Source organism: Lissotriton helveticus, chromosome 3_1, assembly GCF_964261635.1.
Source record: "Lissotriton helveticus chromosome 3_1, aLisHel1.1, whole genome shotgun sequence".
In the NCBI taxonomy this organism is placed as follows: domain Eukaryota; kingdom Metazoa; phylum Chordata; class Amphibia; order Caudata; family Salamandridae; genus Lissotriton; species Lissotriton helveticus.
Window position 1 is genome coordinate 61,492,457 of NC_136061.1, and position 72,089 is coordinate 61,564,545.

A 72,089-nucleotide genomic window follows, 5' to 3' on the forward strand; every position below is an offset into this window, starting at 1 on the left:
TCAAGAGTGCTTGTTATCCTGTAGGTGTTGTAAGGTCTTGACACTGCGACTGGGCTTATCCCTAATTCAATGCCTGCTGTCCCCCTTGCACGGAATAGACTTCGTTCCTTGGTGATGGTGCTGCTAGTACATGTGGGTATTTCTCAGGTGTGGGGAAAGCGATGTCAATACCCCAATCAGCCATTTGTGCTATTTCCTCTGGTGTTAGCCCCACCTGAGAGTGACGACACAGCCCAATTGAGGTTGACTCCCCATGTGAGTCACTGGAGAGACACGGGAACTTAACCCAGGCTAAGTCGTTTGAGTGTGTTTCTGAGAGGGATGGGATATGCTTGAAAAGTCGGAGTATGTTGCCCCTATTTAGAATATCGTGTTGGCCTTTGATAAAGTATCTCGGGGTGAGGATTACCTCATGCACAGTTTTGGTGTCTAGGATTGATTTGGACTGAGAACTGGGGCCCGTCTGTACAGTACTTAAGTTGGAGCTTGGGTCTGAAGCCCATTGGTGTGGCACAGGGTCATGGGCCGGATTTTGTAGTGACTGCGCGGTTTGATCACTAGGCCTTTGGGAGTCCAAGATAAAGGGGCCCTGCGCTATCTTGTCCCTGGTGTCAGGACCTTGTCCCTTGGTTATGCGTGATAAACTTCTCTGCTTTAAATTCCTGATGTTTGGTGACTGAGGTGGCTGAGTTGGTATAACCAGGCCAGCTGGTCTGTGCAGATCCCCCGTGCTGGGAGTTGGCTGTGCTGGAGCAATAGGCTCTTGTTTGGCATCCGAAGGTGTTGGTACTGTAGGTGTTAAATTACTTGTGCTGTACTTTTTAGTGAATATTGAAAAGGTCCGTGATTTGTCTTTATCAGTTTGTGGATTTTGAGGATGAGTTGACAATAAGAGGGCAGTTTTTTTGGATGTCGTGGCCTTTTTCTCTTGTTTTTTAAGTTTTTTCTTAGCTCTCCTGGAGAGGGGTTCTTCGTTCTTTGTCTCCAAGGAGGTGTTGCCCTTATTGTTCTTCCCTGGAGTTAAGCTTCGGGGGCTGGATATGGGACTGGCTAAATTGATGGACTGTTTAGTGAGTACAAGGGGACCTTGGGTGTCTGACTTTGTTGGAGATTTGCCCGGGTTGTTTTTAACTGAGTTATTGTGAGGGTCAGTGAAGTTTGAGGTTGGTAAGGTACTGTTATTGATCATCGGGCCCATAATGCTTCCTGTGTGAACTTTTAATGAGACTACCAGATCTGTTAGGATTTTTGGAAGTGTAGCCCATTTATCCATGAGGTCTGCACAGGAACATGTGCACGACCCATTGTTCTGCTTAATGATAAGCTTGTTCTCTATCAAGTCCACCTTGTTACTCAGTTCCACTAGCCGTTGAGCCATGGTGGATAGGAGGTCGATTTGCAGTTCCATTTTCTTTGATTGCCAGAGTAGTGCCCTTGTCACTGAGCGGCCTGTCTCGCCCGATGGGGTTGGACCTGGCTCATTAATGAAACTACCGTTGTGGCGACTGTGGGAGCTTTGTATTCAGGATGGGGAGAACAGGATTACACTGGCTGTTCTGAGGAGTTTTGGAGTAAGGTCTAACGTACTTTGTATCCTTGATTCCAAGTTGTGAAGAAATAAAGGAGATAGGTACCCAAGATTTTGATGGCACTCTGGTTCATTGGTCTTCGATGGTATGGGACCTGTGGGTGCAAATGGTTGTGACTGTGCAGGAGCCTGCGGTGTGAGATGGTGTTGATGATGTATTTGAGCTGTCACTACCTGCACGTGGTTTTCGGGGGTAAGGGCAGTAGCGTCAGCGGGTGGGTCGTTGGTCTTCGATGGTCCGGGGCCTATGGATGCAAGTGGTTGTGACTGAGCAGGAGCCTGCGATGTGAGATGGTGTTGATGGTGTATTTGAGCTGTCACTACCTGCGCGTGGTGTTCTGGGGTTAGAGCAGTAGCGTCAGCGGGTGGGTCACTTGCATGTCTGTGTTTAGTTCCTATGCGGCAACATGGCCAGGAGCAAGATTGGGACCGGCGTCTTTCGAAATTTATGGTTCCGCTGTTTGTGCTTTGTGCTAGTGATGCATGTGACTTGTTATTGGTAAGGTTCCCTAGCCGCTGAGTTATTCCATTGCTGGCTTTAATCCATTCTGATCGATCTGTCGGGGCAGGGGGGCTCTCGTCCTTGGTAGGGCGTTTGTATAAGAATTGAGTTATGAGCCCAGCTGCTGGAGACTTTAAAAAAGACTTTTTGTCTGGGACAGCGTTCCTTGCACTCCTTAGAATTCTAGGTGGAACTTGGGTTGGGGAGATTGACTTTGCGGGGGCATTTTCCTGACGCTGGGAGACTTTTTCTTTTTTTCTTGTCATCCTTCTGTAGGGGGGTTTGGTTAATTGTGGCTGTGTAGTCCCACGGTGGACTGAACTTTCTCCTTGGGGATTAGAGTTTGAGCGAGGCAGCTGTCTATGCCCTGGAACCTGGCGGGGTGGCTGAGTGTTCTTTGAGCTAATTATTTTCTCCTGGTTATTCCCAGTTATTCCCCTGAGAGCCACTCCACCGCTGCCTCGGCCCCACCCAGTGAGTTTAAAGTCGGCTGTTTACACAGTTTCCAGCAGGCGATGGAATGTGCGGTAGGGTCCTGCGGGAAGACGATCTAGCGTTCCGCTGGTCCCCTCCTCGCTCGACTCGCCCAACCACTTACAGTGTTGGAAGCTATCAAATTTGCTTCTTTCCTTCTTCCCATCCGAAGATGTAATCACTGCTGCTCAAGAGCTGAGGTTCACAGCCGTAAGGGAGAACGGTCAAACCCTGTGGAGGGGTACTTGGTGATGAATATAACAGCGTGTTGCAGCTTGCGGGGGTAGTGCGAGAAGCTGTCGTAAAGCAGTGGTGGGGCGAAACGGGGAGGGCGGGTGTGCGGAATACTGTACTTGCAAATCTCCCCCAACAGCTGAGCCCTGGCTCCACGGTTTTCCTTTTGTTGGCAGCCGCTCCCGCTTACCCTCTACCACTAGCTGCTGAAGATGCAGCTGGGGTCTGAAAACCTCTGTCCTCAGTCCCGGGGCTCTCTTCGATGCAGTCCGATGACTCCGCGGTGGATCCCTGGGAGTCCCGTGGTGTGTCTTTGGTGAGCTCCTTGCTCGCAGCACGCCGGGATGAGAATAGGATTGACCGCAGTGGTCGCAGTTGTCACATTTACCGCAGTTATCAGACCTTGATGAAGTAGTCAGGAAGGAGGAGGGGCAGCGAGGAAAGACTGGGAGGTGGGAGGGGGGCAGAAGGTGCAGGAAACCATGTGGCGGTATATCCAACCAGGTCGCAGGCTTGCCTGACACTTCGCTCAGTCGCCTGTGGTCACACTCTCTCTCCACGTACCTTCAGCACTCCCTCGAACTCTGCCAGCAATCCAACCTCGAACTATGGGGCCCTCCTTGGGGGTCCCCCTGCCGCCGAACACGCTCCTCCTGCCTCCAGTCTCACAGCTCTCTCAACAGCTCCAAGGTGATGCTCCAGAGAAAGCAGTCCAACAAGAAGAGGGGGCCTCATCCTCGGCACTGGTCCTCTAGATGCCACACCACGGGCCGCACTGCATACCGGGGGTGGGGGCCAAGGGGCTGATGGAGCCGAGAGAGTTAAGGAGGGCCGGCCGGGCCAGGCGGGGGATTGCAAGCAAGCTGGTTAAATGGGTGCGCCCCGCTGCGCTGCTCCTCTCCGTGGGACGTGACCGCGAGCTGACTGAGGCTGAAGCCGCAGTCTTCGCAGCCTCCGCGGCGGTCACATCAGCAGTCCACAATGCCCGCGAGCTTCACCCCCGGCCGACAGCCAAGAACCGAAAGCAGCAAGCGGCATGCAACGGGAAACGTAACCTCCGCAAACCGGGACTGGCTCCAAAAAACTCCACTGCTGCTCGGAAAACAGTGAGATGTGTTGGCGAGTCAAGTAAAACAGCAGAGTCAGGCGGCCGCGGCTGGCGTCCAGCGGACGAGTAGAGCAGTAGAGCAGCAGCAGCACACGCAGCACACACACTGTTTCCGTGTTAGCAGTTGTTTGCTGGAGGTCAGCTCCTGTAGTAGTAGCACATGCGGTGTATTAGCGAAAAATAAGGATTCGCTAATAAGAAATAGCAAAAGGCAATGCATGAAGAAAAAAATTGCGATTTCTAAATATTCCTTAATTGCGACTCGCAAATTGCGAGTTGCAATTAAGGATAACCTCCCCTTTCATTCCTATCGGCATAGAGGTCCATAGGAATGAATGGAAAGACATTCTCAATTTGCGATTCGCAATTAGCGAACAACAAATTGAGAATGCAATTTCAAGGGTGCAGGGGTGTCCAAAGGACACCCTGTTGCACCCCTGAAATTGATCTGTGCACATATGTTGCGCACACACATGCCCTTAGGGCATGTGTGTTAGCAACATGAAACTTTGAAAAATGCACAAAAGTGCATTTTTCAAAGTTTTTGCAAATTAACATGAAGCTGAACTTCATGGTAATTTGCTCCCCCTATTTGCGAAATCGCAGATTTTTTAACTTTCATGCATTGCATTTAAGGAATGCGATTCCTTAAATGCAATCGCAATTTGAGAACTCGCAATTAATTGCAAATTCTCAAATTGCGAGGGCCTTGACCCTTGATGCATCGCAAAAGCAAATTTTGCGATCGCAACGGCCGATTTTTGCATATCGCACCGTTTGCGATCGCAAAAGGGTTTGATGCATGTGCCCCTAAGTTCCTCCTCCTCCATGCTTTTGTTAGTAAATAGTCGTGCCTGCCCAGGTTTAAGTAACACAGGAGCACTTTTATTCCACCAACCTTTTTCTTTCAGTAAAACTGCACTATCAAATACTCTAATTATCTGTTTTGTTGGATAATATACCGAGTACCCTTTCTGTACTTTCATTGGTTTTCTAACTAGGACCAAATCATCAACAGAAAACCTTTTGCTTTTCGTTCTGTGTAATTTATCATGGTACATTTTGTCCTTATGTTGTTTTTGTGTGATCTTGTCCTTTACCTGTAATTTCAAACCTTTAATTTCTGTGAAACAATTTTTTTTTTTAACTTTGGAGTCTACAAGTTACAACCATCTCTCCCTCTCATAAAAAACAAGCATTGGCCTAGCCACTCGGTCTCGCTTTGTGGACTTTATAAATGTTTAGAAATGCAGCATATTATCCTTGGCCTCTTGATTCCCTCTACTAACTCACGGGGGAATAATTACTGTTCTTGAAGTCAGGGCCAGGTGGAAGGACCAGCATGTACAATCTGCACTGTTAACTTACATCTCTTAATGAGACATAGGGGCATATTACCAAGCAATAGCGATAATTATCGCTATTGCTTGGTTAGAGACAAAAATTTACCGCTGAGCTGCAGCGATTTTTATCGCAAATAAACCTTGGTATTACCAAGGTTTATCACAAATGCGATAAAAATCGGCCGCAATGCATGAATATCGCTGAAAAGTCAGCGATATTCATGCATTACCGAGCTAATGCTCTTAGCCATGTTATCCACCTCCCATTGGATAACATGGCTAAGGACTGCTCAGGGCAGGTGTTAGCTTTTGGAGATATTTGCGCTTAGCGCGAATATCTCCATAAGTTGGTAATAGGAGATAGCGATGTTAGCAACTGTTTCCAGTCGCTAACATCTTGGCACGCCCACTTTGCATGTCATTAGTGATAAATATCACTGACGTGCAAAGTGGGGCCCAAGATGGTCACTATCTCCTACTAGCTGTCGCTAAATGGTGTTAGCGACAGTTGGGTAATAGGGAGATAATTTTATCTCCGCTTTCTTAAAGCCAAAAAAGCGGAGAAAACCCCCCTTGATAATATGCCCCATAGTTCTGTAATACTAAAGAGAGATTAAAGACAATAGCAAGGACTACTTCCCCAAATCTTCCTAAAAAATATTTAACTTGGAATTTAGATCATGGAACAAGACGCTTGTTTTCCTTATTTAGATGGAATCTCCTACCTCTAAATGATTTAACAGCACACTGGTCTCAGAATCCAAAATATGGAACAAATTGTAATTTTTGTGAACTGAGCATCCAGAACTTGGATCATGTCTTGTTCATTTGTCCGGCACTGGCCTTTCATCGCCGTCGCTGGCTTAGGCAGATGTTTTTACAAAATGGTGTTAAGGATACAGCTTCAGCTTGCAACTTTCTTTTTAACCCCAAAAATGAAGCAGTGTGCGTAAAATTGTTTAACTTTTAAAGGAATTTATGTACATATTTTAACTGTATATTTTCCAAGTGGGATATAATTTCTGAATCGTTGACCTTCTTTGTAGTCGTTTTATCCTCTTTCGCATTGTTCTGTCTTCCATTCTAAAGGCTTCTTGCTATTCTAATTTTTAACCTTAAATTGCAAATTTGCACATGATCCCGTTGCTGTCTATTTGTTATTTGCACAATTCAGGATATGCCCTGTCCTCTTATTGCTAGCTGCTAATCTCAAACTTTGATCCATGAAGGTGCTCTATATTGTCCCGGCTGCTTTATAATTATTTGTACAACTTAGGATATGCTCTGTTTCCCCATTGTTGGTTGCTAAATTTTAAATTTTATCCCCTGATATTGCTATAGGTTGGACAAAAATGTATTAGAAACTGCCTTGTGATCCTGTATTTTAACATGGTTTTATTGCACTTTATGTATTAATTGGTATGTATTTTTTTAAGTGGACCTCATTGGAGTTCCAAAACTTTATTAAACTGAAATGAATTGAAAGGACCAGATTTACTAAAGGTTTGTGTTAGCAATCTTGTGACGCAAGCAACAGTGTGGATCAACTTTTGCATGTAAAACGCCAATGCGTCAAGTGGTATATTGCTTGAATGACCTTTCAGTAAAGTCAGCTTTACCCTAATTTATGCCTCTTACATGTCTGAAGTCTGTGCTGTTGTCTACAAATAGGAATTTGTCCTGGCGGGTATACAAACAAGCACAAATCCTACGCTTGGCATTGCTGGCTCATTTTGGGAGGCTGAACTCCATGCAAAACATTAATGATTGTTGTGGATTGCAACTCATTGCCTTTCGGCAGAGGGCTACAGGTGCGGGCAAAAAATATCTCTTCCAAAGGGGAAAAGGATAGTTAGAGTATGGTTGGATAAGGTATGAAACTATGCTGACATTCTTCCATTAGTTGTAAAGTAAGTGCAACAACCTTAGTTTCAAGTGTTTCCTGAAGCGCATTAGACTGGTTCAAATTAGTGATATGCAAAATTAGTAATTTTTTTGTGTAATGTCGTAAAATTCTGACCGTTTATAAAATTAGTACAAACTTTCATAAATGTAATTTTGCTGTATTTTAAATGAAAATCAAACGTGGGGGCATATCTAGTGATCAAAATCCATGCAAGATACTGGCAAGATTTAGGAAGGGGGCTTTCTTGAGGAGATAATGTCTCATATTAGTCCTTTTCTGTTTAAACAAGCCTCCCAGAAAGCATTTTTTGCCCTCAACCAGTCTGCCTTTGAAAAAAAATTGGGAAATTTCACAAGCGCTAATTTCATGGAATTTTGCACATTTCAGGTGAAACAAAATGTATTCACTGTGGCTCTTTCCTCCTTATCTGAATTTTTTCTTGCTCTTTCACCATGCCTTGGTGCACCATCTTATTATTGGGAAGACCACCACTCCCAGTTCCCTAATTCCACCTGCAATTTATTTCTTTCCCCGTTTTAGTTTTGTTGTCATGGCATTGGCGCTATTCATGGAACAATGTACCATCAAATGTACAAGAAGAAGGTGCGCTGAGGCCTGTAGAAATACTTTGAAGTTGGAATGGAAAGAAAGGTAAGTGTTAGAGCTCGTTGCTCGGCAACGGAGCAAAATCTTCGCTAAATCATGTGACATTTTCACTGTCACTGGTGTCCCACTGGTAGGAAACATCGTGTAGTTTGTTCGAGGAAAACTTTCTACGAGGTATGCCTTGTGACTCCTACACAACTCACAGCATAATAGGGCTGGCTGAAAATATGCCTTAATGTTCAGGGCATTAGAGAATATCTTCTTTGAAGCAATTGTGAGCAGGTGAAACAAACAGATGCAGACAGCTGAGTACGGCCAAACAATTAGAAATAACGTGAAACAAGGAACTTTTGCGTAAGCAGCAACAGGAATATAAAATATCATAAACACCATATATGTCTTTAGCAGGAACTTTAAACAACCACTACCAATGCCAATAGGTCTGGTTTTAATGTTCTACTGCATGCAAACAGTACTTTGTGCAAGACGGTGTTTACAAGTGAGGGCAAAGATGGTGCTCTCTACCATTCCTCTGTGACTCTTAGAGTATATCCATGTGTATCCCCTCCCTAAGTAGATAGAGATATCTCTAGTATATGCCTAGAGTTTATCCATTTGTATCTCCTCCTTGTGTGACTCTATCTCTTGTACATTTGCAATTTTTTCTGTTTGTACCTTTTTTTGTAACGCATGTAATCCTAAGTCCGTATGTTTTCAACTGGTTCTTATGTAAGTCAAAAATTTGCAAATCTGTTTTTCCGAATGTAACCATCAGTCCTTATGGTTGAAACTGGGTCCTATGTAAAGCGCTCTGACACCTTCGGGTAAAGTTCGCGCTATATAAAATCGCATAAATAAATAAATAAATAAATAAATAAATAAATACAAGTGTCAGACCATTAAAGCCAGGTATGTCTGCTTTCCAAAATTTGTTTGATACATGGTTGTTTATACGTGTTTTTGTTTCCCCTATTAAACCTAGAACCATCTCAAAGGTAAAGCTACATACAACTTCTTCTTCTTTTTAAAAAATGGAAGTAACGTAATATTGACATTCCGGAGAGCTCGTTTAGGGGGAGCAGAGTTTAGAAAGGTTAACAACGGTCAGTGCTTTTAGTTGACTACTTGAGCGGGTAGTATGTTCCAACCTTAAACGTAACATTTTGAACGTAAGGAAACGACTAAAATAATGAATTGCCGTACTATGCCACCATACAGGGTATGTAAATATTTGAAAGGTGGGGTAAACTTGTAACCCAAAAGAAAATGCAGAGATCGCCAGTGATTTCATGCATTTGGCTAAAAACCATTACGTTGGCGGTAAAAAACACTTGGTGTTTCATTGAGTATATGAAATTACTAGTGAACCTCAGCATTTTGTTTTGGGTTGCATGTCCACCCAACCTTTCAGTTATTTTTGGTATTATGTATTGTGGCATAATGCGATGATTACGTCGATTCCGATGCATTATTACATACATACCAACCCACCAGATTCAGGTGGGACACTACCGATTTGAAGGCTAGTCTCCCGCCTCCAGATCGAGGGGAAAGCAACAATTAGAAAAATCAGACAATGTGGAGCCGTGGAGGGGCTGAAAGAAGTCAGCCATGGGCAGAAAACAACATTTAAAACAAGCATTTGCAATGCAATAGGACTCGCATTTACGCGAGACCTATTGCATTGCAAACAGGAGTGTGGCCGGGCAGGGGTCAGCGTGGTGAGAAAGCAGGAACAATGGGAGTGTGGGGGGGGCAGGAAGGTACGGACTGCGGCAGGAGGAAGAGAAGGCTCCGGCAGTAAGAGAACCTTATTAAAGAAAATAGTGCTCACAATCTAAATAAAACATACCGTGCAACACTCAAAGTAAAGGGGCCAGTAACCAAGGAAGGATACAAATGAAGACATGGCCATAATAAGGAGTGACTAACAGGCCTCATAATCAATTAGAAGGCAGCATTTACAAAAGACAATAACACAAGCCAATTAAAAACATGGGTGGAGAGTGGGCGAGCTTCCACTCCATACTCCATTACTGCATGCCTCGCAGAGCGAGCAGCACTTGTGTGCTGCCGCTATAGGCTCGACCTAAAAATGAAGTATACCCAGTAACAGAATATGGTGTATTGTTATAGCTAGAAATGTTTCTCTAAAAAAAATCGATACACTTAACTTAGATACCAATGCCATCTGAATACCTTCTTTTAAATATCTGTTGAGTCTTTGTACCAGACCATTAGAAGATGGACTATACAATGGGGTTTTTTCTTGTTTTATACCATTTTTGGTTAACAAAAACTCCATCATTTTCTTGACATCAACTGTGTGCTAATGTCTGATACAATAATATTTGAAACACCTTAAACTGCAAAAATTCTCTGCAAGAAATCAATTACAACTTCAGTTGTGATACAAGCACTAAACTCATAATGTATCCATTTCAAGTAGTAGTCTGTGAGTACTATTAAATAATGCATCTCTTCTCTAAGATCATGAAAAAGTCCGGCAAAATCTGGGCCAATTTTAACCATGGACCATCTGGTATACTATTGAGAGATAAACAAGGACCCCCTGGGTATCACAAATACACAGATTCCTAGGGCAGGGTAAAAAACCAATGTGAATACAAAATCCTAGGACATCCACAGAATAAGTGACCATACACGCTGGAACCAATAGAGAAAAAGAATTGTCGGGAGATAATGTGTATATTAAAAAATATATATATTTAATTAAACATAAAGTAAAAATCATATAGAGACTAGAGTGATAAGTCAAACTATATGATGCAATAAGACATTAACATATTAAAATCTTACACACAATACATCAAATACATTCATTGAAAAGCAAATACATCATAATAAAAGCGTAAATCCTGGCTAATTTAAACAATTATATACAAGAGGAAGTGTTTACTGAAACAACAATTGCATCTATTACAAAATAATTCAATGGACTCGACGCGCGTTTCGGCAGTAGAAGAACTGCCTTCTTCAGGAGTCGTTGATTAAACTCTGTAAAAAATATTATAGGGAACAATGTTATACATAACCGTACGTATATCTTTTTACAAATTTATTACATTTATCTACTCACATACCTAGTAGTTCATCACAAAATGAAGACTTTTTAACAATTCTATATCTCACCTAGAGGTCCAGACATTTTGATTGGTCACTTAACGTCATATAATAGACTGATATATGTACAATAGTAGTGCAACCTCAGCTCGACATAAAGAAACGTGTTATAGGTACAATTAATTGTCACAAGCACCATTCCTAGATGATTTCATGATTAGGGACTCAAATATTAGGCTGTTCATACATGATGCATTGTGATCTCACTCCTGGATACATACATATTAAATCACTTACATGGCACCAGAATCGATGATAACTTCCTTGGTAAATTAGAAGGGAATGCCAAAAATCACGAATACAGGGACACTTGTTAGAGTTGATACCTGATTTTAAACAGAAATTGTGATGATGCAACACTCAAAGTAAAGGGGCCAGTAACCAAGGAAGGATACAAATGAAGACATGGCCATAATAAGGAGTGACTAACAGGCCTCATAATCAATTAGAAGGCAGCATTTACAAAAGACAATAACACAAGCCAATTAAAAACATGGGTGGAGAGTGGGCGAGCTTCCACTCCATACTCCATTACTGCATGCCTCGCAGAGCGAGCAGCACTTGTGTGCTGCCGCTATAGGCTCGACCTAAAAATGAAGTATACCCAGTAACAGAATATGGTGTATTGTTATAGCTAGAAATGTTTCTCTAAAAAAAATCGATACACTTAACTTAGATACCAATGCCATCTGAATACCTTCTTTTAAATATCTGTTGAGTCTTTGTACCAGACCATTAGAAGATGGACTATACAATGGGGTTTTTTCTTGTTTTATACCATTTTTGGTTAACAAAAACTCCATCATTTTCTTGACATCAACTGTGTGCTAATGTCTGATACAATAATATTTGAAACACCTTAAACTGCAAAAATTCTCTGCAAGAAATCAATTACAACTTCAGTTGTGATACAAGCACTAAACTCATAATGTATCCATTTCAAGTAGTAGTCTGTGAGTACTATTAAATAATGCATCTCTTCTCTAAGATCATGAAAAAGTCCGGCAAAATCTGGGCCAATTTTAACCATGGACCATCTGGTATACTAACCATATGCATTTCTTCCTTAGAGATTTTCCGGTGTTTATCTGATGTCAAACACTCTACACACTTGTAAATACTCTCATCTACATACAAATTCATCCCTGGCCACCAGCAAGTTTACGTAGTAGTCTCTTAGTTGCAGTTGTACCAGGATGTCCAAAATGAGCTAACTTAACTAAATTTGTTCTCAAGGTTGAACGGTGGCACAAACACATCATGCCTCAAAAGTATTTCTCCCCCATCAATACCCAGTTCTTACGCTATTTGTATATAACTTTTCATTGTCCAATCTAAATTTCAAATAGGTGGCCAGCCATTTACCACATATGTAATATTCTGTTGCAAAACAGTGTCCTTTTTTATTGCTTCTTTCCACTGATTCTCTGTTACAACTCCATCACAGTAATCAGTGGCATCAGCAACCGTGACAACACATTCATCTACCATTGTAATCAAATCATTTTGAACATCCATGATTGGTGACCTTGACAGCCATTCTGCTCTCCTCTACAGACCTCCAGCGAAATGCCTAGCCTCAAAAGTATATTCCTGTAGTCTTTTTTTTTTTTTTTTTTAAAACCTTTATTTTGAAACAAGGCAAATACAATCACCAGCCTGCAAGAACACAGCCGGCTATTATCGAAAGACGGGCAGTGCAAATCAATAATTCAAACCACATACATCCCGCCTCGAAAAGTCCGGATCAACAACCAGGATACTGTCGCACCATAACGGCACTAGGATAAGAGAGGTTTCATTTTTTCTTTGAAAGGAGTCAAAAATAGAACAGGATCCGATGACATACAATATAGTAACACCAGGGGTAGGGGACGTCACAAATCAGGATATGCACATTCGGGACCACTGCAGGCGGGGCGCATGCAAGTACGCGCATTAAAACAGGATAAACAATAGACAGTACAGCACGCCCCCCCACGCAGCACCCGCCCGCCGGGTCTAAAAAGAAAGTTATCATAACATCCCCCACACTGGTTGAAGACATAAGAGTAAACCACACGCCATGCGGAAACCCATAGAGAAAAAGGGAAGAAAAAAGAGAAGAAGACAAGCAAAACAAGAAGAAATAGAGGCCCTAGAAACTGAAAAAGAAGAAGAAAAACGAAGAATACCCCCCACCCTGCATCCCTGCCTCCAGCTACGGCCCCCCCCTCAGCAGAGTGCCTGTCGCCCCTATCATGAAACCCGAAATTTAGAAGAAGAGAAAAGAAACTACCACCCACCTAGACTAAAGAAGGAACCCAAGCGAGGGAAGAAAAGAAGGAAATGGAAAAGGAAAATGGAGGGGAGCCCCCTAGCAGTCCCCCGGCCTCTCCCTCAGCAAGGAACGGATGTAGACAGGACATAAAACACCCCCTCGCAACAGAATAGAACAATGCACGGGGCACAGGAGCAGCCCCGCATGGTCACAAAAGTAAAGCAATACGGCACATACCCCCCTTAAAACCCGCAAGCAGGAAATATCGAAACGGAAGAAACATCATTTGTCCTCGACCCATCCTGCGCATATCACAATGGCCCAACAAATCGTCACACCCCAAATCAGCAATCAGAAGGATTAGAGATAGCAGAGGAAATCGAAACAGCAGCAAGTCTGTAGTGCCACAATGCGAGCAGACCACGTCCGCGCCCGCTCCCCTCCAGCGTGATGGACCCAACCTAACACAAGAACATGGCTGCCACGTCGCAATCAGAAAGTCAGAGCAGGGAAAAGAGCGTCACAGGGGAAAGCGAGGGTGGAGCAGAACCGACGATATCAACAGCATGGCGTGGAAACAAAGTCCCTGGTTCGGTTTCAGGCAGGTGCCCACGGACAGTCCTAGATCACAAACGTCACCAACTGGAGATAGCTCGAGAGCCCGTGTCCCGGGTTACAGGATATCAGTACCGGCGCCATCCTATCGCGCCTGGGCAAGCCACGCACCATCCGGGCTAAGTAGTTCCGCCACAAAGACAATACCCTCCAGCATATCGCCCAGTGAACGGGCACCCCGCGACAAAATATAGCGGAGATTAGCTAGGGCAGCAGGGAGATCGCCAAGACGTAGGTCTGCTCCATGTCCCCCATGTTGTCAAGCGCCCATCCTCCATAGGACAGGAATCAGGCCGGGAAGCAGTCTCACGGACGTGGCACTATGCCCCCTCCACCACGTTACGAGGAAGCACCATCCGAGATCGGGGCCAAGGCATGCGCAGCAGGGCATCAGGCGTCCTGGGTTAACGATCAGGGCAGTAAAACAGCGGAGACTCGGCCAAAAACACAGCCGCCGGGGGAGTCCGCGCTGTGAAATGCGACTGGGCTCAAATTCAGGATGCTCCGGCAAGTAGCGGGACAGGTCCAATCACGGACCCCGGCGGTAAGCGAACAAAGTTCCCAAAATAAGAAGGGGGGGACAAACGACCCAGTGAAATCAGGAAGGGTCGGTCTCGTAGGCATGTCCCCTTTCAGATGGGCGAGCGACCCGAAAATCGGCCAACTCGAGTCAATCCGGAGCCGACCGGCCCCTCACTGCAACTGGCGGCCGTTGTTGTTCGATTGGCGGCCGGTCCAGCAGTTAGGCGAGTCCCCGGGCTTCACGCTGCCCCAGGCCGCAAACGCCACCTTCCGTTTCTCCCTTTGTGGAGGTAGTACAGACCTCAGGGGCGCGCCACCGAGAACCGGAGCTGCTCCTGCGCCCGCTCGCGTCCACCGTTATTCAGGACAGCAGGCAGAAGGCGTCTTCAGGAGGAGATGACACACGGAGCCGGGGGACTGGGCGGCCATCTTCGATGTCGACTTGGCTCCTCCTCTATTCCTGTAGTCTTGATATTAAACGGATCAACCTGGCGATGCAGTAGCTGTTCCTCTGCCACAACCATCCAACATATAATTTAATGGATTGTGGTCAGTTAGTATTTCAAAACTTTTACCCCATAAATAGCTCTTCAATATTTCAACGCCAAAAACATTAGTCAATTCTTCCCCTTGTATTATGTTGTATCTTTTCCCAACCTCTTTTAACCCCATCAATATCAATGCTACAGTGTATTCCTTACTGTCTACCAACTGACTAAAGACTGCTCCTAAGCCAAGATCACTGACATCAACCGTAATTATATTTCTTCCGATCGGACCGTTTGGCCTAAGTGCTGCTGCACTCAAAATGGCTTGTTTAACCCCCCCAAAAGCTTTGTCTTGATCTTTCTCCCAAGTAAACTCTGTTTTTTTCTTGAGTGACCTTCTTAATGGTTCAACCAAAAATACACATCCATGTATGAAACGAGTATAGTATTCACTCATCTACAAAATTACTTTAAAGTCTCCTTGGTTTTGAGATTAGGTGCCTCCCTGATTGCCTTAACCTAATCATCCTTTGGTATTGCATGCAGATGATACTCTATGTCCTAAATACTCAACCTCTGTTTTAAAAAATGTACACATGGCTTTGCTAACTGTCATTTCTCTGCTACCGTTGATACCCAAAACTTTATGTAATAATTCATTATCCTCCTTCACACTTGTAGGTTGAATAATAATGTCGTCCTTAAAACTTTAAACACCCTGCATACCATCAAATAAAAGGAACATTACTTTTTGGACAACACTGGCAGCATATGCCAATCCAAATGGTAACCTTAGGTACCTGAAAGCTCGAAAAGGTGTGACAAAAGTATTCAAATCTTTTGAGCTTTCCAACAACTTTACCTGGTGGTATGTAGACTTCAAATCAATAAATGAAAGATTAGATGACCCACTGACAGAATTAAGCATTTCATGTATCTTTGGCAGGGGATGACAATCAATCACAATGTTCTTATTTCATGTTCTTAAATCTGCACACCAACTGATTTCGCCTTTCTTCTTTTTAGTGACTACTAAGCTGACACCCACTCTGAAGATTCATTTGGTTCAAATACACCATCTGTGCGTAACTCTGACAACAACTCTTTCAATTCATGTCTCACCAATAATGGTACCTGTCTAACCTTGTGGGTAACTGGAATGTCATTATCCTTTAATTTAATATGGTGCTCAAACCCTCTCACACCCATCAATATGTTGAGAAAACACTTTTGAATGTTTTTCTAAAATCTACTCAACACTCGTTTTCTCAAAATCTTGTTCTACACTGAGAATAGGTAAATCACAGAAAATTATTGGTATTTGAGCTCCTGACTTGAGTAAAGCACCAAGTTTGCAAAGGTCTTGTCATCCCACAATGTCTCTGCCTCTCACAGCCACATATATCTTAGTCTTTATACTGTGTTTCCAGTGTGTTGTTGAAATACCCTAACATATCTATGTTAAATTCTCCAAAGGCTTTTGGAATAACATCATTCTCCATTAGTTTCATAATATTCCAAATTTTATAAATGATTTGATCAGCTAAAATAGAAATCTATGAACCTAAATCAGCCATAATATTTAACTCGTTGTCACCTATGTGAACTATATCTAGTGTTCCTTTACACATGCCCTCTTTAATGTTAACTCTAGGTATTATATTGGAACACATTTCCTCATCTATTTCTTCTATTGAATTTACTTCAACTTTGTTATACATCTTAGCATTTCTACACACTGACCCAAAAAGCCTTAATTTCTGACATTTCACAAATATGTTCCTTGTGTTGGACAATCGGCATAAATCCCTACATATGCTTTAGAACCACACCTGTAACACATAACAGTTTTTTTATAAAGTGGTTTGGTATACTTGTTTTTATCAGAACCATTAGTGACAGATGAGCCCCCACTTCTTGTATCATACTTTTGTTCTTGTTCAGCACATACAGTTGCTTGTGTGTTTTTGATGCCAAAAGTTTTGTTGAGATAAGCGACCTTTCAATACCTTTTGCTATGTCTATCCCGTCCTTGTCGCCATCATTTTTTAGACGAGAAGTTGTGTCAGAAACAGGAATCTTATTGAAAGAAACTTTTATTTACAAGTAATGAATAAAGGGCCACAAGCCAACACTGCAAAATACAAAGTGAACGCTTCAACCTCCAAGACGTTATAACTGCAACATCCATGCATAACCCCTTTTATGCATGCCTGGAATTCCATGGCATTATGATACCCAATAACTCAAACAACAATCTGCTGCAAGTACTTACCCCATGCAACACCCAGCCAACAAAAAGTATTGGTGTGATACCCCTGGCTAACACAAAGCATTATTGTTAGCCCCTGTCCAACACAAATCACTGCTGTGACCTACCCAACACAAAGCATTAGTTTTTGAATTGATTCTCCATCCAACACAAAGAGTTAGTCTTACCCTCTGTGCAACACAAAGCATTAGTGTGACCCTCTGTCCAAAAAAAGCCTTAGCGTTACACCATGTCCAATACAGATCAATAGGCTGCAGCCTGTCCAACACAAGCAGGGCTGTTCGCAAAGGTAACTAACACTTGGTGGTAATTTACACACTTATTTACTATTACACTTTTGAATAACTTTAATACTTTGGGCTATTCACAAAATCAGAGTGTAAAGTTACTCAAAAGTGTAGACTTACACGTCTCCACCCTCTGAAAAAGGGGTTGAAGCCAAATTAACAAGTGAAAGTTACTATTGCCAAAAAGAAACAGTAGTAAGACCAGCACCACACATGGCCAACCACTGGTGCTGTAACACACACCCATAGAAAATAATGGAGGTAGTGATTGAACATAAAACCCTATAGATACTAATGTTAAATTAAATTATTTAAAATAGTAAAAAATGTGAATAAATAGAAGTTTATTAAAAAAATCTAAAAATAATACACAATAATTATTTAATTATAACATATTTTAATAACCTTTTTAAATGTATAGATTAAATAAACATCATTTTTCTTACACTATAATTATAATACATTTATCTAATTCTATACATAATTTTTAATAATTAATAATACATTAACTAGCACATGAATCAAGCAAAAAGCCCCTTGCAAAAATTGCGATTCGGGTAAAATGGCCGGTAAGCGCCCGCAAAACAGCACTTTCCAATGCATCGACCAAAATAGCGAAATTTCAAAATAATCTCAAAAAATGCCCCAGCAAATTTAGCGATTAGAAAAATAGCGATTATATAATAGTGAAAACTAAAACTGCTCCTGCTAATAGCGATCAGCTAATAACGTATCGCAAACCAATGCATCAAAACTCGCAAATAGCGATTTTCTTCAAAATCGCTATTTAGCAAGAGCAGAATAAGGGGAATCTCAACCAGGAGGTAAAGTTGAGAAAAGAAAAAAAAAATTCACAGGTGCAACCAATCTGAAACCTTTTCAAAATGCATCAGGAGACCCCGTAAGCCATTCACAATGGTAGTCCTCTATGTGCTTGCAAGGAGGATGAGGATAAATGCAGCAGCCCAGTGCAGGAGGAGGATACAGGAGAGGGTATTCCGCATCCGCATAACATTGCTGGGCCAAAATTATACCAAATGTGATTGCATTACTGGGGCTAACCCTTTGATTCCCACCCTGTAGGTGACAGCGCATATGCCTTGCGCGAATACATCCTGACCTCTTACCTTAACCCAGCAACACTACAGGAACAGCTCTACAACGCGGCACACATTAGCACAAGGAATGTGGTTGAAAGTGCATTTGGAATACTGAAAAGTAACTACAGGATCCTTCATAAGACTGGTGGTGCCTTACAGTACAACTCCGAAACCTGCTGCAGGATTGTGGCAGTATGTGCCATGCTGCACAACTTTGCCACGAGAAGAGGCATACCAATCGAGATGGACGAGAATGACAATGATGTTGACGACCAACCACACGCACAACACCGACAAGCACATGTGGCAATCACAGCAGAAGGCCAGAGGAGACGTGCACACATCACACAACATTATTTCTGAGGTAGGTAAGAATGAGCCATCACAAGATATCGTGGATTGAGAATGTTTTATTGACAAGAGCACATGTCAAACAAAAGATTGAGGTATTGAAAATTGTGACAGTGATTGCATAGGTTGATAAAGTCAAAAGAAACTAGTGGGCAGCACTGGAGGGCAATTACAATGTTGAAATGGACCATGGTTACGCCACCATGGCCTAAGAGGTGTACATACATGGCTAGCGCCACTTTCCATGTACCCCCAGCCTCCTGCACAGACATACTACTCAGGCTCGAAGCCTCCTCTCTGCCCTCCTCCCCTTCCAAGTTGCTGGCAATCACAGTCCCAGACTGGAGGTGTTCCACGGCAGTGGTAACTTGGCTTAAGGTCCTTGCAACGTCCCCACAGAAATGGCCCAGATCAATCTGTAAAGACACGGAGCACCGTGCCAATATTGCAGGGGTGTTGCTCAGCTTTGTTATGGCCCTCGTATTTGCTGACATCCGTAGCAAACTCTGCCAATGCCTCCGACGCTTGGAGCGTTGTCCTGCAAGGGCAGCATGGGTGAGCTCCTGTAGGTTATGGTTTGTCTGTCCGTTTCCCTCCGTAACAACTGTAGCGAGCTCATGCACGCAGTCAGACATAAGGGCCCATTAGGATGGTGGGCGGATTGCCCCCGCCAGGCTGGCGGTAGCCACCGCCAGCCTGGCGGGGGCAATCCGCCCGCTATCCGCACCTAAATTCCCCCCGCCATATTAGGATGGTGGGGGGGACCGCGGCGGAGTGAAAGACCGTCCGCCGCTTTATAATAATATAGGTTTAATATTATGGCGGTGTCTATTAGACACCGCCAGCCATATTAGCATTGCCAAAAACAGATGCCTTTCCGTGGCGGCATGGCATGCAGTGTTCACTTTGGGGGCCCCTGCGGGCCCCTGGAGTGAAGGACAGGTGGGTGGTGCACACGGGGGGAACCTGTGGTACCCCCCTGCATTTGCATTGACAAAGCGGCAGGCACCGTTTTGTTAATGCAAATGCATATGTGCAATTTTAGCATTGTGGCGGGCGGTGCTAAGAGCACCGCCCGCCACAATGCTAAACATGCAGGATGCGCCCGCCACAGTGGCGGGCGCAGCCTAATTCCCCCCACGGGACCCCCGCCCTTATGGCGGGCGGTCCCAAACACCGATAGGATGGTGGGTAGACTAAGTCCACCCGCCATCCTAATAACCCCCTAGTACTCATGTCTTTGGTCAGCTTGGAGATCTCCATGTTGATGGTGCCCATATGTCTCCCCTGCAGACCCTTCACACAAAGCCTCTGCGACTCAACGCCGCCATATACATTTGGAGCCTGTTCTACATTGGCCGCAATGCGGGTCCTGGGCCTGCGCCGTTGTCCTAGTCGCAGCGGTGCTGGTGTTGGAGCTGGTTAAGGGACACGTGGCTGGCTGGGGACTGTTGTGGGTGCTGGAGTCGGCTCTGATTCCATTTCTGACAGTGCAGGTACATGTGCCCTGCATTATGGTGTTTGGTGGGGTTGGTGGTGTAGATTCAGGCTCCACAGGGGTCTCTACAACCGTCTCTGCCGGTGTCTCAGAGATGATGAGCCGGTCACTATCCTCAGAGTCCACATGAGCTGTATCTGTGTGTGAAACAGTGCAGTGTTAGTATTGTTTGTGCCTAAATATGTTTCTCACATGGCCTCCTTCATACATAATGAATCACTGATTAAAACTAACTGTCTGACATGAAGTGTTGTCATGTTTAATTAAGCATTGATGATTATCCATGGCCACTTGGCTCACATGACTACAACCCCCATGATGCTTCATGTGTATGAGGAAAAATTTGGAATGGACTTCTCCATGCACACTGTGATTTGCATGGGGGTATGTGCATGGATATACAGTAGGCATAGTATTAGCGCTTGCATGCATCTTACCTTGTTGTGTACTAGCTGCGCCGGAAGTGTCCAATTAGGTGACTCCCACGACTGCCTCAGGCTCGATCGTCCCCTCAACAGGGTCATCCAGGTCTGTGTTGGTGGGTGCGGTCGATGGTCCCCCTCCTGTGCCAGCTGCATCCTTCACCCTTTCGACTATGCGCTCCTTGGCACGCTTCCTAAGGTCGTACCACCTTTTCTTCAGGTCTTCTATGCTGCGGTGGGTGACTCTCACAGCATTCACTCTCTCCTTGATGCGCAGCCATATGTGGCGCTTCTTTGCCACTGGCACCTTCAGGGACAACTTGCCAAGCAGTCTGTTATGGCTGCTGCTCACCCCCTCTATCAGGTGTTCAAGTTCCCTGTCCAAGAACTTCATCTTTCTCTTCCTCTGTGTGGCACTGTTCCCTGCAGCATTTTTGGCCATCCTGGCTATGTGGAATGTGGCTGGATTTTGTAGGTGATGTGTCTCTGCTCAGCTTCAGTGCTCTGCCTCCCCCAATGAGCTCATCATGGCACTGAATAAAGCATGGACTGTATTACTTCCTGGTTGTGATGTCATCAGCCTGCTCCTAACACGACCGGCATTTTGCAAAATCGCTAATACCGAAATCGCAAATACAGAAATCGCAAATACTGAAATCGCTATTTGCTAGTTTGTGGGTTAGCGACTCGCAATCAGGTATTTTTTAGCGATTTTCAAGGGATCGCTAAAAATTACCGAATACGTACATGCATCTCATTTTGCGATTTTTTTAATAGTGATTCCTTAATTTTCGCAAATAAGGAATCGCTGTAGCGATTTTTGATGCATGTGCACCTAAATTGTTTTTACTTGTGGAAATTGATCTTTTAAATTAAACTTTAGAAACATAATTTTTATTTAATTTATTATATTTCAAATAATTAAAGATTTAATTTAAAATTAAGTTAATGGCGAAGAAGCTTTTAAAAAAAGCTTGCTCTACGTATACAATTAATATATACTTAATTTACATAAAAATGTGACCTAAAAATATTTGTACTAATTTATTATAAATTTTTATAAATTTTTTACATTTTCTCTCTGCTTCACCATAGGGATATCTCCACCGCGACTGTAAAGATCTTAACTACACCCAGGAAGTTGGGCGAAGTTGGAAAGCTTCATCCTTAGTGACTTGTCCCTGGTGAAATATAACCCAACCAGCCAGCTGTAAATGTTGATGCAGTGCTACAGATATCTCCTGTGCACATCACTCTTTGGCAGGAAGCCATGGTTGCCATCCTTTCAATAGTGGCTCCTGTATAAGGGCGCATGGGCTGCGCCCCCTCTCCTTGTATAGCTTTCTAACATAAAAGCTTATTCTAATAAACATAATTAAAGTAAAGGTCCAACACATTTTTGGGCACTTTGACAAGGCCGTCTGTGCCTGTGTGAACATGTATCTGACTGAGCTCTGGTGGGGCGTACCTACGCGCACAACCCTTAACTTTCTCACCGCACTGTGACGTCACATTCATTTCACCGCCTTCACGTAGAGCGCTGATTAAAAACATCCCTGGTCGTTTTGCTCTCAAGCCCTGGATGTACAAGCCTGCATGGCACTCAGCAGCAGTTACCCCACCCTTTACCATTCCTCCACACTGTGAGGTGTGGCCAGCGAGCTTCACAGACCACACCCACCCTGTGCTAAGATGGGAAAAGGTGGACTTAGGAAGCTTGTGAAAGATGCCACAGACATATTTCGTCAGTCTGTGGTGTTAGGTCATGTTTTATTTAATGTATTGAAAGTCAGGAAAGGAGCCATTCAGAATCAACACGAGAACGCACATGAAGCCTGGATCGAATTGTGCTGTGGAGATGTGACCTGACGTGACCTTCTCCACCAAAATGACCAGATCAGTAGTAGCTCTAAAAAAACAGTGCAAATAATTTGGGAGAAGAGATTAAAAATCTGTTTACTCTCTTGTCTTTTCTTTCCCTTTCTAACTGCTTCTCTCTGTCCTCTGCAACACCAATGGGATCAGCGCTACACATGGTTGTTTTATCTCCTTTGCAGACTATATTTGCTTATTGTTGGGGCAGTGGAACATCGAGATGGAATCTGCAGGGAGAATAAAACAAGCACTAACAAAGCCACTAAGGGCCTAATTCCAAATCTGGTGGTCTGAGGATCGGCAGACTCGTGGCGGCACGGCAGTGGCATTCTAGCCACTGCCACACTAGCGGTCTGACTGCCTTATTACGAGTTGGGCAGTGATTCCGCGAAATTTAGTCTTTGCCTTCCCTTCCAAATTTAGCAATAGCACTGTTGGTCTTTTATTTGCGTGCTGAAAGTGGTTGAGGGGAGTAAACACTTCAAAATTATACTTACAATTTAGTCATGTCTAAAAGACCACAAACTTCGAATTCTTGTTTATGAATTTTATTATAAAGACAAAAATAATTGGATATACACGCATCGGAGAATCAATGAATATAGGTACAGTAAAATCAATACAGAGCCAAATTTATGCATATAATTAATTGGGCATAGAAGGCACACAGTAATAAACTCCAAAATTAGTATACAACCCAAGATGGAGGCGGAATTCAAGTCCTTTTTCATTAGGAAGGAAAGCATAATAAGATGGAGGCTGAGTGCGATCTCAGCAACTCACCTCCACACCAATCCGGCCCTCTAAGGAGTTTTTCACCCGAGAGATGCGCTCTGGCGATAGATGCTGGTTTCGCTGGCACCAAGGGCATCACTGGCATACAATCGATCGGGGATTGAACGTGGAACGAGGTAGCCCCTTGGCCGATCGCCAAAGTAACCTGTCATACAGCTCGCACTGGGAAGCGCTGGCTCGGCTGCTCCTCACTGTATTCGCCGGCTAGGGAGAAACCGACGAGAACAGAATCAGATCGCCTAGCAACCAAGACGCCAGAAGGAAGGAAGCGTCCACGAGACCGGCAATGGCTGCAGCCTGAGGAGGAGCGCGGAGCAAAGCCTACTCCACAGTACCAACTCCAGCAGCGGCATCACGGCCTAACGCCAAAACGGAGGCGGGGAAAACCAAGCCCGGCATGAATTCTGGTAAGAGCAGCAAAAATCTCGGTAGCAAAAACACTAAATCCCCCGCTATCAATGAGCAGCCTGCAGATAAAAAACAAACTGTCCTTACTAGCCTATTCCCCAAGAAATGTAATGCAGACTCAAATGCAGACCTAACTGTAGAGACTGGTGGTACAAGGAATTCGGGGGAAGGAGAGAAAAAACAACGACTGCTCCCTGAGAATTTGTCAGAAACTAGTCAAGCTCGACTATCATGGGTTTCAGGCAGTGAGACTACAGTTTTCCTCTCAAATGACGCTATAGTCAACCCATCACAAGCGGAGCAGGGGGGGTCTTACAGGCTACCGCTACCGCTACCACCAATACCGAACCTGAGAGGGAGGAAATAGACAACTGTGCGCCCACAGAAAGGGGCCCATCTCAAGACAAACAATCAAAGGATGCACTAGTAGCCCCCCTGGATAACATTGAGCAGGGCTATATGTCTCCAGATCCCACCAAGAACTTTTTTCATTGAATGAGGAATCCGATGGCTCTGAAATCTCGGACTCACATAGTGACAGCAGTGGAGACTGGTGTGCTGATGCCTCCGCAAGCAATGGCAGCCAATGTGACAAAGGTAAAAAAACACAGAGGAAATCTAAAAGGGCCTCAGAAGGGAGGACATTTGATCAGAAGGTGGATATAGAGGAAGAACCCGATCAGCGATGGGACTATTCTGATACCCAACCACTCTCCCTAATGGTGGGTCATGGCTCAACGAGCACCGACAAGAGATTCCAAGAGGGTGCGGACACACAGAAGGCATCAGCACAAGCACCTGAACCTACACTAGCGATGATCTTACAATCACTAAGTGCATTTCAGAGTGAGGTTAAATCGAAAAACAGGCTTGTCCGCATGGCTGCGAAAAAACTACAGGGTTCTGTACGAAAAATTGGTAAGACCTGCACTGAAATTGCTGAAAGAATGAGTATGGTGGAGAATCGAACAGAGATACTGGTGACATCACATGGGAATGCGGTTACTAACATCATGTGGAAGCTGGAAGAGGCTGAAAACCACCAACGTTGAAATAATCTTCGAATTCTCGGGATTCCCGAAAACAGTGAAGGAAGCGACATACACGCATTCATCATTAACCTTTTTAAGAACGAGTTACCCGAGCTGGGGCAGTGGGATTGGGACAAAGAAATCCAGCGTGTACATAGATTCACACTTTCACTACCCAAACGCCCACGCACCGATCAAACTTTTCCCAGAGTAATACTGATATTTTCTCGGCAATTTTCTACTCAGGCAGGCAATATATGACCTTGCCCACCCAAACAAAAAAAGGTGCTGGGAGAAATGTTCAGTTTTTTCGAAGCCGGATTTCGCACATGCCACGGTGGGGAGGTGATGGAGGCTACGACAGCTGATTACACCCTTCCAGAAGGCTGGGGCCCTTGCTTTTCTCCAGAACCCAGCCAAACTGAAAGTAGTATTGCAGGGTCAAACTTTGCTTTTTACCTCGGAGATACAGGCAGAACAAGCCCTGAAAGACATTGTTGCAGGGAAAACAGGAGGTGCAGGGGACAATCGTTGATCTCTCAACATTAATCAGACTATTGTGGTTGTTTTTCTGATATCCCTGTCATCTCAATCTACTCTTCCCTAGGGGTGTATTTCCCTTACTCATATTCCTCCTTTTCTTTTCCCTCTCTCCGTCTGGGCTGTTTCACATTTTTCTTAGTCTTTTTTCTTTCCAGCTCAGTCTCTGTCTTATATGCCCGGTGGGTTGAGAGATTAGCTGAGGTGGCAGGGCATTGGGTGTTGGTTTGGACGGGAGGAAAGGAGGGGTGTGGAGAGTGGGTGAGGTTGTTTAGACGCTATCACACAGGCTCAGGATTGAGCCTGGCGGCTTGAAAATTGGAGGGGGAGGGGGGATGCAGGGTGGCTAAGACCAAGGGATATTAAGCACAAGATGGGTGGAAAAGGTGTTGGGTGGAGGGGTCAATGCACTAAGAAAATGGCAGTAAATGTATTCAAGAAACAAGAATGCTACTCTAGTAAGCACCCGATGGCAGCCCAAATACTAGTATGGCAAAGTTAAAAATCATTTTGATTACCATTTGTGGCTTTAACGATATAAAAAAAGACAGAGGGTTGCTATGGGGCTACAACTAATGGAGGCTAACATCGTTTGCATGCAGGAGACACACATGGAAGGGTCGCAACAATATTTGCTTGAAACACTAGGGTATAAGCGCATCACTGCCTCAACTCAGGGGGTTCGAACCAGGGGGGTGGCTATCCTAGCAAAAGGGGGGGGGGCTTCAATTCATAAGATCATTATCCGATAAATTTGGGAGGTGGGCCATCACCGAATGTCACTATAACAACGGGTTAAATAAGATGATACTCAGTACTATCTATGGCAGCATCAGTGACGACCCGATGTGTTGGTTAGCGTTACTAATGAACTTGTACACTGGCCCCTACCCCTAATCGTGTGTGGGGATCTTAACCTACACCTGCCAGGACATTGGTCGATGGGCCCTGAACTTAAATATCAAGGCAGGAAACCGAAGGTTTTTCGGGCACTAAGAGATCTTTGTGTATCACACGGGTTGGTCGACAGTTGGCAACTCAAACACTCAGTGGATCCCGGATTCACTTATTATTCCTATCCACATTCCCGTTATGCACGCTTAGATTATATGCTCATCTCTAACTCCCTGAAATCCACTTGCACAGTATAAAAACTCCCGAGGGTATTGTCGGACCAAAACCCGTTAGAACTAAGTCTAGCTTGTAGACAAAATAGTCATATAATAAAAGTATGGACTTTTGAAAGGGTATTATTGAGGAATAAGAAATATTGCCAACACATGAGAGAGTGGATCCCGACATTTTTAACGGTAACCTGGGTAGTGCACCTATTGATGTGGTTAGGGATACCCTGAAGGCTGGCATTATAGGAGAAACGCTGCAATTCAAAATCAGGTCTAATAAGGAGGGGAAACAGCATTAGGCATTGCTGCGGCAGAATCTGGGAAGAGCGGAGGAAGACCTGATCGAAGTTGCTCAAGAGGGTCGGGTGACGGAAAACGATTTGGCTCGGGTAGCCATCGCTAGAAACCTTAATTCTGAGATACTTACAGAAAAGGCCATAGCCAAAGCAACAACTCATAGAGAGAAAGTATACAAACTAAGTGAACAAGTTGATCATCAGTTAGCGGTCCGTACCCGAGAGGAGATGTCAGCTAAGATAGTGAAGGAAATTCAGGATCCGGAACTAGGTTTAAGATCGGAACCATCAGAAATCAGAGCGTCATTTCATAGATTCTCTCAAGAGCTACACACAGAGCCAGAAAAAGGACAGGAGGATCCTGAACTATATCTAGATTTAAGCACAGGCAATAGATTTAAGAAAGAGGATCAAGAAAATCTGGATAATCCCCTATATTGGGATGAAATTCTCCTCTCTATGAACTCGCTGGCCATCGGGAAAGCAGCAGGTATAGATGGGATCCCAACAGAGTTTTACGTCAAGCTCGCATCTCGACTCAGAGTAATTATGTCAGAATTATTTGTTTATATATTTCAGGGGGGGAAATCCACCTGCCTCATGGGCAGCTGCTAAGATTGTGGTCTTTCTGAAAAAAAATAAAGATCCCCTGGAAATGGGATCATACTGCCCTTTAACACTGATAAATGGGGATTCCAAAATCTATTCTAAACTCTTAGCTGCTCGACTGGCACCAATCATAAATAAAATCGTCTCAGATCGCCAGCATGGGTTTATTCCAGGGAGATCGACAATAGATCATGTCCAAAGAGCAATCTCCCTATTTGACTATACAGAGATGACAGGAGACCCTATGGTGCTTATTTTGCTTGACACAGAAGAGGCGTTCAATAGGGTCTCCTGGAAATTTCTGTGGGCAGCCATGTCTCACTGTGGAATTACTGAGAGATACATAAAAGCCACCCAAAAGCTATATATCAATCAAGGCGCCAGTGTTTTGATCAATGGGCTTCTATCTGAGAGATTTACTATCACTAGGGGGACTAGACAGGGGTGCCCTTGTTCCCCTCTTCTATTCACAATTTATATTGATTCATTCATCCGTAGTCTAGAAAATCATGTGTTAATACCACCTGTCCAAATACATAACCATAACACCAAAATCCTAGCATATGCCGACGACATTGCGCTTGTCACCAGCGATCCGAATAGGGCTATAAATGTGATAGAAGAGGAGGCTCAACGGTTTGGAATCATCTCTGGGTACAAATTAAATTTCGGCAAAACCCAGATCGTCCTCAATGATAAAATCAGAATGAAGGACACAAGAGTCACAGAAAGAGCAGTATACCTAGGTGTTAACATAAGCGCAAAAATAGAAAATATTGTTAGTATCAATATGAATCCATGATCGAGCGTACAAAAAAAGAGCTGGTACAATTGAATAATCTGCATCTGACTATAGGTGGTAGATGTAATGTAGTTAAGATGCTTTATCTGCCTAGATTTTTATACTTCTTTCGGGCGATATGTCTGGAGTTTTCTCCCCAATTTTTCAAAACTATAGAGTCAATGTTCTCAAGGTTTATTTGGGGATTTAAGAGACCCCGTTGGGCCCTCAGATGGATTACGCTATCAAAGGAAAGAGGGGGATTAGCAATGCCCAACTTTAAACTATACTATTTGGCTATTGTGTTAAGATATTGTGTGATATTTATCTCTAAAGAATCCAATAACCATACTATCCCAACCCCACAAGAAATCGTCCCGGGGGAGGGCTGTGAAGGATGCTTTTGGCGACATGTCAATGATAGTTATTTTAAGAAAGTCAAATTCAAGACCATATCTAGTGTATACAAAGTGGGGAGCAATGTACGGAAACTACTGGGACTGGGGTGATACTCGTGTTATACCCCGTGAGTCATAATAATGATCTGCCAGAGATCTTTCAGGATAGCTGTATGGATAGGTGGGTCGAGGCAGGGCTGTAGCAGCTGGGTTGTTTTTATACTCCGAATGGACTAAAGAATTTTGAGGAGCTACATAACAAATATGATATTAGCCATAGGGACTTCTTTAAGTTCCTGCAGATCAGAGATTTTTTATCAAAGAAAGGGGGTGGTCGATTAAAATTTCAAACAAGTCAAATTATAGAGAATCAACCCACGCCTAAGATTGGGGAAATATATGAAGCTCTGAACTCGGTATTTCCGGATGACATGGATAAACAATCAGCTGTTTGGCAGGCTAAACTAGGAACACAGCCAGCAATTCCCTCTTTCGCTTATGAACTATCCCGAACATGCTTGATGTCTACCAAACTGCAAGCCCAATTTTACAAAACATTATTCTCCTTATATTACACCCGTTATAAAATTGCAAAATGGGGGACTGGAAAGAGAACCACTTGTCCGTGCTGTACATTGTTCGAGGCTGACATTATCCATATGTTCGCCACATGCAATACACTTTCTGGTTTGATTATAGACATATCTGGTTTTCTATCAGAGGTATTCCAAATAAGAATGAGTATTTCAACAGAAGAGATCATGCTGGGGGTTGCAAAATGTAATAGACCAAAACGTATGCAGGGGTTGATCTTTGTGGCTATGGCAGTTCTGCTGCTCTGTGTAGCTTCATCATGGCTAGTCCCGAACCCACCAGTTTTTTCATAATGGAGGGCTAGGTTGCTCACGACATGTAGCCTTGAGGTGGCCATCTACAAAAATAAAGGGTATAGGTTGAACTTGGCCCTTTTCCTCCAAAAAATTTCGCTTTTCGCCCCCCTAATTTGAGATATCTCCCCCATGGTAAAGGTTACCGAATAGGCCATGTGTGGTGTGAGATGCCATGTTAATGTTAAATGCAATGCAATGGTGTGTACATTTATTTTCCCTCATTGTAAACATGTACCCTGGTGAAATGCTGCATTTGTGTTTTGCATTTAAAATGGCTGCCAAGGCTATGCGTTGTGCCACCTGACTGCAGGAGGTTAGCAGTCTAGTTGTTAGGTACCCAGCCACCCCTGCATTTGGAGGGAAAGCCTGGCACCCAGGGTGCTCTACTCCTCCCGCTGAGCCAGTTAGAACTAGTTCGCCTGTCTGAGGTGGGTTAGCGGTCTAGTTGTCTGGTACCCAACAACCAGCGTGGAGTAGTGTGGCTCACTGGTTAGAGGCGGCAGGCCAGAGAGCAGAAGTCAGCCCGGGACCAGGGTTCAATTCCCGACGCGGCAGGGTCGTGGACCTTGGTCAGCGGACTCGATAATTCTCGCTTCGGCGCTTACTCTAATCAGGGGTTCCACTCGGCAACTCTGGGCATTAGCTTGCCTAATCTCCACAACGGCCCCACCAATTCCGGGGATGCCTGGCTCCACCTTGGGGACTCCGAGCAAGGGACCATCCCACAGAGAAAGCCAGGACGGGTTCCCCAGAGTTATACAGCACCAGGAGACCTATGGACGGGTAGCAGTGCGCTTTACAAGCTCAAAAACATTTACATTTACATTTACCCAGCAATCCCAGCATTTTGAGGGACCTTCTAGAAGCTTCCAGCCTTTCTGGTATAGGGAGAGCAGTAGAGATGAGATGTGCAGAGACAGAGCTGGGACAGGAATGTGAGGGGACCTGCTGCCAGTGGATACTGTCACTTGGGCCTGTGTGCTGGACCCTGCACCCATCTCGGACCCCCCTACTGTCCCCAGGGCTAGTGGAAGCCTCACTGCAGGAGTTCAAGGCTGCTGTTTAGGAGGAGGGCCACACTGCAGTGGAGGATGGTGAAAGCTTACCACCCTGCTTTGATGATGCCCCCACTACCTGCTGACCTGGCCCAGTAGTACCTACTGCTCTGTCCCCCGGGCCCCTGAGGAAGGAGGGCCCCCTAGGTCCCTGGAGCTGCCGGGACCCTGCGCTGCGCCAAGAGGCGCCCAGAAGGGAAGGAGCATCTGGGACCCCGCCATCCAGGAGGTGAGGAGTGTTACCCTGGGCCTGCTGCTGGGACTGTCCGCCCCCTTTTCGCTGTGCTCCTGGACGTGCTGGGTCTGGAGGAGGCGCTGCGTGCCAAGCGCTATAATCCTGGAAGCGCTGTGCTGCAGAAGCCCTGGGTAGTCCTGAAGTGCCTGAGCTGTACTGCCTGCTGTGTGTGCCTGCAAAGCACCATTTCAACCAAGCACTGGACTGTTAGAAGGGCTGCCTGGCCCTGGATAAGTGCTGTCTGCTAAGCACTGTGATCTAGAAGAGCTGTATGAGGAGCTGGGCTGAGGAGAAGCGCTGTGTGGTGGCTAGCGCTGCGCAGCTGGAAGAGGCTGCTTTTGTGTTCCTAAGCGCTACCGTGCCAGATCCTGCCGCCTCTCAGCCTTGTAAATAGGGCAGGAGCCTACCCCACCTCCGCTCGGGGAGCAGTGTCTGTGTCTGGTGAGGCCTCGAGGCACATTGTCGTTGCCTGCCTCGCACCCTACTGCCCAGGAAGCCCGGAGCGCGGAGCAGAAGCGTGGAGACATTGCCAAGAGCCTGGTGAGTGTGGGGCTTAAACAGAGTGTGTTGGCAGGGGCGTAACACAGGCCCCCACAGTGCGGGGGGGGGCCTGCGCTCCAGGGGCCCCTCAGGGGCCCCTCAGTCTGAGCAGAGCCAACAAGACACACCACGTCATCTTCTTCATTACTTAAGGTGCACAGGCCGGCCCGGCCTCTTAATATTTGGTCTCCAGTCGAGGCCCGGCCCGGGCCTCTGAAAGTGTACCAGGCACACGAAGCAGGGGGAGGACAAACAGCGAAGGAGAGGAGACAGATGGGGGAGGGTGAGGGGGAGAAATGCCAGCGGGGAGAGGCAAGAGAAGAGGAGGGGAAAGTGAAACCAACCAGTAAAGGAGCTTGAAGAGAAGACAGGCCTGTGATTGAAGACAGAGGACACACACAGTGGGGGTAGGGGGGGCAGGCTTCAGTAAGTGAAGGGGGCCCCCTCTGTCTCCCTAAAGCAGCCTGCCCTGCACCTGCTGTGGACTGAAGAAAAACAAAGTATCAACCCTGCACCAGGCCCGGGACAAGGATGGGGTGGGGGCCCCAGAGAGGGCCCTGCTCCTCTGAGGCAGCACAGAGCTGACTGGACCTGGAGAAAGTTTGCAGCTCCAGGCTTCCCTACTCTTGAAGGGGCCCCCTCAGCCCCCACAGTGAAGAGAGTGCTGAGCACAGGCCTGAGCACTGCACACCAGTTCTAACCACCTTCAGCCTTTCTTTGAGCAGGAAGCAGTTTTCTGAAGATCTTGCACACAAAAAACTGTTACAATGTATAGCTTTTGTTTCTTGCTTGTGTAAGGAGGCCTGGAAGGGAAGGCACCCCAGGATTTATAAGGAAACCAGAGTGCTGGAGTGCAGAAAGAAACAGTGGACAGAGCAGTGACCAGGAGAAGGTCAAAAGGAAGTTCAAAGGAAGAAGCAATGCTGAGAGGGAGAGACAGGTGATAGAACTCTGTGTGTGCAGGCAAAGGGGCTCCCCTCCCCCCAGTTGCAGGAGGCCTGGGACCCCTCAGACCTGCACCTGGCTTCTCCTGATATTCAGCAGACACCAGCATGCTCTGTTCTTTGTGCAGAGACTGTGCAATAAGGTGACACTGCTCTGAAGAAATGTAAGTAACCCTTTATTGTTACATTTAAGGAAGCCACTGATTCTACAGGAAGCCAGGCAGGGTTTTTTTAATTGCAGGAGTGGTGAGAACTCTTGCAGAAGGCCTGGAAGGATGACTGCAGTAATATTCAGTGTTTGACTGTGGACCAGGGGCGTAACACAGGCCCCTACAGTCCCTGCATTGTGGGGGGGAATGGGCCCCCTCACCCAGCGAGAGCAAGCACTGTTGAGCAGAGCTGCTCTGCCAGTGGCTCGCCGTGTGCTCTTCATGGCAGTGTTGCCTGCGTGGGTGAGGGGCGGCCGTCGATGGCAATTCACTTGAGGGAGGTAGGCAGAACCAGCTCACGGTTTTGGGGTGATGGTTCTGCCGAGGGCACTGTGGGGTGTTCACGGACCTTGGGGTTGGGGGTGGGGGCATACAAGAGCGGGTGGTTACGGGCAAGCGTTGTGGCTTGTAGTGGGCACGGGGGGGGGTTGCTGACTCCAGGCACTAGGAGTTGCCCCCGAGGGGTACATTCAGGCCCGGCTCCAGGATTCAGGATCTGGGAGGCCCAAGAGAAAGCATGGGTGGGCCGTGAAGATGAATGGAGGTGCAAAGCATTTCCCAGGGATCAGTGAGTTGGGATCAGGCATGCTGGAGGGGCTTTGAAGGGGGGCTGAGCTGCATACTGTACCTACTGCTGAGAGCATGTACACCAGATTTAGTTCTGCCTTTCTTGAGGTTTCACCTACGTGCTTAATCTCTTCTGTTCTCTCTGCATCAGGCTTCTTTCTATCTACCACATGATCCTTTCTCCCCACCTCACCCATCTCTCTTTCCACCTCAACCTCCTTCCTTTCCACCTCACCCTGATCACCTACCCTCCTCCCCCTCTTTTGTTTTCTTTTTTCCCCTTTTCTTTTCATCTCTCCTTCCACTTCCTCTGCCTCACCCTCCTATTTCTCCACCGCTCCCTGCTCTCTCCCTGGCTCGACTTCCTCTCTGTTTGACCCACCCCCATCTTTTTCTCATCTCACTCGCCACTCTTTCTGCTTCACTCTCCCCACCTCTCGTTGGTCTGACTGCACCTCCACCTCCACTCCATTCTTCTCTCTAGCTCACCCAACTCTCTCTTCTTCACCCTACTCTGTGTCTGGCTCACCAGTCACCCCCCCTCTCTCTTTCTCACTATCCTCCCTCTGCCTCACCCTCCTCCCTCTCGTCATCACTCTTCTACCTATAACCCTCCCTTCTCTCTGCTTCACCTATTCTTCTTTCTATCTATCCCAACCTTGACTCTCTCCACCTCACCCTCTTTTGTCAGTCTTGTCTTTCCTACTGCTGCATGAGGGATAGTGGCTGTACTTATGTGGGTGCATGGATGTGTGCAATCCTGCTTCCCTGCTCCTGTTCCTGTTCTTCCCTGGTGGCCTTTACCATTTGGAATGACCGCAGCAACAAGGCCTGAATTATTTAAATAGTGTGCTCATGAGCACGAGAACATCTACAAACACTTGAAAGGCATACATGTTTTAAAGAAGAAGTAACAGCCTATGCAACTTTTAAAAAAAGTTTTGGATAGTGCCTACTGCGGTACATGTACTCCAAAGAAGAGAAGTAACAATTGGATGATCAATCAAATTTGCCAACCTAAGCTGAACCAACCAAACTTCAAACAGAGGTCTGTTTCAACCCCTAGCTTCCCACTGTGCAAAGATTACAACTTCTGAGAATGACAAGTGGTCCTTCAATTTGGTGGCTAGTTTCTCAAACAATATTTGACTGTCAGCTCTTTGAGCAGAATGCATTCTAGATGAAACCCAAGAAAACATACACCTTATGTGAATGCTTCAAAACTGAACTATCTCTTCTAAATTGTGATTAGCTTGTCCCCTCCTCTTTCCAGTTTTCCTACTTCCTCCTACTAGTATATCCACCCTTCTCTCTGCTCACCTTCCTTTCTCATCATTTTTATCCTTCACCAGACTCATCTTCCACCTTCACCATTTCATACTCCTCTCCTACTACTCCCATCTTATCACCCTCTCCCAGTACATGCCTACCAATCATCAGTCTACTTGCATCACCCAATTTGCTCATCATTCTCCTGCTCCTATATTCTGCTTTCCTAGAGTCCTCTTTCATCTTCCTTCATCCAACTCAAACAACATCTTCATCACCTTCTCTAGTTTAACACTCATCACCCTCATACTCTTCTCTAATCAACATCTGTTAAATGTGTTCTCTTGCCTTCTACTCACTCGGTTACTCTTATTTCACCTACCTCTTTCTTTACCATTCTTTTGTTTTATCCTTTTTTCTTACCATCATCTTTTTTATCCTCACATTCTCCTCTAATCACCCTCCTCCATTTCTCATCTTTGCACCTCATCCTCATTTCCTCATCAAAATTCTATAATTGTTGATAATCTTCCCTGCCCTAAAGTGCCACAGGTATGAAAACTGTTTTTCAGGACTTCTGTCGAAAAGACACCATCCCAGCTCCTAGTTAATCGACAACATTAGTGCGTTGTGTACTAGCTTTTGATATGCCCCAAAAGACCAAATTTATTTGAAGCTTAAATATCTGGGTTTACCCAGATCAGAGACACTGAGAATCTCAGAATATTTATACTGATGTAAGGACATACAAGTTGTCCCACTCTTGTGTAAGTAATGAAAGGCTGACAAGATTTTAACTTACTAAGTCACAGATTATAGGAACATCTTTGAAGCAAGTGCATTAGCCCACAGGAGTATCTTATCTCTTTATGATCTGAGGGGCTACAGCAGTGCTATATTCCATTTGTATCTATTCATATGACAAAAAAAGAGAATAAAACGAATACTCAGTCACTGTTGCTCGCCGCAATGTGTGGTGTTTGTGCCATAACTGAGGTGTAATTATATTAGACTCAGTCATCAGCGAGTACCGCTGGAAATTAAAAGTAGGCAGTGCTTCCACAGGACAGCCGCCAGTGATTTTTCGTTTAATAAGAACTTGCCCTGCCCCAGTCAATGCGGAATCTGTGTTGTATTAGTGAAACTTGTCAAAAGTCTTCACTTCACAAAAGTCAACGGATGTGGTATTTGCAGTATATAGTGCTGCACTTTAAGAATAGCACAAAAGCACACTAAGATATAAATACTAATTCCACATTTTCAATTACTTACCATGGGATGGCAAAATACTATAAGATTACTGTGGCCCTGTAGTATCTCCCTAATGCTGTGTGATGAGAGCTTTTGTGTCTCTTTTGATCTGGTAGGAGTGTCACAGGCGTTCCTCCTTTTCACATGTGCTCATTGATAACCGCAATCCTCACTTACTTCACGCCTGTCTCCAGGCACTTCAAGCAGCCCGTGGCATTGGTGCCTATCATGTTTATTAAACAATTAGGATGAGAAAGTGAGGCCGCTGGCCCAAATAAATCATAACGAAAAAGAACAAACAATGTTTTTCTGCTTGCAAATCGGCTTTGGGAGGGCCATGGGGCTACCTTGGGTGGGCCTGGCCCACCTGGCCCTCTCGCTAGAACCGGGCCTGGGTACATTCGAGGTCAAGGGGCGCGCTCAACGAATAACAGGCAGTTTGAGGGTTCCTAAAGGGCTCTCTAGGGAGGGCTAACAAGGAGCACTAGAGTGCTGGCACGGCAAGCAAGTGTGTTTACGAGGTAGGGCCAGGTGCCCGGGACTGGGCGAGGCTGATTGTAAACATTGGGGCATTGACTGTGGTCACTGGGGGCTGTTCACCTGGACAATGGTGGCTCACAGGAGCGCTGGAGAGAGGCTGTGGGGAGGCCTTTAGGGGCAGAGAATCACAAGTCTGGGTGGCATGGGGCCCCCACTTACTGATGAGTCGGGGACAGTCTGGCAAATGCCCGTGGTCCCTTTAGAGTGTTGAGACTCTAGAGAGAAGCTTAAGGAAGGGTCTGCTTACTGTGGCACCCCCTACAGGCCTGGGGAGAGGAGGGTCTGTGACTGGCACCACTTTGCCTCCCAGCCACCAGTGCCGCATGCCTACTTCTGAAATCAGACCCCCAGTTGGCCCTAGTGTCCTGTCACCTCCCACTGCCTACTACGTCATGTGCATTCTAACCTTCAAATCCAGCCCACCCATTCCACTTACCCAAACATCCATCCATCCAACCAACCATCCACCCAACCAATCATCCACCATCCTCAGCTACACACCCATCATTCCATCCACCCGTCCATCCATCCATCCATTCAACTATCCATTCATCCATCCAGCAGCGACCGGTGCAGTTAATCGCCGAAGGGGGGAAATATAGATGATAGAATAGAGTAAATTAAATAAATCCTATTCCAACGTGAGTCATTATCACCCGCCCGCCGAGCTTAACGGCATCACCCGCTCCTGCATCCATCCATCCGTCCGTCCGTCCATCCATCCATCCATTCAGCCATCCATTCCCAGCCATACACCCATCCTTTCATCCATCCAGCCATACCTCTGTCCTTCCATCCGTCCATCCGTCCATCCCCAGCCACAAATCCATCCGTCCATCCCTAGCCACACACATCCGTTCATCCATCCATCTATCCATCTGTCTGTCTGCCCATCCCCCCAGCCATACACCCATCCTTCCATCCATCCACCCATTCATCCATCCGTCCGTCCGCACATGCAACCATCCCCAGTCACACATCTATCCTTTCATCCATACATTTTTCCATCCATCCATCCCCAGCCACACACCCATTCTTTCATCCATCCGTACTTCAGTCCACCCGTCCAGCCATCCCCAGCCACATATCCATCCGTCCATCCCTTGCCACACACGCATTCGTTCATTAATTCATCTATCCGTCCGCCCAGCCACCACACACCCATCTGTCCTCCACCTATCCACCCACCCCTCCACCTATCCACCCATCCCTCCACCTATCCATCTACATCCATCCAACAATCCGTACCTCTGTCTGCTCATCCATCCATCCATCTATCCCCAGCCACACATCCATCCATCCATCCATCCATCCACCCATCAATCCATCCAAAGTGGGGCAAAGTGGTAGGTGGTGGGCCGGGCCACGGGGGGGGCCCTCCATGTATTTTGCAGGGGGGCCCCCTCAAGTTTCGTTACGCCACTGTGTGTTGGGGGGGTGTATCGGGGCATACTGTCGGTGTCCAACCCCTGGTGCCAGCATTCCGTGGTGAACTGCCGTCCCCAGGAACAGTATTGTTCTCCAGGTGCCCCGTCTGGCAGTGGGCACCTGCAATGTTGGGCCAGTAGACCCAGGACAGAGACTCGGAGGTGTGGGCCCCGGGTGTTCAGGGACCTGGGTTGTGCCTGCAGTAGTGAGTTGCCTGATTCCAGGCCAATAGGGGAAGTCAGGCTATGGAAGTTTAGCTGCAGATGGTCCTGCCTCATGTGTGATACCACTGTTGAGGGCGGGGGGGCGGAATGCAGGTCTTGGTTGCCTAGTGTTTTTATGTCACCGGGAGGTGCTTTTGAGCCCCTATTCGGTTAAGGCTGGGTGCTTAGGTCACTGCGCCCCTACTCATGATTAGTTGAGCCAAAGTGGATGTGTGCTCTGCCATTCTTATGAGCACCGTGATTCCTGCCCAAGGATAAGGCTCCTGCCTGACGCCCAGAGGTCCCTCTACTGAGGTTGTAGGCCCGATGTCAATGTTATGCACCCATTGTTTCTTTTCTTGCAGGAGGTGCTAAGGCCAGGCCGGCTGTGTTATACCTAGTGTTATGCCCACTGTTGATATGTTCTGTGCCAAAGGTATGTGCCCCAGGGTGGGCGTGATTATGCCAGCCCAGGCCTGATATTACATTTGCATGTCTATGCCAGTTGTTAAGGCCAGGTGCCGCCTGTTTCTTTTCACAGGAGACGCAGGCCCTGTTGTGTGGCTATGCCTCCATACCTAGGGTGTATTTTATGTCTAATGCTTTAGTTTACGCCTACAGCTTACTTCTAGATTAGGCCAAGGATGAAGGGCTGAGTTTGACCTGCAATATTAGTCATATGTTTTATGCATTTCCTGACATTCTTTTTTATTTCAGCTGGACACCCATGGACTTACTTACCTTTTATTCTTTTCCCATTTCCCATGTAAATAATCCCCCTTTGCATTCATTGCCCTGGCGCCAGTTAGTGCCCTTGTTGTGATTACTGCTATTATTGTGGTTACCTTTGCAGGTTGGAGATAATACAAACCTTATTCTTTTTTCCAACCAGAAGCATTGTTGTGTCTCTTTTGTGGTGTGCCTGGTGTGTCGTCTGTGGGTACTGCGTAGATGCTTTACACATGTCCTCTGAAGTTTGGCCTGCCCGCTCTGCTCCATGCTACCCCCTCTAGAATTGGTAACCCCATTTCTAACAAGAGGTATGATGATTTGGGAGCCACTGCTCCAGTGGATTCATAGTCACGTTTAAGACTGGGGCTTGCTCCATATAGATATTTGTATATATTATCGAGATCTTCAGCTCTCTTGTTGAAGAACTTTTGCACTCTATGATAAAGTGTGTGGACAATGTATATGTGACCATTGCTTTTTGTTTTTACACCCATCTTTATTATAACTCATTGTTATCCCGAACCTATGTATGTAATAAGTTGTCTTTTCCTTTCCTTGGGTTCTGATCTTGGTCTTATGGGAGTGGGGAGGGGGGTTCAGGTTGTGTTAAATGGAAAAACTGTGAATAAAGATATTTTTTTTAAAAATAGGGAAGGAAAGCATAAATTACCTTTCCCAACACTACTCTCATTGGTGATGTTTCTGGCTGGTTCCCTATCTCATTTCCCAAAGGTGTCAGCACGTGTCGTCTTCCTAAGAAGTACTCACATCAAAATGGGTCAAAATAGCTTAAGGCTAGGGAGCTCGCTCTTAGGATGCACCTTCTCCTCCGAAAATGTAGAAGTCTGATTTCTCTGTCCCTGCGCATTATACAAAAAGGACAATTTCCATCTCTTCTTTAATTATTGCTTCTTTTATTCAAGTGGCCTTGGAGTGCAGATAGGCCAGGCACAAAAGGTATTCTCCCTTCCTGCTTCTCAGACTCCTCAAAGACATTCCGGTTTTCTCCTTAAACTAAAAATAACAATGTTGAATTCTTGTACTTGGAATGGGATGAGAGCAAACGGTTCTTGTTTACAAAAACAATTCATTTAATTATTTCTTTTAGCTACCAAGGGTATCGAAACAATCAATAACCTGCAGCTCTGGGCCTACTGTGCAGGCAACTTAGACAACACACAGTTACATTGATATGCGTATAATGTCATTCTGCACATTACGAATACAGAAATAATAGTGTCTCTAATACATATAAATCCTACTTAAAGATACACATTATAACTCTATGTTTAAGATGTTGAATAAATGCATTTGGTAAACATAATACACTGCACACAATACAAATCTAGATAAATGGGCCGTATTCACAGAGAGTTTATCCACTATTGTTGCCAGCTTTCTAATTTTCACATCATTCAAAATTACACCCACACTGGGTATCATGGGTCTAAATACATCCCCAACAATTTCTCCAGCACTTGCACCACTTTTTCCTCTGTGAACGCCTTTTCCATCTAGAGGCCATAGATCATCTACATGGAAGATTTTGGGAAATACCACTGCTAAATAACATGTACCATAACAATTCTTGGGCAAATTCACATAAGAACATTTTCCACATACAAAATACACATTTGGTACTATGGTCAATGTATCCAATAATGCTTTTCATATTGCTTCCTCAATTAAAATAATGGGTTCGCACTCACTCTCCCCCACAAATATGTTGTCATAATAAGTTGACGGGTGTCTAATGCAATCCCTTTTTGCTGAAAGTCTAAAGCTATAGGACAAGAACTTCCCTTTGCCTTATGATCTATTTCTTCCTGTGTCCATTGGATAACCTTATGCTTTGGGTCTGGTCTAAATAAGGTCTGTCTATGTGGATCTTCTATCTGATCCACAAATTTATTTTCAATATCAGTCAACATACAAGTCAAATTGTGTCTATGAATACATGAAGTATCTAGCGTAATAGTAGGCACGAAATATGTAGATATTCTCTCTACCTTCTTGTAGTAATCATACTTATTCATGTACTTCTGAGAGTACCACATCATAATTTGAGAAATAGTACTCAAAATGTGCCTTACTATAAAACATGCTTGGCAACACACTACATGTAATGCGATAAGTCGAAGGTAAGTGATGATATCAGATGCCCTCTTCTACTGATGCGGGTAATTGCCTGCACACTTAACAATCTTTCGCTTCCATTGTGTCCACATATTCATACAACAAACAAGCATATGCATTCAGAGTAAAATCTCCTTTTGATAAATCTACGTGTAGCATCCGACTAGTTTCCCTAATCATATCTCTATCTTTGGCAGTACATCTGCAGTAGATGGGGTAGGTGTCATTTTATTCTTTTCAGCATCGTGAGACCCCACCATCGATGTAACAATCACCACAGCTATGACAATAAGCACCACAACTATAAGGGTACCAATTATGCATTTCTGCTTGCGTCCTGACTTCTCAGACTCCATTTTGAATCACTGTTTTGGATTGAAACATATCTAAATTCAACAAAGTCTTTGGTCTTCTTTACTTGCTTATTTTGTTTATGTACAATGTCTTTTATTTTATTTTCTCCATTCGATTTTTGCAATGTTCAGTTCAACAATACTAGACCTTTTGAAAAGAAGTAGTCAGCCTTAACCCTCATTTCTTCTCTCCATTGAAAGTCCCTAATTTTAAATCTTCCTCTTGGGGTTAGGTTATCTTCTTTCCAAGGTGTCCCAGGGTGAGGTGAGACTTAGGGATCGGGTCGGGCAGTTCTAATGGAAGATTGACTCGGGAAGCACAGTCTAATGAAGCAGAGCCAGAGAGCTTAAATAGGCTTTTAAGTGAAGGTTTTATTTGGGTATAAGTCTTTCTCCTCCGGCTGGTAATTCTTTCTCTGGCAAACGCTGCTGAATCATACACCGTCGTGCAAGGGGGATCCAGCTTGCCTCGGGGATCTTGTCAGCTCGTCCCACAGGGCCAGGAGTCGCCGTATGGAAGGAAAGAGACAAAGGACGTATTAGGAACGAGTTTTGGGACCTTCTGACAGTAGGACCGGGAGTGAGGGAAACCTGTGCCAAAGTGAATATGTACAAGTAAGGACCGTGGGGCAGTGCTCGTGAGGTACAGGGAAATAGGGGGCTGAGACCGTTACAAGGGGCTGTACAAATTTATAGTCTATTCGGTAGGTTGGACTCGGTGTCCCATCCAGCCCGCCACTCTGCCCCGTACCTGTTGGAGCCACGCTCCTCCCGTGGGAACGTGGCGGGGCGATGCGTTAATACGTTGGCCTCCTGGCTTCTCTGTCTCGGCTCTGGTCTTCACGATGGCCTCGTTCTCCTCACGATTCCGGTACACTCCATTGCTGTCTTCTCTCCTCGCCTCCAGGGAAACGCCGTCCGTCGCTTCCTGGTTCCGGCCCCCTTTTGACGTTGGCCTGACGCCCCAAAGGGGCGGGGTTTCATCTGCGGGACCCTTCTCGTTAAAGTGACAGGGTTCCATTCCGTCCGCTTTTGGCCACCAGTAGTCGGGATCTCCGGTCTCCCACTCCTCGGCTCCAGGCTGCTGTTGGGAGGTACGTGAAATCTTGGGGGCAGACCACCAGTCCGGAGTATGACCCTCCATCTCACACAGGGGGCCCGCCCTGTCACACACCTCTTCCCCTGGACTCTCCCGATCGGGGAGAGGAAACACCCAGGATAGGAAATCCGCATTCCCATTTTCCTTGCCTTTTTTGTGCAGTACTGAAAAAGAGTATGGTTGTAGAGAGAGGAACCAGCGGAGGACACGGGGATTATGACTGCTATTTTGGTGCATCCATCTTAATGGGGCATGATCAGTATGGAGGATGAAAGGCCTACCCTCCAAATAATATTGCAATTTCTCTATCGCCCATTTAATGGCCGAACACTCCCGCTCTATGGTGGAATACCTGGTCTCCCTGGGAATCAATTTCCGGCTTATATACAGCACTGGGTGTTCAAGCCCATCGCTACCCTTCTGGGACAGGACAGCCCCTACTCCCACATTAGAAGCATCAGTGGCCAGATAAAAGGGCTTGTCAAAATCCTGTGAGACTAGAACGGGGGCGGTGGTCATGGTGCTTTTGAGTTCTTTGAAGGCAGTCAGAGCGTCAGGGGAGGGATGGCTCAGTTCTCTGGGTCTTACTTCTTTTCGCAACAGGTCTGTATGGGGAGAGGCTACTTCCGCGAATCTGGGAATAAAGCGTCTGTAATAGCCTATGAGGCCTAAGAAGGCTCTCAGATCCCTTTTATTAGACGGAAAGGGGACCTCTTCGATTGCCTTCACTTTTTCTGTCTGTGTGGCGATGTGTCCATCCCCTAGAACGTACCCCAGGTAGTTAACTCTTGAAAAAGCTGCTCTGGACTTTTTGGCATTGATGTGTAGCCCTGCTTGTCTTAGGGCGGTCAGTATAATCCGTATGTGGTGTAGGTGTTCCTCCCAACTCCGGCTGAATATGACAATGTCGTCCAGGTATACTATATCGGTCTTTCCAGGCAGATCAGAGAAGATGGTTGCAAAGGGGAGGAGGACATTGAGTAGGGCTTCCTCCTTCTGTCTGGACAGTTCTGGGTTTATCACTAGGTTCTGCAACGTTAAAGGGTTTGTTGGAGAAGGTGTCGCCACATGGACCCCTCTAGGAGCTGGTCCTAGCCATTCCTTTAGAAGATTAATGTGGTAGCACTGGGTTTTACTTGAAGACAGGCGTAATCTATAAGTGGTATCCCCTATCGTTTCTATGATCTGGAAGGGTCCCTGCCATTCGTTCTTGCTCTTGCTGCTTATGGAGGGCAACAGCACGAGGGCCCACTTCCCCACAGAGAGGCGCCTCAATCTCTTCCCTTTGTCGTAGTTCCTCTTTTGGTGTCCTTGTTTCTGTTCTAAATTGGAGTAAGCGAGGTTTCTCAATTTACCGAGTTTGGTCTTCAAGTGTAAAGTGTAATCCAGGACGGATTTCTGTGTTTGAATCTCCTCAGATTCCCACATGTCTTTGGTCATCTCCAAAAGAGACCTAGGGAGGCGTCCGTACAAAAGCTGAAAAGATGAGCATCCTAGACTGCTTTGTTTTTGGGCACGCAGCCCGTAAAGCGCCAAGGGCAACAGCCGGTCCCAGTCAGGGCCTTCGGACGTCAGCATCTTCTTTAGGGTAGTTCTGAGTGACTGTTTATACCTTTCTACCAGACCGTCGGTCTGTGGGTGGTAGACCGAGGTTTTCAGATGCCGTATGTCTAGAGTCTTGCAGATTTCCTTCATCAGTTTGGAGGTAAACGGTGTTCCTTGGTCCGTCAACACTTCTTTGGGAAACCCCACTCGGGAAAATAATTCCACGAATCGGTCAGCAATGGCCGAGGTCGTGGGGGCTCTTAAAGGAAATGCTTCGATGAACCTAGTGGCGTAGTCCACAATCACCAGAGCATAAATATGTCCTTTGGACGACCTCGGCAGGGGGCCTATTAAATCCATGCCAACACGCTCAAAGGGGACTCCGATGATGGGCATCGGTTGTAACGGGGCAGCGCTGGGGCGGTGAGTGTTCCGTCTCTGACAAATCTCGCATTTGGTACAGTAATCTTGTACGTCGTTATATATACCCGGCCAAAAGAAGTGTCTTACGATGCTGTCCGTGGTTTTCTCTTTACCGGCGTGTCCTGTCGTGAGATGGGTATGGGCGAAGAAGAGCACCTGTTCCCTGAAAGATTGGGGTACTAGTAAGTGGGGGTTGCTTCCCTCCTGGGTTTACCTATATAGCAAGTCATTCTGTATGATGAATCTGGGATAGGGCGGCCTTTGTGTCCCCTGCTGGGCATGAGCACTTTCCCAGGCGTTCCTCAAGGTTCGATCTTCAGCCTGAGCGAACCTAAAACTGTGGTCTGCGGTCCACGGCTCGGGGGACATGTAGGCAGGAATGGGATCTTCGCCTTTTTGTTTGGGATGAGTGAGAGTTCTCCTAAAGAGGGAAAGGAATCAGGATTGTCCACCCCTAGAATGACATCCTCGGGTAAGGAATCCACCACCCCTACTTTTACCGTACAGGGTCCCTTACCCCTGGGTGTTAAGGTGATTGAGGCCAGGGGGTATGGCTTAACGTCCCCATGGACGCACCGTATGTGTACTACTGCCTTTGGGACGTACTGGCTGGGAAGGACAAAGCGCTCTTGCACCACGGACTGTCGACACCCTGAATCTAGGAGGGCCCTCACCTTACAGCCATTCATCCTCATACTTACATAAAAAGAGGCCCCCATTTCTGCAGAGTATAAGACAGTCTTGGGAAGATATCCGACTTCCATCGGCTCCTCGGGGGGGGGGGTCGTTTTCTGGGGCACATCCGGGCAATATGGCGCCATTCCCCGCAGTCGAAGCACTGGGCCCCTTTTATCATTGGGGAGATCATTCCGGGAGGTTTGGTTCGCAGATGTTCCACGCTGGGTTTGGGTTTTCTATCAGTCTTAAGAGGTAAGGGATGTTTGGCAGCCTTCTCGCTTTCCCAACAGGTGTTTTTGGGTTGGGCTCTTGCATAATTAGCAGCCATTTCGATGGCTTGTTCAATACCCAATCCTGAATGTTGGCGTAGCCATCTCTGGGAAGCATAGGGGAGAGCTTCCATGAATTGTTCTAAATAGATCTTGTTTAAGATCCCCTCCTTACTACTAGATTCCGGCCTCAGCCATTTATCCGCGGCCATTTTGAGACGAAAGCAGAGGGTTTTGGGATTTTCTCCGTGTACTCCTCTCTCCTTCCTGAACCTCATGCGGTAGGCTTCTTGATCCAGCCCCAAGTGGTCCAAGATGACTTATTTGATCACGGCGTATGGCGTGTTCCCCTAGGGATTCGTGGCCTGATAGGCTGATTGCGCCTCTCCGGTGACTAACGGGGCAAGGAAGTAGGGCCATTTTTCTTCGGGCCACCCCAAAGCCCGGGCTGCCCGCTCGAAGTTCATCAGAAAGGCATCCGGATCTTCACTGTGTAGGTATTTTTGGAGCGCAATGCCTGAAGGGTTCGGGGTGTGTACTCGTGCTTCTCCGGGAGGGTAGGTAGGTGGAGGCGACACATGTTGCAGGCTCTCGATGTGTGCAGTGGTGGTGGATTTGAATAACTCCCGGTCTGCTTGGGCCGAGGACAGCTGTCGTTCCACCACCCACTCGGGCTTTTCCTGTTCCTTGATCATGTGTTGTATCAGGGCGTTCATCTCGCTGTTACAGATGGTCTGTTCTGAGGATCCCACTTCTGACACCACTATTCCCAGGGTGAGGTGAGACTTAGGGATCGGATCGGGCAGTTCTAATGGAAGATTGACTCGGGAAGCACAGTCCAATGAAGCAGAGCCAGAGAGCTTAAATAGGCTTTTAAGTGAAGGTTTTATTTGGGTATAAGTCTTTCTCCTCCGGCTGGTAATTCTTTCTCTGGCAAATGCTGCTGAATCATACACCGTCGTGCGAGGGGGATCCAGCTTGCCTCGGGGATCTTGTCAGCTCGTCCCACAGGGCCAGGAGTCGCCATATGGAAGGAAAGAGACAAAGGACGTATTAGGAACGGGTTTTGGGACCTTCTGACAGTAGGACCGGGAGTGAGGGAAACCTGTGCCAAAGTGAATATGTACAAGTAAGGACCGTTGGGCAGTGCTCGTGAGGTACAGGGAAATAGGGGGCTGAGAGCTTTACAAGGGGCTGTACAAATGTATAGTCTATTCGGTAGGTTGGACTCGGTGTCCCATCCAGCCCGCCACTCTGCCCCGTACCTGTTGGAGCCACGTTCCTCCCGTGGGAACGTGGCGGGGCCATGCGTTAATACGTTGGCCTTCTGGCATCTTCGTCTCGGCTCCGGTCTTCACGATGGCCTCGTTCTCCTCATGATTCCGGTACACTCCTTCGCTGTCTTATCTCCTCGCCTCCAGGGAAACGCCATCCGTCGTTTCCTGGTTCTGGCCCCCTTTTGACGTTGGCCTGACGCTCCAAAGGGGCGGGGTTTCACCTTCTCCTTAAAGTGACAGGGTTCCATTCCGTCTGCTTTTGGCCACCAGTAGTCGGGATCTCCGGTCTCCCACTCCTCGGCTCCAGGCTGCTGTTGGGAAGGAACGGAGGTACGTGAAATCTTGGGGACAGACCACCAGTCCGGAGTCTCACCCTCCATCTCACACATGGGGCCCGCCCTGTCACATAAGGCTAATAAGATTTCTTTTACAGTCCAATCTTCATCATTTATGCTATTTGATCCAAGCATAGGAAGAACAAGTTGTAGTATTTCAGCACAATTTTCTCCCATTTCTTGTGCAGATGACTGTCGACCAAAAGTAGGGAAAGCAACTTGGTTGAGTATCAAAAAGCGCAACCCACTCAGCCTTGGTGCATTTGGACTGTCAGTCAGGATTCCGAAGGCATCAATTCCAGGGACTATTAACTGAAGGTCAATTGTCAGAGTGCTCTCTCTGTAACTCATTGTGCCTGTCCCCAGCCTCCCAGATCTCTCCGGTCTCTGCATCTGCAGCTAGGTACATCCACTCAGGAGATGCATACTTTCGAGACACTACTCTCTCCCTTCTGGATCGTCTTAGACCATCCGGTCTTTCTTCAGTTACACTTTGATCGGATTCAGATGTTTCAGGAATCGGAGCGAGATCTTTCTCAGATGCAAGTCTTATGTTCAGCCTTTATTTATTTGTTAGCCACTTTGGTGTTGCAGAATCTGCTCTCCGCTCTCCCTCTTGATCTGATCCTTCTGCACCAGGTGGTTCACTCTGCTCTGGTTCAAAGTTCACTTACACAATATCGTCTATCTCTGGGTCTACATTCACTTTGGGAGTTGTTTGATTTATTCTTTCTTGCTCGGCTAATTGTTCCGCTTCAGCAAGAGTTCTCACGATTGGACTTGTTCTTTCTGTTTCTGTTGCACTCTCAATTGCACTTCTCAGAACAAGAGGAGTCGTGTCCTCCACAGGTTCTGGAACTCTATGAGTATGTGAAGCGTGATTCCAGTTTGGCAATCCTCCACACTTCACCACTGTACTTGTGACCAGAAGCACCTGGTATGATCCTTGCCAGCGAGCAACAAGGCAGCTCTTCCTCACGTGCTTTCGGTCAAGCACCCAATCACCAGGGCTTAGATCATGCAGTAGGTCTCTCTAGGTGGATGCAGACACAGCCTCGACCTGGTGGGACACAGAATTAACCACATCAGCCAGTCCCTTACAATAATCCATAACCAAATAATCTGTGATGTTTATCAATGCTGTAGTTGGCACCATAGGTAATCGTATAGCTCTTCCAATCAATATTTAGTGGGGTGTGGTATATAAATAAATAATACCGGATCTAGGTTTGTCTGGACATAGCAATAACAGATAGCTCAATAAATAAGAGTCAAGATTCGAGGTAGTAGGAGTTTGCAGGTTTAATGCAGCATAAAGGACAGGAACAGGACAACCTGCACGGGCAAGATCTGGGATGAGCGCGCTCCAGGATAGGACAGGAAGGAATCGGCGTAATATTTAATAACAGTGCACAAGTATATATACTAAAACAGTTACATTACAGTGAATTACAGTAGGCGGAGCAGTGGGTGTGGTCAATAGCAGTCGCGAAAGATAAGGCATAAAAGTGGGTGTAACAGGGCGTATACATAGACATGTGATGTAAACGTAACAGAGTATGTCATAAATGGGGCGGAAACATGGAGGGGGCTACCTAAGGAGCCGGGACCTCTAACCTAATGGTGCGCGCAAACTGACAATGACGTGTTACTAGGAGAAGCTGGGGGCTATGAACTCTGTGCTAGGAGTAGAGACTGAAGTCTGGAGAGTCAGGGCGACATGTGCCTAAACAATATCTAGTATCTGATGTTTAGAGAACATGTTGATATAAACTAAAAGTCAGGAGGGGAAAGGCTAACAGACTCTAAGACTGGAGCATGCATTATTCTACATGTAGTGCGTGATGAAGAATATTAAATGACCATTAAATGCAGTATTTCTCTTACATGGAGACGTAAAGGCTAGACAATGACGGAAACTATTGATGCGATTCAGTAGCTTAGGAATGCAGAGAAGGAGGGCTGGACTGATAACTAGAATCATAACATACTCTTGGCAGACTCAGAGGCAGAGCCAGGCTGAGCCGGGCACTGCGAGGCAGGAAGTAAGTGAAGGGTCGAGGATACAGGTGGGGGCTGTATCGTTCCTCAGCGAGGACTCAGAAGACAGGAGCTGAATCTGGTGTCCGGGCCCTTTTGAGGCCTAGAAACGGGGACTTTACAATGAAATAACGTGCACACTGAGAAACGTGGCAACGTAACTTTACATAGGCCTAATAATCGTAGCTTTCACGAGAACTGGAAACTGGCATACTAGAGATGGACACAACTGTAATTGCGTCTTTAATCAAACATGGGGGATACATATGCATATTTAATCATGCACACATAACATAAGATGGAGGACACGTAGGGACACAGAACATGGCAAAATTTACTTTTCCACATTCCCTCCTTGTCACTACGTTTCCATCAGGAAACATCAATATTCATGATACCATCTATCATTTCATACAGTATCATTTGCTCGTCTCGAATTTTCTTGGAACGGGATTTAGAACGGGACTTGGGACTAGGAATACAAGATGTAGCACAAATGCCGCAAATCGCAGGGCCACATTGTATACAGAGGCAGCAACTGAATATGATCGCTACTGCAATACCTAGAAAAGACAATACTTTCCATCCCCAGGCGGAAATTATATTCCAGAACCAACCGGACCATGTCCAGGTGCCTGGATCTTGGTGTAACATATGGGCAATTTTATGGAGTCTGGTAATAGCTGAATAAACAGACGGCGCGTTATTAGGAATGAAAATGCAGCAACTAGATCCGATGACTCTACAGGCCCCGCCCCTATCGGCCAGTATGACATCAAGGACGAGACGATTGTGGAGCACGACAATTCTCATAAAGGATTGCTCTTCGGTTAAGTTACCTAGAGCAGAAGTCGTCTCAATCACTACTGCTTCAAGTGTTCTGGTTAATCTACGTATCAGTTTACTATTTACGACAGTACCTAAGTAGGGGAAGACACCTTTATTGATATCTATGTATTGTTCTAGAGCAGTTTCAGTATAATCGACAATCGGGAGATTTCTCTTGTGTCTAGTATGTACTAGATGGGAATTCCTATGATAGTCAGGTGGGGCTAGGAAAACTGGTGGCAGTAGGAAGGCAATGTAACAGGTTCCCTCCCAATCGAGGGGCAGACGAACATATGCGGTTTGACCACAAACAAAATAGGAATGACGTGAAGCTTTGAAAATAGATTTCCTACTGTCACTATACTTGACAATAGTAGTACAATCACTATGACCTACATGTACGGAACCATTATTTCGGACACATAATTCACCTTTGACTGGTAGTACTGACAGGTAAGTCTGGAGTAGAATCAGACTGAACATTCAGGACCATAAAATTCGAGGAATGATTACCCAAATTATAAACTTCATTCTGTAGATCTAACCCTGTTCTGTGGGGAAGACCTTGCTTGTCTGGAAAACATGTACTGTTCAGAAAAGACATATCTGTTGAGGATGACGTTAACGTGGACCATGCTCCACACGAACCGTTATGTGAGAATGGATAAGGAAAGAGTGACAGAACTCCCTTCGGTGTCTGGAAAGGGGGGAGTCGACCACACACCCAACAATTTGTGGCATTGCTGGTCTGGTGTGAATAATGTAACATGCGGATAAAAGAATTATTACGCATAGCAAGACGATAAGAAAGTTCATGAGGAGGCAGATCACTAAACGTGTGCTCTACTGTAACATTAGCAGACTTATTTACATGAGGAGCTGGAAAATACAAGTAAAATGCATAACCTGTGCAGGAAATCATAAGGCTGAAAAACAATATGAAACTTAGAAAAACGATACATCGGATTGAGTTTTGACTAACTCTCTCTCTGTGGGGGTCTATTATATACATGTCAGAAACCGGTCTAACCGTTTCACCTAGGGGAGGACTTAGACAATCAAACTGGCTGACTTATTTTACTAGACCTTAATTTAAGCTTATACTCCTGCTGCGGAGTTTTCTCTAACAGGGAAGGGTTCGTAGCAATGTCTTTTGCGGGACAGTCCTTAAGAATAGTACTTTGGCAGTCTTTCAAATCCTCGGAAATGTTCTTTGAAACAGGTTTCAGTCCATAAAACTTCTTTATATGCGACAGATGCACCCAGCCTTTTCTCCCCTCCAACTTCACGGCTGTACGGGTGGTTAGGAGGACCAGTCGGGGTTCCTTCCAGCGAGGCTCCAGCGGACTTGAACGATCAAAGTTCCTGACAAGAACCATGGATCCGGGAACGATTTCATGCGGTGCCACCTCGGTATTGTCTGGAAATGCGGCGGCAACCTGTGAACGACAAGAGTGTAGGGCAGACATCAAGGAAGCTAGGTAATCTGTCAGCATATTACTTGAAACATCGGTAATACTTCGAGGTCTAGGTGTACCCCACATGTTAGGGGGGCGGCCGAATACGACCTCGTACGGGGACAGACCTGATCTGGAATGTGCGACCATGCGCATATAAAACAGAGCAACTGGCAGAGCTATTAGCCAGTCTACACCTTTCTCTTTACATACTTTTGCAATTCGTATTTTCAGGGTCTGATTATGTCTCTCTACGAGACCGGCTGCTTCAGGATGGCGTACACAATGGAACTTCCACTGGTACCCTAACAACAGGGAAATATGTTTCATAAGCTCAGATGAGAATGGCTGGCCGTTGTCTGAATACACGACCCTAGGGAGTCCGTAGCGGGGGAAGAATTCACGAACCAACTGCTTGGCAGTGGTCGCGGCTGTGTAATCTGGGACTGGATATGCCTCTGTCCACCTGGACAAAGCGCATACAACTACAAGGACATACTTGAAACCTCGACATCGCTCCATCTGAATATAATCCATCTGGAGGACTTCAAAAGGGTGGTCAGGGGGCTGGAATCCACCTTGTTCCACCGGGACACTTTTACCTGGATTAAACTGGCAACATATCATACAGGTACGGACCTTCTGCTTGGCTGCAGCTCGTAAATGCTTGTTGAACCAAATGTTCTGGATACTATCTAACATAGCTTTTTCTCCTAAATGTGCTGGACTATGTGCGGTATTAATAATGACTTGAACCATAGAGTCGGGGAGAAACCATGTGGCTTTTCCCTTCGTTACCCATCCCTGATCTGTCTGGACCCCTCCTTGTTCGGACCATTTCTTGATTTCATCGGGAGTAGCATGTAACTGGATATCTATGACATCTTGAGTAGGGTCCTTAACTGTCATACATGTAGTCTGTTCTAGAGTGGATGTCGGTGTCTTGTTAACTGGAATGTCTGGTGTCTGTGCTGTAAGCTTGGCTGTGCGATCTGCTAGATCATTACCTTGAGAAATAATGTCAGTAACTTTCGTATGTGCTTTGCATTTCATGATAGCGATAGATGTCGGTAAGTGTATGGCATCTAACAGAGCTTGAATAAGGAGACCATGCTGAATCTTGGTTCCATGAGAAGTCATGAAACCTCTCTCCTGCCAGAGCACTCCGAAGTCGTGTACGACTCCAAATGCGTAACGTGAATCTGTGTAAACATTAACTTTCAGGTTCTTAGCGTGTATGCAGGCTTGAGTCAGAGCAACTAGCTCTGCTGCTTGAGCAGACAGGGTGTCAATACGGTGTGTTTCTATAACTTCAGTGTCTGTAGTCACTGCATACGCGGCTACTAGTTCTCCTGTACTTGTTCTCATACATGAACCATCCACATAAAGTGTCAGGTCGGGATCTGGTAATGGAATGTCTGTCAGATCTTGTCTTGGCTTTGTCATAATGTCAACTACTTCCACACAGTCGTGTGTGGCAGAATTTGAATTAACTGACGGTAACAGTGTAGCAGGATTTAAAACGTTGCAGCGTCTGATTTCTATGTGTGGCTGGAACAGTGTCAATTCATAACCTGTTAAACGTGCAATTGTCAAGTGCTGAGTCTGTGTTCGGTTTAAAAGAACTTCCACGGAGTGTGGAACTTGTACTGTCAAGGAATGTCCTAATACTATGGAATCACTTTGTCTGATAGCTAGTGCTGTGGCTGCAACTGACTTGAGGCACGCAGGCAGCGCCTGGGCTACAGGATCTAATGTGCTCGAAAAATAAGCACAGGGCTTGTATTGTCCTGCTTGATCTTGTGTAAGAACAGATAATGCTGTACCTTCGCGTTCAGTGACGAAAAGTGTAAAAGGCTTACTGTAGTTCGGTGTAGCTAGAACTGGAGCTTGGCATAGAGCTTTCTTTAACTCATTAAAACTAAGTGTATGTTCAGATGTCCAAGGGAGGACAGTCGATACGGCTGCCTCCTGTGTCGTTAACTGTATCAGTGGCTTGGCTAGAAATGCATACTGAGGAATCCATTGTCTGCAATAAGAAGTAAGGCCGATAAAAGCACGTACCTCCTTCTGGGTCTTGGGCTGAGGAAGACTCGCTATTAACTGGATACGGTCAGGTGTCAACTGCCTACCCCTCTTGGACAGTAAGTGGCCTAAATAGATCACTTGCTGGACACAGAATTGAAGCTTAGAAGGGGACACCTTGTGCCCCATCTCGGCAAGGAAATACAAGACTGTAAGGGATGCTCGCTCGCAAGCACGTTCAGAACGGGCTGTGATCAGTAGATCATCGACATACTGGAGCAGGGCAGTGTCAGTTGGCATGTGAATATTGTCTAGTTGTCTCTTAAGTGCTTGACTGTAAATACTAGGACTTTCTGTGAAACCTTGAGGAGCTCGTGTGAACATATAGCTCCTTCCATTTAAACAAAATCCGAAAAGAAACTGGCTGTCTGGATGAATGGGGACACTGAAAAACGCGTTCTTGAGGTCTATGACTGAAAAAAATGAGGCTTCAGAATCAATGGCTGTCAATAGGGAAGAGATATCTGGGACAACTGGGTACTGGGGAATAATACATTTGTTGAGTTCTCGAAGGTCAATCACTAATCGATATACTGGGGGTGCATTTGGATCAGTACGTTTCATGACTGGAATGATCGGAGAATTACATACATTGGAGTCAGTTTCTACAACTACTCCTTGAGCGATGAGTTCGTCAATAATTTTGGATAAGGCTGCTACAGCCTCAGGTGGCAATCTGTACTGTCTGATTCGTGGTAACACTACACCTGGTTTGAGAGTCACACGATGGGGTGTGATTTGCATATAACCAACATCAGTTGGACCTTGTGCCCATAAATGCTGCGGAACATTGGACAATCTCGGATCAAAATCTCGTAATACATAGTGACCCTTGAAGTCACGTAAGAACAGTCGTATTCCCTCTGGGGAACAGCAAATAACTGCACCTAACTCTTTCAGTGTTTTAATGCCTAATAAATTTTCTGGGCATGACTTCGTAAGTAACAGATCAGTAGTGCGGGACAATGGACCTACTTCTAGAATAACTGGCTTAGATATCTCGTTTACAATAGGCTTTCCTGAAAATCCAAGGGAAACATTTCTAGAGCCTGAGAGCGGAGCCCCTGGAACTTCGGCGTGACTGATGGTCGTCCTACTTGCCCCTGTATCAATCAGAAACTTTCTGTCTTTCCCTAATACTTGACTATGAACATAGGGACCTTCTTGATCTACAGGTATCTCGATGAGAGGCAAGCCTACCTCCCTCTCTAGGCTGTTTCATGAATATGGCTGATACTCTGGATACTCGGACTGTGCATACTGGTACATCTGCTGTGTAACATGCTGTGTTGCAGCAATAGGCTGCGGTGCTGGAACTGTCTGTTGTACATTCTGTGGCTGAGAAGTCTGTGAAACTTGTTCTTGTCTAGGCGGACGTGGTCTTTCTTTAGTTTTACCAGTAGCTATATTATGTTTCAGAACTGCACACTCGTTTATATAATGACCTGGCTGTTTACAATAATTGCAGGTCCCTTTAACGGGAACTGCAGAATGACTGGCTTGATTCGTACCCCTCTTCTGACTGTCTTGAGGAACAGATTGTGCAACTAGTACTTTCATTTTCGTGTCTTTCATGCGTTTCCTTTCATGATCTTGCTCTTCTCTGATTCTATTCTGGTGATATTGAAGCATCTGTAACATCTGGGACGGGGTATTAGCTTGCCAGGTACTTTCGACTTTCAAAACTCGATTCTTAACTTGTGGACTTGAATTCTCGACTAATTTAGTAACAAAAAGATGAGGGTATGACTCGCTACTTGTCTTGAGGCCACTGTTGATACTAAAGCATTTCTCGAATCTAGAATAAAAATCACTAGTGTCTTCGTCTTGTTTCTGTTTACAGGCTGAGATTGCATCCCAGTCTTCCTTTTTAGTGGCTAATAATCTTGGCAAAACTTGTATTAACAGTTCTGGTAATTCTTTACATTTCTCTCCTAGACCGGTACCTGGTACTCGTATCTTATCTTCAGCTTCTAGAACTGCCCAATCGATCTTTTTCTCTCCCACCTCCCAATCTTTTTCCTTGAGTTTCTCGTATACCCCTGCGGGCAACAGGACCTTTAACATTTTAATAATATCTGGATACGTGTATTCTCCCATACGGAGCATGTCTTTTAATTCTCGGTGGAACCCTGCTGGATCTTTGTCATGACAGGGAATTAATTTCTTCATCTCTAAGAGTTCCATCTTTGTAATCGGGGTGTAAACAAACACTCGTTGCATTTCACCATCTGTTGTCCTGACTGGGTGTACTTCTCGTAACGGGTTCTGTCTATCTATGTAAAAGGGTTTACTTTCTGGGGGTGAGACATGAACAAAATGCGGGTTCAAAAACGTTCTATATTTGTGGCGCTGTTCTAGAATGACACTAATTAAATCGGTACCTAGACCTTTCCATCTATACTGGAGTAACTCGTTCAGGACATCATGTAACGGACCTGGATCAGAGTGTTGACCCTCATACAGAGTAATGAGGTGTTGGATCATATACATACCCACCAGTCGTTGCTCGGCTGGGGGCAGTTTCAGGAACATTTGTGCCACTATTTCGTCTGGAAAAGTGGTAGAATCAGTAATCCATCGGACTGCTGATCGGGCTAGTTCTTGTTCATGCATAGTACTTAACTCACTGTAACCGATTCGTGATTTCAGAATATGATCGGTAGCTTGAAATACTTGTTCTAGAGAACCTTGTTCTGGTGCTGGATGATGTAAAACTGACTTGTGTTCTAGGCGCAAATGGCGATCTGGAAATCTAGATTTTCCTACATACGCTATTCTAGCGGGATTCTCGTCCTCTACCTCTTCAGTAGAGTCATTTTCTTTCTCGCTTACTTGTGCTGCTTTACGTTGTTCGTGTAACTTTAGTATTTCTTTACGAATTTTCTTGTACATACTCTCTATACTACTGATAGTCTTGTGCTTACCCTCGGCTATATTATCACTCCACCTTGTCAGGATTCTCATTTCGGCCGGATCTTTAGTCGGGGAATCTTGTTCTCTTATTAGACAATTAATCAGAAACTTTAATATCATGAGCTGGATCTCAGCTTTCCTTTGAGACATGGCTTCGCCAATACTTTCTGGATCATCCCCTGTACGGATGAAACGATATATTCTGTCTAGATCTCCTTTCATATCCGGTAGGGTGTCCAAATACCCGGTCACCCGTCTTACACGGATGGAATATATTACTGTACTATCATCACCTGCAACTGGATCATAGCGGCATTCAGTGAGAGCTCGTCGGATATCTGCAACGGACTTATATTTGGGCGTACGCTGTAACGCACATTCATGTAACTCGGCCAACGTTCTACGTTGGTGTGGTGGCGGGGTACCAGGAGGACCTCCTCCTGCGGCCCCTAAACTAGAATCATCGACTGATACTCGTCGTACCGGTGCGGTGGGAAATTGTAATGTTGGCTGGACCGGGGGTACCGTAGCAGGTACTCCGGTGACTGGAGGAGCAGGATTTACATTATTTACAGGAGCTGGCGGAACAGGATTTGCATATTCTGGGACTGTGTCGTCCAAATAGGACGAGATGAAAATATCAGCTGCGGTCGGTTTGTGACGTAGCTTAGTCGGAACTAATGGTGGCGGAAAATTACTGGATGCCTCCGGGGTCGCTTTTGGCAAGCCCTCGGCAAGAAGAGGATACATACCCTTGATGAGGGCATTCCTCTGTCTGTCTGACTGTTCTGTTTTGACTCGTTCACCTATCTCGATTAATTCCCTTTCTTGGGCTCGTTCCAAAGATTCTCTACTTAATTCTGACTTTCTGATTTCTTTTTCGGTTCTCTTATGAGATTCTTTGCGCCATAACTCGATGGCATCTTTCTGTGACTGTCTGGCTTTCCTTTTCCATAATGCTTCTTCTACTCGCATGATGCACTCGGCATCCCATGTACCTGATACGGGCCATCTATACTTTTCCTCTAACTCTTTGGTATACTCTACCCATAAATCTAGATATAATATGGCACTTATGCCATGCTTCTGATACATAAAATGACCTGGACTGTCCCTAGGCGGGACAGGAACTGCTGCTTCTAGCAGACCTTTTCTAGTTTTTAGCTGGCGTAGTTTAGAAAATAAGGGCATAACTGAACTGTAATCTAGACACAATACAATACACAATGAACACGATAATTACTCCACATTCATACCACGACATTAAAATACATGAATAACATTTAAAATAACAGTTCGAACAGAATACTACCTGGAATACTGAAAACAGAATACATGAATTTTCTCGAGAAACAGAACTGACTAGAACAGAAACTAGATGCACTGCTGAAACAGTACGAAACTTACCGGTCTCATAAAGAGACACGTCAGGACCCGTATCCACCGAAGTGGACACTTCGTTTTGGGTCTGTGTACCACCAAAACCCACAGACCAGAGTCAATTAGATTGACCCTGTCTAGATACTACCCCAGCAACGGTACTCACCGGGCAGCAAGAACGGAAGGCCTCGGACTGGACTGGACTGCAACGACGCCGGACGGACGAACTTCGGACTTCTGTTACGGGTGGGCCTCCGGATACCTCGGACCTTGGACTCTCGGCTTGGGCTCTGGTTGGGACTCGCCGCGTTCCTCCACCGCCTCGTCTGGATGCTGGACCGCCACCTCCGTCTCCTCCGTGGGCCTGAGGGATACTTGAAGCAGAAATATCTGCACGTGCACGGTATGATTCCGTCACGGCTGCAGAGGGTCAGGGGGCCGGCGTGGCTTCACCGGCGCGTGGGGAAAGGGCAAGTTCCTGTTCGGGCGCCATTATGTGGTATATAAATAAATAATACCGGATCTAGGTTTGTCTGGACATAGCAATAACAGATAGCTCAATAAATAAGAGTCAAGATTCGAGGTAGTAGGAGTTTGCAGGTTTAATGCAGCATAAAGGACAGGAACAGGACAACCTGCACGGGCAAGATCTGGGATGAGCGCGCTCCAGGATAGGACAGGAAGGAATCGGCGTAATATTTAATAACAGTGCACAAGTATATATACTAAAACAGTTACATTACAGTGAATTACAGTAGGCGGAGCAGTGGGTGTGGTCAATAGCAGTCGCGAAAGATAAGGCATAAAAGTGGGTGTAACAGGGCGTATACATAGACATGTGATGTAAACGTAACAGAGTATGTCATAAATGGGGCGGAAACATGGAGGGGGCTACCTAAGGAGCCGGGACCTCTAACCTAATGGTGCGCGCAAACTGACAATGACGTGTTACTAGGAGAAGCTGGGGGCTATGAACTCTGTGCTAGGAGTAGAGACTGAAGTCTGGAGAGTCAGGGCGACATGTGCCTAAACAATATCTAGTATCTGATGTTTAGAGAACATGTTGATATAAACTAAAAGTCAGGAGGGGAAAGGCTAACAGACTCTAAGACTGGAGCATGCATTATTCTACATGTAGTGCGTGATGAAGAATATTAAATGACCATTAAATGCAGTATTTCTCTTACATGGAGACGTAAAGGCTAGACAATGACGGAAACTATTGATGCGATTCAGTAGCTTAGGAATGCAGAGAAGGAGGGCTGGACTGATAACTAGAATCATAACATACTCTTGGCAGACTCAGAGGCAGAGCCAGGCTGAGCCGGGCACTGCGAGGCAGGAAGTAAGTGAAGGGTCGAGGATACAGGTGGGGGCTGTATCGCTCCTCAGCGAGGACTCAGAAGACAGGAGCTGAATCTGGTGTCCGGGCCCTTTTGAGGCCTAGAAACGGGGACTTTACAATGAAATAACGTGCACACTGAGAAACGTGGCAACGTAACTTTACATAGGCCTAATAATCGTAGCTTTCACGAGAACTGGAAACTGGCATACTAGAGATGGACACAACTGTAATTGCGTCTTTAATCAAACATGGGGGATACATATGCATATTTAATCATGCACACATAACATAAGATGGAGGACACGTAGGGACACAGAACATGGCAAAATTTACTTTTCCACAGGGGAGAGAGTCCTGTCCTCCTATCGGGTGTACTACGCAGACTCATCAACACAAGGGGCAGCTCATCGGGCCATTTCAATGAAGTTGACGAACACACCTTTGACACCCTCATATTGATTGTGCCATTTATTTGTTCCACAAGACCAAAAGCCTCGGGCCTGTAGCTGCAATGTAATCTTTGGTCATTTTTCAAAGCTGCACATAATAATTTCATAAGTTCGCTATGGAAATGTGTTCCTTTATCTGTCTCCACCAAGGTCGGAAATCCAAATCTCGATATTAGTTCCCTTAAGAGCAGTTTTGCCATGTGAGACTGTCACATCGCCTAGTTGGATACGTCTCAACCCAATGTGAAAAGATATAGACCACCACCAAGACATAGCTCAACCTATTGAATCTTGGCATCTCAATGAAATCCAACTGTATTCTATTGAAAGGACCTCCTGATCTTCCATTGTGTCTCATCGCAACCACAGTTCTTTTTCCCACATTCATTTTTTGACATGTAACACACCTGTGACAGACTGCTTCACAAAATCGGGGGTTAAACCATGTTTGCCTAAACACTTGCACCATGGCATCACTTCCAAGATGAAGTGCTCTGTTAATTTGCCTTGCCATTGGGTTCAATAAACAATTAGGTAACTCTGCCCTTTCATCTGTTGATACCCAAATGCCATCATCTCTCTTTTCACAGCCTGCTCTAACCCATGACGCTGCTTCCTCCTCTGAGACCTCATCATGCAGCCGTTTAACCTCATCCCATGTATCAGCCACAGCCAACATCATCCTGAGCTCGGTGTCTACTGCGCTTTCCCCTACATATTCTCCATTGAAAACACAGACATGTAGTGCACAAAAACGAGCTACTTCGTCAGCATAGTTATTACCCTTGGTAACAAAATGTTCTCCTTTCCCATGTGCAGCACATTTAATACCGCTATGGCTTTAGGTCTCTGTAAGGCCTCCAGTAAATGATGTACATATTCTCCATTATGGATAGGGGATCCTGATGATGTTAAAAATCCCCTCTGAGACCATAACTGTCCGAAATCGTGAACCACTCCAAACCCATATTGGCTATCCGTATAGATAGTTACACAAACTCCATCTGCAATGGTACAGGCACTTGTCAGACCAATATTTTCGGCCACCTGAGCAGAATATACTCTGTTCAAACAGGCAGTTTCGACACCTCCCAAAATGGTACATACAGCAAAAGCTGCTCTCAGACACCCTTCATTGTCTCTCAAGCATTCTTCCCTGCGTAGCTTCTCTTTTCTTTGCCATTGCTGTGCTCATCCATGCATCTAAAGCCTCAAATTGCGTTGGTCTGGGTGGAGGCTTCTGAGAAGACATCACTCCTCTTAACTGATACACCACCTCCATCCGAAATGACCCATAATGAGGGAAAGCCAATTCTCCATCTTTCTCTGTAATTTTGTGCCAATTTGCAGCCTCACTATAGTATGGAGTCCTACATTGGTTGCCATGTAATGTGCTGGAATATCCTCTGGTGGAGCTTCTTCTCCCACCCGAGTTACCACTCCTGTGTCACCTCTATACATATTGCGCAACACCCTAAAACATCTCATTGTAAAAATCAATTATTTGCAGTCCAGAATTCAATATTAAAGCTGTGGACTAACTACAAACAATCCCAGCGTGGCGTTACACCAACCAACCAATCCCAGCGCGGCTCGCACTGACGTCACAACTCCCTCCTTGCAGCGGCTCACCCTCCTTTACAATTTCTCTTCGTACACTTGCTCACACATCCGACCGTACACAAGTAAATTTATCACCAAAAGTTATTAACCAAGTAACTGCTTCCTACTGCAGCTACAATAACTTACAGTCACATAAACAAGTAATTGTCCGTCCGCTAAAAAAATCGATAGAACTCTCTTACAAGAACATCTGCTGTGATCCCCGACTTACGTTGGTTACCCAATTGCTGTAGTCTACCTCCGGTACCCGAGGTTTTCCACCGCAATGTTACTCTTCATTCACACAAAGTTTACTATGACAAGTGGATCGCCATTGCGCTTCCCGACACCCACAATTTTGATCGCACAATTACAAATACAAACTATCCCGGGATCTTGGACTTCTCTTGAGTCTGCTCACCAAAACTTCCTGATCCGCACGTGTCCAGACCAATGAACTGATTAACCCACAATCACTCGACTTGCATTCACTCGTCGCAAGACAACACACAATTAATTCATCACCGCAATCTAGCACACCACACAGTTTCATACTCACTCTTCCGCCTTCGTCTACAGCAGGTCAAGAGCCAGATTGTTCTCCGCTTTTACTCTAAATCCCTAAATTTACCCTCACTTTAGAGGCAAACCATCCTCTGCTACCATTTCTTTACGCTAAATTTAGTCTTTGCCTTTCTTTCCAAATTTAGCGCTGATGGTCTTTTATTTGCCTGCTGAAAGTGGTTGAGGGGAGTAAACACTTCAAAATGATACTTACAATTTAGTCATGTCTGAAAAACCACAAACTCTGACATCTAGTTTATGAATTTTATTATAAAGCCAAAAATAATTGGACATACACGCATCGGAGAATCAGCGAATATAGGTTCAGAAAATCAATACAGAGCCAAATCTATGCATATAATTAATTCAGCATAGAAGGCACAAAGTAAAAAACTCCAAACGTAGTATACAACACAAGATGGAGGCGGAATTATAGTCCTTTTTCATTAGGAAGGAAAGCATAAATTACCTTTCCCTACACTACTCTCATTGGTGATGTTTCTGAATGTTTCTCCCTATCTCATTTCCCAAAGGTGTCAGCACGTGTCGACCTCCTTAGAAGTACTCACGTCAAAATGGGTCAAAATAGCTTAAGGCTAGGGAGTTCGCTCTTAGGATGCTCCTTCTCCTTCAAAGATGTAGAAGTCTGATTTCTCTGTCCCTGCACTTAATACAAAAAGGACAATCTCAGCCCCCTCCTAAATGTATCACATGATGAATCATTTCACTCTCAAAGGTTTTGGTGAATTTCCATCGCTTCTTTAATTAATTCTTCTTTACTTCGAGTGGCCTTGGAGTGCAGATAGGCCAGGCACAGTAGTATCCTCCCTTCCCGCTTTTCAGACTCTTCAAAGAGATTCAGATTGTCTCCTTAAACTAAAAATAACGATGTTGAATTCTTGTACCTGCAATGGAATGAGAACATACTGTTCTTGTTCACAAAACCAATTCATTGAATTATTTCTTTTAGCTACCAAGGGTATCAAAACTATCAATAACATGTAGCCCTGGACCTACTGTGCAGGCAACTTAAACAACACACAGTTTCATTGATATGAGTATAATGTCATTCTGCACGTTATGAATACAGAAATCATAGTGTCTCTAATACATATAAATCCTACTTAAAGATACACATTATAATTCTATGTTTAAGATGTTGAATAAATGCATTTGGTAAACGTAATACACTGCACACAACACAAATATAGATAAATGTGTTTAACCCATGAGTATGATGCACCCATACAATTTAGAGTGCTGTGTGTGCTCTATCAAGCAGGCAGACCATAATTGGACTGCTGGCTCTGTAAGGGAACCACCATTCCCTGGCAGTGGTGTGGCAGTCAGGGCAATTGTAAGATTAAGTTTGTGCCGCTGCGGCACCATCATCCATATTACAAGTTTCAGGACCGCCAGCATTTTCATGGAGGTCTTTCCTGCATGGAAAGGCTGGTGGTGCTGAAACAAAGCAGGGAGAGCCCTGTGCCTCCTCAGCCTGGGATGCATGCATGGGAGCATAAAACGTGCCCCCCTGTGTGCATGCGCCCCAGTTCCTGCATGACAGGGACTTTACAGTCCAGGCTAATGTAGGAACCTGGGTAACTAGACATAATATTGAATCCAAAATATAGAGTATCCATAATATCGAAGTCAAAATATAGAATGGACAAAATATCGAATTGAAAGAATATAGTGGTGAAAAATATTGAATTGAAGTTAAGAAATATAATATCGATTTTCAAAATATGGAAAGTCAAAATATCGAAGTATATAATATAGGTATTAAAATATATTGAATTTGTAATAATATCGAATTTTTTTAAGTGTTTTGTATGTTAGTATATGTATGAAAAGTGTATATTATTTTGTAATTTATTTTACGTAATGAATTTTATGTTATTTAATTGTTACGTCATTTAATTCTGTAGCGGGTTGTGGGTTTATAGGGGAATAGGGTGGGAAGTAATTTAATTATATTAAATTAAATATTAGTTTTTAGAAACTACTAATTATTTTTAATTTAATTTTGCGTTGTAGTTCTGTAGCGGGTTTTGGGTTTATAGGGGAATAGGGTGGGAAGTAATTTAATTGTAATTATTTAAATATTTTTATTTATTTATTGGTATTCATTTTTAATTATTTGTTATTTAATTTTTAATTGGTAATTAATTTTATTAATTGATTAATTGATAATTATGTTAATTTTATTAATTTATTTTCCGTAGCGGGTTGTGGGTTTATAGGGGAATAGGGTGGGAAGTAATTTAATTGTAATTAAGTAAATAATTTTTATTTATTTATTGGTATTGATTTTTAATTTATTGTTAAATAATTGGTGATTGGTAATTCATTTTAATTAATTGGTAATTAATTTGTAATAATTCATTAATTGATAATTATGATAATTGTATTAATTTATTTTCTGTAGGGGATTGTGGGTTTATAGGGGGATAGGGAGGAAAGTAATTTAATTGTAATTGAGTAAATACTTTTTATTTATTTATTGGTATTGATTTTGAATTTATTGTTAATTGATTGTTAATTGGTAATTCATTTTTAATAGTTCATAATTAATTTGTATTAATTAATTAATTAATAATTATGATAATTGTATTAATGTATCTTCTGTGGCGGATTGTGGGTTTATAGGGGGATAGGGTGGGAAGTAATTTAATTGTAATTAATTACATATTAAAAATACTTTTTGTGTATTGATAATTAATTTACTGTTAGTTATTAATTGGTATTATTTGTATTATTAATTAGTTTTTTATTGAAAATTAATTAGTTGTTAATTAATTATGAATGGGTAATTAATTTTAATAACTAATATTTATTTGTATTTTTAATTGATTAATCATTACATAATATTAAATTGGTAATTCATTGTAATTATTTTTTTTATTGGTATTGATATTTAATAAATTTTTATTAATATATTAAATCATTACTTTTCCTACTGTTAAACTCACTAGAGTGGGGATAGTAATTTTTACCCCTAGGCTATCCAACGCTTTCCCTACTGTTGCACTCTCTGGAGTGGGAATAGTAATTTTTACCCCTATGCTACCCAACGCTTTCCCTACTGTTGCACTCTCTGGAGTGGGAATAGTAATTTTTACCCCCACGCTATCCAACGCTTTCCCTACTGTTTGACTCTCTGGAGTGGGAATAGTAATGTTTAACCCTAAGCTATCCAACGCTTTCCCTACTGTTGCACTCTCTGGAGTGGGAATAGCAAAATTTTACCCCTATGCTATCCAACGCTTTCCGTACTGTTGCACTCTCTGGACTGGGAAAGTAACTTGTACCCCTATGCTATCCAACGCTTTCCCTACTGTTGCACTCTCTGGAGTGGGAATAGTAATTTTTACCCCTTGGCTATCCAAAGCTTTCTGTACTGTTGCACTCACTGGAGTGGGAATAGTAATTTTTACCGCTACACTATCCAACGCTTTCCCTACTGTTGCACTCACTGGAGTGGGAATAGTAATATTTACCCCTACGCTATCCAAAGCTTTCCGTACTGTTGCACTCACTGGAGTGGGAATAGTAATTTTTACCGCTGCGCTATCCAACATTTTCCCTACTGTTGCACTCACTGGAGTGGTAATAGTAAATTTTACCCCTTCGCTATCCAATGCTTCCCCTACTGTTGCACTCTCTGGAGAGGGAATAGTTATATTTACCCCTACGCTATCCAACGCTTTCCCTACTGTTGCACTCTCTGGAGTGGGAATAGTAATTTTTACCCTCCCGCTATCCAACGCTTTCCCTACTGTTGCACTCACTGGAGTGGGAATAGTAATATTTACCCCTACGCTATCCAAAGCTTTCCGTACTGTTGCACTCACTGGATTGGGAATAGTAATTTTTACCGCTACGCTATCCAACATTTTTCCTACTGTTGCACTCACTGGTGTGGTAATAGTAAATTTTACCCTCCCGCTATCCTACGGTATTGATATTTAATTTATTTTTATTAATATATTAAATCATTACTTTCCCTACTGTTAAACTCACTAGAGTGGGGAAAGTAATTTTTACCCCTAGGCTATCCAACGCTTTCCCTACTGTTGCACTCTCTGGAGTGGGAATAGTAATTTTTACCCCTATGCTGCCCAACGCTTTCCCTACTGTTGCACTCTCTGGAGTGGGAATAGTAACTTTTTACCCCTACGCTATTCAACGCTTTCCCTACTGTTGCACTCTCTGGAGTGGGAATAGTAATTTTTACCCCTACACTATCCAACACTTTCCCTACTGTTTGACTTTCTGGAGTGGGAATAGTAATTTTTACCCCTACGCTATCCAACGCTTTCCCTACTGTTGCACTCTCTGGAGTGGGAATAGTAATTTTTACCCCTACACTATCCAACGCTTTCCCTACTGTTGCACTCTCTGGAGTGGGAATAGTAATTTGTACCCCTACGCTATCCAACGCTTTCCCTCCTGTTGCACTCTCTGGAGTGGGAATAGTAATTTTTACCCCTTCGCTATCCAACCCTTTCCCTACTGTTGCACTCTCTGGAGTGGGAATAGTAATTTTTCCCTCCCGCTATCCAACGCTTTCCCTCCTGTTGCACTCTCTGGAGAGGGAATAGTAATTTTTACCCTCCCACTATCCAACGCTTTCCCTACTGTTGCACTCTCTGGAGTGGGAATAGTAATTTTTCCCTCCCGCTATCCAACGCTTTGCCTACTGTTGCACTCACTGGAGTGGGAATAGTAATTTTTACCCTCCCGCTATTCAACGCTTTCCCTACTGTTGCACTCACTGGAGTGGGAATAGTAATTTTTACCCTCCCGCTATCCAACGCTTTCCCTACTGTTACACTCACTCGAGTGGGAATAGTAATATTTACCCCTACGCTATCCAAGCTTTCCCTACTGTTGCACTCACTGGAGTGGGAATAGTAATTTTTACCCCTACACTATCCAACGCTTTCCCTACTGTTGCACTCTCTGGAGTGGGAATAGTAATTTGTACCCCTACGCTATCCAACGCTTTCCCTACTGTTGCACTCTCTGGAGTGGGAATAGTAATTTTTACCCCTTCGCTATCCAACCCTTTCCCTACTGTTGCACTCTCTGGAGAGGGAATAGTAATTTTTACCCTCCCACTATCCAACGCTTTCCCTACTGTTGCACTCTCTGGAGTGGGAATAGTAAATTTTCCCTCCCGCTATCCAACGCATTGCCTACTGTTGCACTCACTGGAGTGGGAATAGTAATTTTTACCCTCCCGCTATTCAACGCTTTCCCTACTGTTGCACTCACTGGAGTGGGATTAGTAATTTTTACCCTCCTGCTATCCAACGCTCTCCCTACTGTTGCACTCACTCGAGCGGAAATAGTAATATTTACCCCTATGCTATCCAACGCTTTCCCTACTGTTGCACTCACTGGAGTGGGAATAGTAAATTCTACCCTCCCGCTAATATTGTATATTTTTTATTAATATTACGTTAATATATATATATGTATTAAAAATTAAAATTGCATGTTTTTTTATAATTTAAATTAATTATTCAATAATGTTAAGGTTATTTAAGTATCTTTAAGTATGTTTTAGTAAATTATATTTATTATTATATTTTTTCATCGATATTTTGGTAATTCTTTATTTTTGTATTCGATATTATGTCAGTGAATCAGGAACCTCTGTGGTGTTCCCATTGCGGTGCCTATTTCAAAGGCACTGCCGCCTTTGAAAGAGGTTTCGCCACAGGAACCACCATACTGCCCGCCAGGCCACAAAATAAATTGTAATCTGGTGCGTTGAGAGATTCTGCTAAGCATATGCTGGTAATACTGGTGAAGGGTTTTTTTTTGGTAGAGATTTATAGAGCGCAAACTAGACCTTAAGGTATCAGAGTGCTTTACATGAACACCAGTTACTTTTCAGACAGACACGTTCATTTTTGTTAGGCATGGTGAGATTAAGTGATTTGCCCAGAATCACAGAATGTTGAGCGTCAATCAATCAATCAATCAATCAAGCATTTGCAGAGCGCACTAATCACCCATGAGGGTCTCAAGGCGCTGAGGGGAGCGAGGAGGGGTGCAGCTATTACTCGAACATCCAGGTCTTGAGTCGTCTCCTGAAGGTCAGCAGGTCCTGAGTCTGTCAAAGGTGGGTGGGGAGGGTGTTCCATGGCTTGGCGGCGAGGTAGGAGAATGATCTTTCACCTGTGGTCGTCCTGTAGATGCATGGAACGTTGGCGAGGGCGAGATTAGCGGAGCAAAGCTGGCGGTTTGGGGTGTAGAAGGTGAGTCGTTTGTTGAGGTATACTGGTCCGGTGTTGTGGAGTGCTTTATGAGCATGGGTGAGGAGCCTGAAGGTGATCCTCTTGTTGAATGGGAGCCAGTGCAGGTCTCTCAGGTGGGCTGTGATGTGGGTGCGGTGGGGGATGTTGAGTAGGAGGCGTGCGGAGGGGCGTTCTGTATGCGTTGTAGTCTTTTCTGGAGTTTGGCAATGGTTCCTGCATAGAGGGCGTTGCCGTAGTCCAGTCTGCTGCTGACGAGGGCCTGGGTGACTGTCCTTCTGGTTGCCGTGGGGATTTATCTGTAAATCTTGCAAAGCATGTGCAGGGTGTTGAGCAGGAGGAGGAGGCGGCGTTGACTTGTGGATGGGTGGAACGTTGGCGAGGGCGAGGTTAGCGGAGCAAAGCTGGCGGTTCAGGGTGTACAAGGTGAGTCTTTTGTTGAGGTATACTGGTCCCGTGTCTTGGAGTGATTTATGAGCGTGGGTGAGGAGCCTGAAGGTGATCCTATTGTTGAATGGGAGCCAGTGCAGGTCTCTCAGGTGGGCTGTGATGTGGGTGCGGTGGGGGATGTTGCGTATGAGGAGTGCAGAGGCGTTCTGTATGTGCTGTAGTCTTTTCTGGAGTTTAGCCATGGTTCCTGCATAGAGGGCGTTGTCGTAGTCCAGTCTGCTGCTGACGAGGGCCTGGGTGACTGTCCTTCTGGTTGCCATGGGGATTTATCTGTAGATCTTGCGAAGCATGTGGAGGTTGTTGAGCAGCAGGAGGAGGCGGCGTTGGCTTGTGGATGCGTTGAACATTGGCGAGGGCGAGGTTAGCTGAGCGAAGCTGGCGGTTCGGGGTGTAGAAGGTGAGTCTTTTGTTGAGGTATACTGGTCCGGTGTTGTGGAGTGCTTTATGAGCGTGGGTGAGGAGCCTGAAGGTGATCCTCTTGTTGAATGGGAGCCAGTACAGGTCTCTCAGGTGGGCTGTGATGTGGGTGCGGTGGGGGATGTTGCACATGAGGAGTGCAGAGGCGTTCTGTATGAGTTGTGGTCTTTTCTGGAGTTTGGCCATGGTTCCTACATAGAGGGCGTTGCCGTAGTCCAGTTTGCTGCTGACGAGGGCCTGTGTGACTGTCCTTCTGGTTGCCGTGGGGATTTATCTGTAGATGTTGCGAAGCATGCGGATGGTGTTGAGCAGGAGGAGGAGACGGCATTGACTTGCTGGGTCAGTAAGAGCGATGAGTCCAGGATGACCCCCAGGTTGCGTGCGTGGTCGGTGGGTGTCGGTGCGGCTCCCAGTGCGGTCGGCCAGGAGTAGTCGCCCCAGGTGGAGGGGGTGGAGCCGAGGATGAGGACCTCTGTCTTGTCTGAGTTCAGTTTCAGGTGACTGTTCTTCATCCATTTGGCGACGGTCTTCATTCCTTTGTGGAGGTTGGATTTGGAGGTGTCAGGGTCCTTGGTGAGGGAGAGGATCCGCTGGGTGTCGTTGGTGTAAGAGATGATATTGAGGTTGTGTGATCGGACGATGGTGGCGAACGGTGCCATGTAGACGTTGAAAAGGGTTGGGCTGAGGGATGATCCTTGGGGTACGCAGCAGGTGATCTTGGTGGCTTCAGATCAGAATGGAGGGAGGTGGACGCTCTGGGTTCTGTCGGTGAGGAAGGAGGTGATCCAGTTCAGGGCTTTGTCGCAGATCCCTGCGTCGTTGAGGCGTGTACGTTGGGTGTGGTGGCAGACAGTGACGAAGGCGGCCGAGAGGTCCAGGCGGATGAGGGCGGTGGTTTCGCCGTTATCCAGCAGGGTCCTGATGTCGTCGGTGGCAGCGATAAGATTGGTTTCGGTGCTGTGGTTGCTGCAGAAACCTGATTGGGATGGGTGCAGGGTGTTGTTCTCCTCGAGGAAGTGGGTCAGTTGCCTGTTGATGATCTTCTCAATTACTTTCACCGGGAACAGGAGCAGGGAGATGGGCCGGAAGTTCTTGATATCCTTTGGATCTGCCTTGGGTTTCTTGAGTAGGGCGTGGATCTCGGCGTGCTTCCAGCTTTCCGGGAAGGTTGTGGTCTCGAAGGAGCTGTTGATGGTCTTCCAGAGTTGGGGTGCGATGATGGACCTCGCTTTGTTGAAGATGTGATGAGAGCAGGGGTCGGCTGGTGAGCGGAGTGGATGGCGTTCATGAGTTTGACAGTGTCGTCGTCGTTGACGTGGGTCCAGGAGAGCAGGAAGTTGGTGTGGCTGAGGGGCAGTGAGTCTGCGGTGTCGGTGGCTGTCGGGAGGGTCTGGGTGTTGTATCTATTGTGGATATCTGCGATCTTGCGGTGAAAGAAGGTGGCCAGGGAGTCGCATAGGTCTTGTGACGGCGGGATGTCATTGGAGCTGGAGCTGGGGTTGAGGAGTTCCTTCATGATGTGAAAGAGCTCTTTGCTGTTGTGCGCGTTGTTGCCGATGTGTTCCTTGAAGGCGGTCTTTTTGGTGGCTTGGATGAGTTGTTGGTGCTTCTGTCTGTCAGCCTTGTAGGCAGCGTGGTTGTCCTGAGTCTGTCTGTTGCTCCACTTTTTCTCGAGCCTTCGGCAAGTCTTCTTGGATTCCTGGAGGTCGTTGTGAACCAGCTGGCCTTTCTGTTGGTGCGTCTGTCTGAGGGTTTATTGATTATGCAAGAGTGTTGGCGCAGTCCTCAATCCATTGCCTGAAGTTGTGGGCGGCACTGTCGGTGATGTCGGTTGGTAGGTCTCAGGCGAGGGTGATGATTAGTTGGTCTTTGTTGACCTTGTTCCAGCTGCGGTGTGGGATCTGTTGCAGGTGGTGGTACGTGGTGGCTTTCTTGAAGATGAAGTGGATGCAATGGTGGTCGGTCCAGTGGAGTTCGGTGGTGTGGTTAAAGGTGATGTGACGAGCTGTTGTGTTAATATTAGAAATAAAAAGGGTGCCACCCACAAACCATGGTATTCCACCTCACTACGGGGTCTGAAACAAAATTGTAAAAAACTTGAGAGTGCTTGGAGAAGAAGTTTCTCTCCAGACAAGAAAAAATTATACAGAGAAAGTATCCACCATTACAAAGCTGAAATTAGAGCTGCACAGGTAGATTATTACGGAAATAAAATGTTAGCTGCTTCCAGCTCCCCCCGTGAGGTTTTCAGTATAGTTAAAACTCTCTCCAAAGTTCCTCTCCCTCCAGTCGCACCGGACACCTCAGGAGTTCAATGTGATAAGTTAGCGGAGTTTTTCTCCAATAAAATTGAAATTATTTATTCGTCATTTCCGGGCGCTAAAACTGATTTCTTAGCCCCTCCAGCCCCTGGTATCTTAGTCTCCCTGGATAAAATTCCGTCAATGGAGATGTCTGTGCTAGAAAGCCTTCTATCTAAAGTGAAGAGTGGTTCACCCAATGATCCTTCCCCTTTAGGGAAAACAAAGTTGGTAGCAGGTGTGGCCCTCCCGGTGATATTAGACCTCATTAATACCTCACTCTCTTCGGGGATAGTGGCCCCCATGTGGAAGGAAGCTATGGTAAAGGCTTTGTTAAAGAAACCAAGACTTGATCCATTATACTTGGGAAATTACCGACCCATTTCGCTGCTCCCCGGAATTAGTAAAATCACTGAGAAATACTTTAATCAAGTTTTATCGTCGCTTTGCTTGGCCTCATAGGTAAGGAGTATGATTCTGGTGTCCATGGTATCATCATTTTTTTTTTTTTGTAAAACAATTTTTATTGCAGAGGTAATGCGGGTCACATCACATATACACCAGTGTGGTCTCAGGGTCGCATCCATATCTGTACTTTCCTCCCTTACGTACACAGCCTTACAACCCACATCCCGGAGGCTGGGCGGCAGATAATCACTTATCATGGTGTACAATCTCCAGTCACAGATGGCTCAGTGAGTCAACCCCCTCCGCTTTTGGGTGTTCTGCCCTCCGTTGCATCCCCTCGTTCCGTGGTGGTGTATGAGCTCCCTACTTAGTATTGATTAGTTTAACTGTTTTCTCCCGCCCCCCTCCCCGTGTCCCTGGTGTCTGAACCAAAGTGTCATGTCCGTGAACTCAGGCGAGTTGGTGTAGGTAGGATCTTGGAAACAAAGCTTAGGTGTGTGTGTCCGGAGTTAGTGCGGCGTCCTACTCTGTCTCCTCAGGGGCCTCCCCGTGTGGGATTTCTTCCTCACCTTCTCCCGTTTCTACACTGTCCCTCAGCTCCTGGACTAGGGTCTCCCATGCTAGTGCCGCTTCCTGTGCCTTCTCGTCCGCCGTGCGCCGGGCTAGCTGGTACCTGAGTGTGCTCTCTGCCGTTGCCCATTTCAGGAATTCATGCAGCCATCTGTGGTGCGTTGGTGCTGTCTTAGATTTCCAACCCCTAGTGAGTTCCCTCTTCGCAATCAGTAAGCCCATGTCTATAAACTTGCTCGATATTCTCGTTTTGCGTGTGTGTGGAAACCAGTGTAGGAGGGTGACTGCGCTATCGTAATGCAGGGATCTTTCCGTGACCTCATTTAGGGTGTCCCCAACCCCCTTCCAATACTCCAGCAATCGCGGACAATCCCTGAGCATGTGTAGCAAGTCGGCACCTATAAGCGCGCATCTGGGGCATGCTGCATTTGTCGCGCCAAAGTATTGTATT